The following is a 72,089-nucleotide window of genomic DNA, read 5'->3' as shown; positions in this document are numbered from 1 at the left end:
GCTTCTGGGTGCTTTTACGCGGCGCGAACGTAGGCGCTTCCGAGGGCACTTACGTTGCGCGCCGAAGTGACGTCATCAAACTTTTACAGAAATGCATAATCATTTTCCTTATAAAAAAAAACAGATTTTATTTGTATGGTACGAAATGTTTTGCATTATTATTAACTTTTCATTCATATTTTTTTTCACGAACGACAGTAGCGCTTTGGGTGGGCTTTCAGGTGAGCTCACCGGAAAGCTTACCGGAGAGCTTAGCTGAAAGCTTCCCGGAGCGCGCACCCAGAGCGCAAAAGAAAAAAATAATATAAAAAAAATAAATAAATACTTACAAAAAAACAGCAAATTGTAAAAAAAAAAAAAGGTTAGAAACTCGATATAGAAAGGAATTAGAATTTAAAAAACCTATGAAATTCACTGAAAAAACCATAGGTTTCACACCAGTTATAGTTAGGAATTAGCATTTAAAAAACCTATCAAATTCACTGAAAAAACCATAGGTTTCACACCAGTTATAGTTAGCTGGAAATTTTACTGACATAAAACCATTGAAATTCCCACGATATAGTTAGTTGGACTCACTATAACTTGCACGTGTAATGCACTGCTGATGACATCACATATTACATCACTCATGACATGGTCAGTGACTTCACTCATGACATCACTGATGACAGAGAGACTGACCTACTTTCACTCGCTAATATATGTATTCACTAAGATACACTTAATAAGGCAGATATCCAATCATTTTTTTAAAAAAAAAACATCCATTAAGACAATAATTTAAACAAATATTCTTCCATCGACCTTAACATACATATATAAAACATATTTATTTATCTGAAAGACACACATTCACTGGATGGTGTCATCAGTGCATTACACGTGCAAGTTATAGTGAGTCCAACTAACTATAACGTGGGAATTTCAATGGTTTTATGTCAGTAAAATTTCCAGCTAACTATAACTGGTGTGAAACCTATGGTTTTTTCAGTGAATATATATATATATATATATACACATATATATATATTACCTACTGGCGGTCGCCAGTAGGTAGTTATAGTTAGGATTTTTTTCAATGTTAAATCTCAAAATTCTATTTGGAATAACTTTGGGGCTGGTTGACGAATCTGCCTGAAAAGTTCCTCAAAATGGCCTTGTCGAGCTCCGATCCTTCCCTGAAAGTTTGGGGGGGATGCATCAAGCGGGGGCCGAGATAAAATGGGGGTCCCAAAACACGTTTTCCCCATGTTAATTTCCATAGGGCGGTCGACCTCACTTTTAGCCCAAACGGCTGAATGGATTTACACCAAATTTGGCAATATTGTAGGGACTGGTAGCCCGATGTGCCTTTGCTATGTCTCAAGATATGTGCTCCAGTGGATTTTGAGTAATTTAGGTTCAAAAAAATATATATATCTATGACAGCGCCCCGGTAGGCGCACCGGGGAGTGCACCGGGCGCGCCATGCGACTTGCGCGCAGAAAGCTGATTGGTTCTTGGTTGTCTGTAAACATTCAAAACAGTCCGGAGCGGCCGCCATCTTGTGTCTCGGTAGGATGGAGACACAAGAGGTGGCCAAAACAAACGGGGAATTGACCATAAGGGGGCAGAGTAGACCCTCCCTGACCCCCTAAGTTTGATGTGGGGGCTTTAAAAGGGCCCCGCGGGCCCGATACGTGCACCGGGGAGCACACCGGGAAGCGCACAACAGAGAAAAAAGAATGCCAGAGTTTAAACATTTTTGGCAATATTTTATAAATGGGAGGTAGTTCTGAAAAGAACTTTTTTTTTATTATTTTTGTTGTTTTATATTTTTTTTATTATTTTTCTGAACATTTTTTTATTTTTTTGTATTTTTTGAACAATTTTATATTTGTTTTGGTTTTTTTGGGGGGAACAACGAAAAACAGGCATGAGAAAGGGCTCAACAGGAGCAAAAAAAAAAATTACTTCGAGCACTTGTGGTTTTCAAATGCTATATTAATTAAAATGATACTCATCTCCCCATAACAAATTAGTGCACCACAATAAATGCACACTAGCTTCATGGCGAAAAATTGTTTTGAATACTTGGGACCGTCTCCCTCGCTTCTGGTCCCGATAGAGTTTCCTGTGACGATGTACTGGCCACAGGAGTTGGTGGGTTATCCTGGAGGTGACGCACCTCAGCAACGCTATAATTGATTGGATACCACCTCTGCATGTGGCGGTGCATAGTATAGTTTCCAAAACTATACTTTTTGTCTGTGCCTTGGGACAGAACTGCATCGCAAATGAGGCATGTCACCAGCCGCGCATTGACCTTTTTTTGCCCTCGAGGGTAAGAAAAAATTGCCATATAAAATGGTCTAAGCGGTGGGATTGCGGGGGCTCTTCACGCAAGAACTGCCTCGGCTCTACCTCCTCTTCCTCTTCTTCTTCCTCTTCCTCTGAGTTTGGACGGAACTGTGCAGGTGGTCCTTCCTTCCGAGGTGGTTGTGGTGGTGGTGGGGGTCCACCAGCTGCAGATACTACAGATGCCATGACTGAACAAGCAGAAACAGGTCTTCCTCTCACAAAGATGAGTCAGAGTGAGGAAAAAAGGTGGGGGCTTTCATAATTTGGGAAAAAAAAATGTTCTAAACCAATGAAAAGTGTTATTTTCAGGTCACATGACCCGATGCGCTTACGTTACGCGCTCCGGCGCACTTACGTTTTGCGCTCCGGGCCACGCCGCGGAGCGCTTCCGGGTGCGTTTACGCAGCGTGTCATAAGACGCATCACGCGGCTACGCGATATGTCACGCTTACGCGGCGCGTCACGCTGTTGTTTTTGATCGCGCCATTGGCGCTAACGGGACGCTCCAAGACAAAAAAAATAAAAAAATATTTATTTTAAAAAAATGAAAAATTGTAAGGACTGATAGGTATGTCTCAAGATATATGCTCCAGTTGTTTTTAAGAAAATTAACTTTTAAAAAATATATATTGGCCTATAATTGGCCCAAATGTAGCCCAAAGATGGCCACCGGAGACAAAACAATACAAATGTAGCCCAAATATCAGCCAGATGTAGCGCAACTATAGCCCAATGATAGTATGTACCAGAGTGTTCTAAAGAACAACTAGAGCGGTAAAAGTCTTACTTATAAAGTGAGACTTTTAGTTAGGAATTAGCATTAAAAAAACCTATTAAATTCACTGAAAAAACCATAGGTTTCACACCAGTTATAGTTACCTGGAAATTTTACTGCCATAAAACCATTGAAATTCCCACGTTATAGTTAGTTGGACTCACTATAACTTGCGCGTGAAATGCACTGCTGATGACATCACATATTACATCACTCATGACATGGTCAGAGACATCACTCTTGACATCACTGATGACACCATCCTCTTGACAGAGAGACTGACCTCCTTTCAGTGTAAAGTAACCCTTGAAACAAATATTAAAAAATAGAAACTAACATTTTCAAAAAAGTGGAGATACCTATACCAGTTACAACAACCAATTCAGTAATTCCACCATTTACATACACATCCACTCATTCACCAACAGTTCTATATAGTCAGTCATACATATACTCACTCATCATATGTAGGGAGACACCTATACATCCGTTAACACACCGACAGTCTTCCATAGGTTGCTCACACACATATTCACACATGCAAATAAAATATTGAACATCCATTTTTTTGCATATACAGCTATACACACACTACCACCTTACTTCTAAGGAAACTTACACATACTTACTCTCTTAAACAATAGCTTATAGAAACACTTACAGCCTGATTCATCATTCTCCCGTTTTGCGAGCCCCTAATAGCGATTCATAGCGAATCGCTATTAAGGACTCGCAAAACTGGATTCATGTAGAAATTGCATAAAGAAATGCGATTCCTACATATTCCTTATTTGCGATTAGCAAATTGCTAATCGCAAATAAGGAATAACTCGCCATTCATTCCTATGGGCCAAAAGGCCAATAGGAATGAATGGGGAGTATTCCTTATTTGCGATTAGCAATTTGCTAATCGCAAATAAGATAGCGATTTGAAGGGTGCCAGGGGTGTCCAAAGGACACCCTGTAGCATCCCTCAAATGAAATGTTACACAGGTGTTGCACACACACATGTCCAAAGGACATGTGTGTGTGTAACATGCAACTCAGAAAAATGCATTTAAATGCATTTTTCTGAGTTTTCGCAATTTACCACGAGGTCTGACCTCGCGGTAAATTGTGGCCAGAAATTGCGAATTCGCCCAAAAAAAATGGATGATGAATTGCATTTAAGGAATCTCAAATAGAGATTCCTTAAATGTAATTCCTCGCAAAATTGCGAGATCGCAATTAGCGATTTTTGCGTTTGGGATGCTGAATCCCAAATGCAAAAATCGCACTCGCAAAGGGCCAGATTCTCAGAATCTGGCCCTTTGCGAGCGCAATTTTGTTTGATGAATCGGGCGGTTACTTATTTAAACAAGAACTCTTTCAATGTTGGACTCTCATATATACTCACTTATATACACCAGTACTCACATATACTAGATTAAAACATATGTAGTTACTGATAAAGACACTAGTAAGACAGTCATTCACTTACTAACACATACATATTTACACTCACTCACACATAAAGTCCTGCACATATGCTGTCTTCAAAACACATACAAACAGTGAGTCAGTCATTGATGCATCTGTGTGCTAAGTAACACCCCCACCAAATAATACAGACATTTATACTGATACTAAAACAAACATCTAATAAGCCATAGAAACACACATGTAGCTACTCACCAACCCATGCACCCACTTATACACAAAGTGAAACACTGATACAAACATTTAAATATTGAAACAATACTCGCTAATATATGTATTCACTATGATACACTATGATGCCAGTTAACCAATCATTTAAAAAAAAAAAACATCCATTAAGACATTTATTTAAACATTTATTCTTCCATTGACCTTTACATATACATATATAAAACATGTTTATTTTTCAGAAAGGCACACATTCACTGGATGGTGTCATCAGTGATGTCATGAGTGATGCCACTGACCATGTCATGAGTGATGTAATATGTGATGTCATCAGCTGTGCATTTCACGCGCAAGTTATAGTGAGTCCAACTAACTATAACGTGGGAATTTCAATGGTTTTATGCCAGTAAAATTTACAGGTAACTTAACTGGTGTGAAACCTATGGTTTTTTCAGTGAATTCAATAGGTTTTTTAAATGCTAATTCCTAACTATAACTGGTGTGAAACCTATGGTTTTTTCTGTGAATATATATATATATACCACATTATTTTGGCGCCCGAATAGGGACCCCTCCCCCACCTCACGCGCCGGTTGGTGCGTTGCAACCTTTGCCCCCTGCCATAAGTCAAGACGGACAATCACGCGTACCGGCAGGATTTCCTGTATCTCCCTCTGGCCCACGGAGGTGACGGAGACTGCGATCAGCACCCAGACGAGGCGGTGAGGAGTGCGGAGGATCCCGACCAGAGCCTAGCCGAAAGAAGCAAGGTCCGAGGTGTCAAGAGGCCCACCAGAGTTTCCGAAGTATCCACGTGTCGAGTCGAGTCGAGTTCAGTCCAGTCGAGTTTTCCGAGGCCTTCTGTTCCGTGCTTCCCGGTGAGTACCATTGCTGGGACGTATCTAGACGGGTGCATTATTATGTATCCGGTAAAGACGGGTTTGGGTACACAAACACGGTCTGCACTGTTTTAGACAGTGTATCTGTGCTGTTTAGCAGTACATCAGTTATTCAGGTTCTTGCACTGTTCTCCAACAGTGTATCTGTGCTGTTTAGCAGTACATCAGTTATTCAGGTTCTTGCACTGTTCTCCAACAGTGTATCTGTGCTGTTTAGCAGTACATCAGTTATTCAGGTTCTTGCACTGTTCTCCAACAGTGTATCTGTGCTGTTTAGCAGTACATCAGTTATTCAAGGTAGTCATATGTGTTCAAAATGTTTTCATGTAATTAATGTCGTGGTATGAGTGATTGTTTGATGTACATTATTGTGTTTTTGTGTAACTAGCCGTGTTCAGAGTAAGTAACAAGTATCGAGTATTCAGTACTAAGTAACAAGATGCCGTTATTCAATAAATTAAGACAGATAGGAACTAGGAAAGGGATACTAGAGGAAGAAATTCCTATCCCGCCTAGGGACTCTCCTGGAAATTTCATGTACCATAAGCATGGCTTAGATGCCATACTGTATCTAGATTTATGGGCCGATTATACCAAGCACCTAGACGAGAGACACAGATGGCCTGTTACTAAGCATGAGCGAATTTTGCGGATCTCGCGTTCGCGAATTTTGCGGATTTGCGGATTCGCAATCCGCAAAATCCGCGAATTCCCGCGAATTTTTTTTTTTTTGTGTTCGCCCGTGTTTCTGCCAGTTCGCGAGGGTTTTGTACACTTTCGCAAATTGCGAACTTACCTGTCGGGTCGCAAGTTTCACGAACTTGTTGTTTCTACGTGTCCAGCCTGTTTGGGACACTCTTCTTCATCACTGCCACTCTCTGTCACCACTGCCACTCTCTGACTACTCATGCCACCCTCTGGCCCACCCATGCCACCCTCTGTTTCATCACCACACCCTCTGGTTGTCCAGTGTACATTATTTTTGGCAAAGCAAAGCACACCTTCCCTGCCTCAAGTGACCTGAATTAATTTGGGGCTGATTAATGTGTCACAGAATATTTTTTTAGCTGGCACCTGCTTCCTTAGTGCGCCCTGATTAGTGATCTTTTGCACTTGCTAAGTGCTTTCATTGTTGCAAAATTAGTTACAACACCTGCCCTGCCCCAACTGACAATAATGAATTAGGGGCTGATTAATGGATTTTAACTTCCAGCCTGGCTCCTGCTTGTCTCCCTTAGCTGTAATTCAGGACCTTTGTGGCATATGTGTAACTATTCTGAGGTTCAGAGCAGGGTCACATAATAGTTTCAACTGGCAACTGAACTCTGGAGGGGCCCCTCAGGAAGCACTACAGGAAATGGCTACTAGTGATGAGCCTGAACTTTTGAACCTGGTAAGTAGTTACTTTCAGTTTTGCTAAGATCGTATTTCTGCAATTTTGCACTTATTCGCGGGGCGCGAACTCACGCGAACTCACGCGAACAGTGCGAGCAGTGCGAGCAAAATCCGCTGCTCGCGGATTTGCGGATTTTGCGGGAGATTCGCAAATCTCGCGGATTGCGGATTTCCCGAAAATCCGCAAAATCCGCGAGCGGAACAGATTTTCCGCCCATGCCTACCTGTTACAGGAACATGGGATGCCGAGTGCATCATGAAGGTAGAAGAAGCGTTATGGAAAAAGAAAGCCAGACAATCTCAGAAGGACGCCATAGAATTTTGGCGTAAAGAATCACATAAACGTGCCGAAAAAGCACTGCGTAAAGAAGACAGACATAGAGAAGAGTCGGATAGAGTCCGAGAAAATGAATTAGTTAATGAAGGGATCCGAGTAAAAGCAGAACAAGTAGACCATATGCGAAACAATCTTGTAAATGGCATGTACTTAGTGGCCGAGGGTTCGCCTGGAGCCACTTCAGAAATACCGAAAGATCTGCCGCCACCATTGGTTCCGACTAAAGTAAATCACAGGACCACTAAAGACATATTTCTTGCTTCCTATCTAGATGATGTAGCACCCGCTTACACCAATCCACGTGCCCACGTACCGCCTACTGACGGTGACGGAGGTGGCCATCTGCTCCAAGACAATGTCCAGTCATCACCGCAACAAAGTTCATCCGTTGGACAGTCTGCTCCGCCTGCTCCTCCACCTCCCCCACTTCCCACATCTAAGATTGACACACTAAATCTGTTTGCGCTTGACCCTAGTAGGAGACAAGTTCAGGTACAGATACCAACTCCACAGACATACAATTTTCAAGCCTCCGCTACAGGAGGTGCGACAGGAGGTCTCCAGACCCCGCCAGCAACACACAGATTAAACCTTAGGGACATGTTGAAGCAACGTACACCCCAATCACCCCGTTTCGACATGCTTAAAGAACCCCTTCCATTTTGCCGATATGATCCAGTACCCGGTAAAGACGATAGAATGTTGTTAGCATCGCTACGCTTACGAAAAGTTGCAGATTACCTAGTGTTATATCCAAGAATGACTGAATACCTAGATAGAATACATCATTTTGTCCAGACTGGGGAAGATCCTGAAAGTATTAAAGAGGCCCTGGCTCACCAGAAAGTAGACACTCAAGGTTGTATATTACGTTTCTTCATAAATTGCTTAATAAGAGAACGAGACAGGCCTGGAGTAGACCAGGAAGAGATGGAAGCACTAAACAAGTGGGGTCAAAATATAGCCGAGGGAAAACATGACAAACTGAATTGTATAGCAAGTATGTACAAGAAAATTAGAAAAACAGTAATAGAAATACACGAAAAAGACAAAGAAAAAGAAAGTGACAAGAATGACTCCTCCGAGGAGGAGGGACCTGAAGAACCATAAACGCCTACAGATACAATAGCGTATGTAGGTAAGGGAAATTACCTTAGGAAAGGCGTTCGCCCAGAAAGCAAGAGAGTTTTTCTCTCTGGCATATCAAAACCGAGTTCTCCTGAACATCTGTTTCAAGTTACCGATAAAATTCTTCAAGAACAAATGGGGTACCATGTACTCAATTCTATGGATGAACAAGAACTAGCCCGGTCAGCAGTATTATGGGCTGACAATCCCAGCACATACAATGATGATACAGTAGCACAGACATTTCTGAACCTTTCTCCAGACGAGCAGAAATTAGCTGGTGTATACATGATTCAGCATCTCATCACGTTATACAGACAACAACATTCTGATCCAGGTCCCTTACCTGATACATTAGAAGCGCTACTTATGAATAGATGGAGAGGCCTAAGTACCAGATTAATTCAAATAATTCTAGAACAGCGCCGCAGATATAACGCCTTCTTAGGCCCACAATATGTCTCAGCTCCGCCCCCAGGAAGGAAAATGTGTCATTTTGAGCATTTTGACAGGCAGAATCCTTTACGAGAAGTACACCCAGTTATGAATGCCAATAACGCCTTGGAACGTGTGTTTGTGTACACACCTTTAACAAAGTTGGAATTGTTAGAAATGAAGAAACTAGTACCCTGTCATGATAAAGACCCTGCAGGTTTTCACCGAGAACTTAAAGACATGTTACTCATGGGAGATTACACGTATACAGATATTATGAAATTGTTAAAAGTACTGCTGCCCACCGGCATCTACGAGAAGCTCAAGGAAAAGGAATGGGAGGTGGGAGATAAAAAGATTATCTGGACTGAAATAGAAGACGAGGAAAAAGGTCGTACCCCGGGGGTAGGCCTTGGGGACAAAGCTAAAGCATTACCAGGTTTAATAGTACAGGTCTTGCCAAGATTATTGACAACTAAAAAGGAAGACTGGGACGCAATCTCAGCCTGTAAACAGAAACACGATGAAGATACTAGTGACTTCTATTCAAGATTCGAGAAATGTTTCATTATTAATAGTGGCCTGAAACCAGGTAGCGAGTCCTACCCACATCTTTTTGTAACAAAATTAGTCGAGAACTCCCTGACATCAGTTAAGAACCGTGTATATAAAGTTGAAAGTACTTGGCAAGCAAATACGCCATCCCAGATGTTACAAATGTTACAATACCACCAGAACAGAATTAGAGAAGAACAGGATCACGAACAGAGACGTATGAAAGATACAAAAATGAAAATGTTAGTGGCCCAGTCGGTTCCAGCCGACGGTCAGAGAAAGGGTACAACCCAGACAGGTAATTCGGCAGCTCCCGTAAAAGGGACATGCAACTATTGCAAACAGCCAGGTCACTACGTACATGAATGTCCAGTCCTGAAACACAATATAGCAACAGGTAAAACTAAAGAAAGACCGCATCTGCCTGCCAAGACTGTATTCAACCTTCGAATTATCTGTTCCGCTCCTCAAACATACATTCCTGCCTACTAGTTCAAGTAAACATCTTTCCAGCTGCAGAGCAAAGGGCCCGGCCTCACTGTCTCCGTGCAAGTAATTCATAGCTCCCGTTACCATGGTAGGCCCATGGCCGCTCGCATCTCATGCAGACACGTAGAGGCTTATACACGAACTCACAGTCAGTATAGAATAGCTTCTGCTCAAGAGACCTTTCCCTCTAGATAATATGGTTCCCAAACATCAGATATCAGATATGATATAGGAACAAGTTGATCTGACATGCCAGACTTCTGTCTCTTTCCGCCAGTGTAAAATGTCAAGTCCCCTGCACCCTCCAGCTCCACGTCAATCACACGTCATGCAGCTGCGCGCGCATCCAGATCTCAGATTTCTGCTGACATTGCAAGATTCTGCTATGTACCCACCTACTTGTGACACTTACATGTGACGATTCTAGCACTAACTATATATCGCGCACCCGCAATCCACTGCTGATGATGTCACATATTACATCATTCATGACATGGTCAGTGACATCACTGATGACATCACTGATGACATCTTAAATGACATCACTGATGACATCTCAAATGACATCACTGATGACATCACTGATGACATCTCATTTGACATTACTGATCACATCACTGATGATATCATTCATGTGATAATACGATGAACCTCTTCAGACTCTAATATAACCTTAGATACAATCAGTGTAAACAGACACTCACAGACTGTCACTCATCCATGGAGTTACTGACACACCTAGTCAGTCATGCAAAGAATCAATCACACCTCCATTTCCTCAACTATACAGTTATACAAACTTTACTTATTCAAACATATACTAACACATATTTACTCTCTCATACAATCCCTGATACAAGTTCACAATGATCCATACAGCCACTCACACATTCACTGGCTCTTATGCACAGTTATTTATATATGTCAACTCTCACATGTACTGTGTTTTACATATGTACTTACTTTGACATGTAGCACTGAGATATCCATTCACTCACCAATACACTCATGCACACAGTTACCGCCCATACAGCTGTTTCCACATGCACTTTTGAATCCATACATCTAGTGAATCAACTGCTCACACATCTATGCACAGAGTCATACACCTCCCAGCCACCCACACACACTCTCAGTCTCCCATACAAATACTTGGGCAACCAATCAATAACCCATATAGTTACTCATATAGCTACTTATCAACACATGCAACAGTTTACAGAACAACAGACATAATGATGCACAAATTAAGACAGTTTAGTCACTAACCCATGCACTCAGTGAGACACATTTAATCACTCACTCATACAGTCAGTCATGCACCTACTAAATCCTTCATCCAGACACTTATACATCCACTCATTCTTCAATATGTAAGACATATTTTAACTTTACAGAAACATACAGTCACTGGATGTTGTCATCAGTGATGTCATTTGAGATGTCATCAGTGATGTCATCAGTGATGTCACTGACCATGTCATGAATGATGTAATATGTGACATCATCAGCAGTGGATTGCCGGTGCGCGATATATAGTTAGTGCAACTAACTATATATGGAATTTCAATGGTTTTGTGTGAGTAAAATAAGGTTTTGTAAATGCAAATTCCTAACTATATATGGTCTATAACCTATGGTTTTTTCAGTGAATTTTCAAGGTTTTGTAAATGCTAATTCCTAACTATATATGGTCTATAACCTATGGTTTTTTCAGTGAATTTTCAAGGTTTTGTAAATGCTAATTCCTAACTATATATGGTCTATAACCTATGGTTTTTTCAGTGAATATATATATATACATACATATATAAACATATATCATCTGTATATCTATATAAATACAAACATAAATGCATGCATACATATACTTATATGCATACAGATGCATGTTATTTACATGGAAGTTGAAAAAACAATAATAAAAGCAAAGCTAAAAAGCCACCTCATTACAAACAGAATGGCTTTAACTTAAACGAGGGCGCGATCTATTGCATTTTCAATGCTTGTTTACTTTGGTTCCATCAAGAAGGCATTCAGATGTGTCACACATTTGCCATAAATTCTGAATGTTAGCACTCTAGTTGCACATTAGATCACTGTAGTAAAGCTACTGCTCACCAGGGACGTCTGCTGCTGGTATTCAAAGTGCATGTTTCAGTCTGCATGTCAGAATTTTTTTAATGAAATAGAAGAGGATTTGAGAAGTCACTCAAAATGATCCCTAATTTTTCTTTCTGAAGCACTAATCATACTTTCTATGGCAAAATTAACCCCCTCATGTTGTTCCTTTTTAAATTGAGTGTTTTCAGACTTACCACTTCATTCCAATCAAGATGGCTTCTGGTGTGCCATACTTTTGTCATAAGTTAGACTGTTAGCGCTCTAGTTGTTCTTTAGAACACTCTGGGACATTCTGTCATTGGGCTATACTTGGGGTACATCTGGGTGATATTTGGGCTACATTTAGGCTCTTTTGTCTCTGGTGGCCATCTTGGGAGACTGTATGTCAGAATTTTTTAATGAAATTGAAGAGGGTTTGAGAAGTCACTCAAAATGTGCCCTAATTTTTCTTTCTGCAGCACTAATCATAATTCATATGGCAAAATATACCCCCTCATTTTGTTCCTTTTAAATTAAATGTTTTAAGAGTTACCACTTTATTCCAATCAAGATGGCTTCAGGTGTGCCATACCTTTGTAATAAGTAGGACTGTTAGCGCTCTAGTTGTTCTTTAGAACGCTCTGGGACATTCTGTCATTGGGCTATACTTGGGCTACATCTGGGTGATATTTGGGCTACATTTGGGCTCTTTTGTCTCTGGTGGCCATTTTGGGAGACTGCATGTCAGAATTTTTTAATGAAATAGAAGAGGATTTGAAAAGTCACTCAAAATGTGCCCTAATTTTTCTTTCTGCAGCACTAATAATACCTTCTATTGCATAATATACCCCCTCATTTTGTTCCTTTTTAAATTAAATGTTTTAAGAGTTACCACTTTATTCCCATCACGATGGCTCCAGGTGTGCTATACCTTTGTAATACGTAGGACTGTTAGCGCTCTAGTTGTTCTTTAGAACACTTTAGGAGGCTGCAGTAGAGCACAAAGGAATCAACTGACAGTCTCTGTCCTTGTTGGATGTACATGTTTTACTGAGAATGTCAGACTTCATTTTCACATGACTGAGAAAGATAATGTGAATTTACAGAAAATATGCTTTCAGTTTAGCTTATAGATCCCCTTCCAAACCACTGTGGGAAAATCATGAGATATTAGTTTTCTTTCAAACAATATTCATGATATCACAGCAGAAGGTTTTTTCACATGGTAAAATCACCTTAGAACCCACCACAATTCCTAAAACGAGTATGGTACCATCAACAAATGATTTATAATGTAACTAAAGTCCTAAAACCCTCTATTAACTACAATGCTTTTTAATGAGGTGCTATCATGTATATTGGTCCCAAGATGGCTGCCAACACTTCTTGGATGAAGTGCTGACAGCCAATCAGATCAGATGTGTGGTTAGGCTCCGCCCAGATATATATCTTTTTTTGAACCTAAATTACTCAAAATCCACTGGAGCACATATATTGAGACCTAGCAAAGGCACATCGGGCTAACATTCCCTACAATTTTGCCAAGTTTCGTGCAAATCCATTCAGCCGTTCGAGCTAAAAGTGAGGCCAACCGCCCTATGGAAATTAACATGGGAAAAACGCGTTTTGGGACCCCCCTTTTTTCTAGGCCCCCCCTTGATGAAACCCCCCCAAATTGTCAGGGGCTGCTCAGAAACAAAATGTTCCATTTTCCTGAAAATTTCAGCCAATTCCGTCCACAAACGCCAAAGTTATTAGACATAGAATTTTCAAAAATCCCATAGAGAAAAAATCCTAACTATATATACCTACTGGCGACCGCCAGTAGGTAATATATATATATATATATATAATATTTTATATATATGTCGGTTTAATTTGTTTTACATTATATTTATTACTTATCATTTTAAACATTTCCTAATAATTCTAACTATCTTTCTAAAAAATATATATGTATTATTTGCATTATTTAACACTATTTTTTAAACATTTAAAGAACAATATTTTAAACAACAATATTTTTAACCAGAATATTTTTGTACCTACTATTATAAAGATAGGACTATGATATTTTGGGCAACAATGTTTTTGTCCCGATATTTTTGTAGCTCAACATTTTTGCTGTCGATATTCTGTCATTGATCCACAAGGACTGACACTGGTGATCTGGAAGACCTGCTTTTCTACTTTGCAGCCCTGCTGACTTCTGCGCTCTAACCCAGCTGAGGGAGAGCTCGACTCTATCTTGCTTCTTGGCTTGCCTCCTGCTGCTTGAGACACAGGGTTATCAAAGGCTCTACCCCTGCTACTGTGCCTTGTTTACTGAAAGTAGATCCAGATGCTTGCACCAGAGAAAGTGCTGTATCATCTGTTTGCTTGGAGCCGATCCGGCGCATTAACCCTGTTGTGGGAGTAGAATCAGCACATCGCACTTGCAACCCATATGGTATTAAGATCATTACGTATGCGGACGGTACTCAGCTAGCGGTCTCTCTTGCGCAAGGAGACAGCCACCAAGCCCAGGTCGGTCTGACGAGCTGTCTGGAGGAAGTTAAAATTTGGATGACCGCATCATGTCTCAAACCTAACGGAGACAAAACTGAGATTATGCTCCTTGGCTCCCCTGCTCCATCTTCTATTAACTCTTTATGGCCCTTTTGCCTGGGTACACCCCCTACACCTAAAGATAATATAAAAAGTCTTGGTGTTTGGCTGGATAAGTCTCTGACTCTCAAAACCCAGGCAACCAATTTATCAGCCATTTGTTTTGGTCTCATTAGACTCCTGAAGAAGATTTTTCCTCTTCTACATTTTGAAGCCAAGCAAATTGTCATTCAAGGCTTGATCCAGTCCCACCTTGACTTCAGCATTGCCCTGTATTTAGGTGCACCTGAATTCACTCTGCGGAAACTCCAGCTGATTCGGAGTTGTGCTGCATGCACGCTGCTTCAGCTCCCCCGTAGGCTCTCAGCAAAGTTTGGGCAGAGGAGCCTGCACTGGCTTCCTGTCAGGGAGAGAATTAATGTTAAATCTATGTGTATTTCCCATTAAGCTTACATTTCTCTTATCACCCCATACCTTCCTAACAAAAAGCTCCATTCCACTCCATTCCACTCATGCCTTTCTGGCTACAGTCCCCCGAATCAGGAGATCCAGAGCAGGAAGCAGGTCATTTTCTTACAATGCGGCCAAGTTGTGGAATTCACTACCTCTTTATCTTAGATCCAACCCCAATTTACTCTCCTTTCGTAATCAGCTTAAAACTTTTCTTTTCAACAAACACAATTAATTTTTTCCTGCTGACTGTGCCCACCAGGTAGCATCACTTTTCTTTAGCGCTTGGACGCCCCAGGGCAGCAATCACGCTTTGTAAAACTTCTTTTCATTTCATTTCATTTCATTTCATTCATTTCAACCCAAACAGTGCCACTAGAATTATGCACACAACAAACACTGTGACGCAAAGACAGGACTAAGAAAAACAGTATTATTTAAAAAAAGCTGCCCTCACTCACACACAATGTGTGTGACAATCTTCATCATCGGGTCTGCTTACAATACGCCTCCGCGTAGCCACGCAGGGGGCGGAGCATAAGGAGGGGGAGCACAAAAACACACTACTCAAAACCAAAAAATACAAACAACATATAAGTGACATACAGTGATCACAACGATTAGTGTTGTCCGTCCGGACTGGGTAAGTGATAGTCTTAAAGTGAAGTTTGAAGGTGCTCATTAAAACTGGCTCATGGGTACCCGCAAGTACTTTATTCCAGGGTCCCAAGGTCAGGATTAAAATTAAAATGAAGGATGTATACATGTTTAGGCAGGAAGTCAAGATCCACATACACTACTTCTTATACTGCGGTGGTCAACATGTTTCGACCGTTGCTCCGTACCCTTGAATAAATGGGTCACACCGGTCTTCGTCAGGACAGTCTAACTGTCCCAGTCCTTCTATACATCTTACCTCAATGCAGTGATGGGTAGAGGAAACCACGTAGAGGGTACTTCCACACCCGTGGATCGTTATTACTACAAAAGAAAATAATTATTTTCAAAACAGTATCCATTGTGGTATACTAGAATAGAGTACTACTAGGTTTTGATTGCCACAGATCACTATGTACTCAGTATCTCAAATAATTAAAAAATATTTTTATATAGATAACAGACACGCTCCAGAAGCGACATGATACTCCGCATGCGGAAGAGGAATAGTCCAACCCATGTTTAATGGTTTTGAAAATCCTCGTGATACATATCCTATTAATCACTGTAAGGAAAATAGCCCCCAAGATATAGAAACGGGCATAAGCGTCGTCCCGAGTCTATTGATTCTTAAGTCTCGAAATGGCGTCAGCGGGTGGAGTTCCAAAGAACACAACCTGTGTTCGAGGGTGAGACATAAGCAAAAAGGTAACGCCATTCTCAATGTAACCATATCGTGCATATCCAACATCCACACTTGCCTCCTATTATATGCAAAAGGTAAAGGCATTCCCAATGTGCATGTTAAGCATCCTCACTCACCTCCTGTTACATACCCGAGGTAAGGAATACGACAAAAAATCTATGTGGTCAAAATTTCCCTGCCCAGCTCCTGCAGGACCCAAGTGAAGAACGAAAGTCCATTGGAACGCAGGGAGGAGTCACCCGTCGCCTAAATACCCCACTCACTGTTCTGCAGGACTGCTCCAGCACAAATTGTGCCCGCAAACCAAGGACGCAGCGAAGATTCGGGCATGTTGTAACGCCGCTGGTAATAAGCGTTGCCTCGCGTCTCCCCCGGTCCCCGCACTTCCGTGTAATCATATCGGAGAACATCATTACGTGCGTAGTGTTCACGGGACCAGTAGTTTTCACTTCCTAATAGGATCATCCATCGTTGTGCCTACAAGAGCCCATATGTTACCATGTGTGTCCCGTAAAGGACCCTACCATAGTAATAGTAAGCTGTCAAGAATTAGGACGACAGCGACAACTGCTGCTATATGTTACCCTGTGTGTCCTGTAGTGGACCTAACCGTAGTATTAGTAAGCTGTCAAGGTTATGGACGACAGCGACGGCTGCTGCTACAGTTTCATCTTCGAAAAATAGGGTAGTAAAGTTATTTATTCAGGGGCTGCTATTACGTGGAGAAAGTCAATAAAGTCCAGTTGCTGCTCTTGGTCTAGTGTGAACTAGAAGATCCTTTAGATTTTGACTGCGCTTAAAGGAGAAAAGAGTTTTTTCCATTTGTAAATGACCAGAATTCAGGATATTCCAATTTTTCAAAATTGTTCGCTTGATCTGTTGTGATGTGGTATTAAAGGTTGATACAAAAACCGTTTTTTCCACTGGAGGTCTATTGGCCTTTGATAGCAAAACTTCCCGATTGGCATTGAGTGCCCTCTTCTTTGCTAGTTTCACTATCTTTTTAGGATAACCTCTCTTTTGCAGTTTGGCAGATAACAGGTTCACTTCTGCTGTGAAGTCATTCAGTTTGGAACAGTTCCGTCGAATACGAAAAAACTGTCCCACCGGCAAATTTTCGAGCAATGACCGTGGGTGAAAACTGGTAAATGATAGTAGTGCATTCTTATCAGTGGTCTTATGGTGCACCCTTGTCTGTAGGATTCCTTCACCTGGCTCAATAACCAAATCCCAAAAGGGTAGACTTGTTTTGGTAATTGTGGAGGTAAAATGGAGAAGGGGGTTACACCTCCAAGAACACGGATCCAGCACAACCCGCCCACAAGAACACAACCGAACCGAAGACCCTGCAATGCATCCTCCTCAACGTCCGATCCCTCCACAAACACGCAACAGAAGTCTGGGACCTCCACGACAACACCACCCCAGACGTAGCATTCTTCACCGAAACCTGGACCAACACCACCTCGGGACCGGACATTGCCATCGCCATCGCCATCCCCCAAGGATACAAGATCTCCAGGAAGGACCGCCCCATCCACCCAGGAGGAGGAATCGCCATTGTCCACAAATCCAGCCTCCGCCTGAGCACACTGCCTGACGAGTCCACAGAACTGATGGAACACCTTCACTTCAAGATACTGGCCAGCCCCACCGCCGCCCTCCGAGGAACCCTCATCTACCGACCCCCTGGACCCCGCGGACCCTTCGTTAACTCCATCACGGACATTATCTCCCCGCAGGCCATCGCATCCACCAACTACACCCTGCTGGGAGACCTCAACTTCCACCTCGGCAATCAACTGGACCCCAACACCACATCCCTCCTGGACAACCTCCACAACATTGGACTCCGCCAGATCGTGACCGAGCCCACGCACTCAGCAGGACACACCCTCGACCCCCTCTTCACTACAGGAAACTCCATCACCTTCAGCCACACCACCAAACTCCCATGGACCGACCATCGTTGCGTCCACTTCACCTTCAGAACACCCACCATCCACAGACACCAGCACCTGCTTCCACAAAGAAACTGGACCAAAATCACCGATGACCAGCTCACCTCCTCACTCAACAACTCCACCCCAACCATCGCGGAAAACGACGACCCCAACACCGCAGCCCGAACCCTGCATACATGGATCTCGGACAGCACCAACGCCATAGCCCCCCTCAAGAAAAACAATACCCGTGCCAAGAAAGCCAGATGGTTTACCACCGAACTTCGAGAGTCCAGGTGCACATGCCGCCACCTTGAAAAGGCCTGGAGAAACACCAAATCCACAGAAGCTCACAACAACTTCAGAGCCGCCACCAACGCCCGCCATCAACTCATCAGAGAAACGAGGAAAAAAGCGATTGAAGACAGAATCTCCACCCACGCACACAACAGCAAGGAACTCTTCACCATCATCAAGGAGTTCGCCCAACCCACCAGCGACAAACTCAGCATCTTTTTCCACCACAAAATCAAGAGCATCTACGACAACTTCGACGAAGACAACCAACACACTGAACCCTCACCAACCACCCCTGACAACCGGAAACCAGCGATTGATGACTGGACAGCCCTCACCACCGAAGACACACTGAAGACAATGAAGTCAATCCACTCAGGGGCCCCCACGGACCCCTGCCCCCACCACATCTTCAACAGAGCCGCCAATACCATCGCACCCATGCTCCGCCAAACCATCAACCGCTCCCTGGCGACCGCCTCATTCCTCGACGACTGGAAACACGCCGAGGTCAACCCCCTCCTAAAGAAACCCTCAGCGGACCCCAGCGACCTCAAAAACTACAGACCCATCTCCCTGCTCCCGTTCCCAGTGAAAGTCATCGAGAAAGCCATCAACAGCCAACTCGCCACATTCATTGAAGAACACAACATCCTTGACTCCTCCCAATCCGGCTTCAGAAAAAACCACAGTACGGAAACCGCCCTCCTCGCCGCAACAGACGACATCCGCATCTTACTGGACAAAGTCGAAACAGTAGCCCTCATCCTCCTCGACCTATCAGTGGCGTTCGACACAGTCTCCCACCGCACCCTAATACGCAGACTCTACGATGCCGGAATCCAGGACAAGGCCCTCGACTGGATCTGCTCCTTCCTCTCCGGCAGGACGCGGCGGGTCAGACTCCCCCCTTTCCTCTCGGACCCCACACCGATCACCTGCGGAGTCCCCCAGGGCTCCTCCCTCAGCCCGACGCTCTTCAACGTCTACATGGCTCTACTTGCCCCCATCGTCAGAACCTACGGACTCAACATCGTGTCATATGCAGACGACACCCAGCTCATCCTCTCCCTATCCAACGAGCCCAACACCGCCAGACGCAACTTTTGAGAAGGCATGGAAGCCGTCGCCAAATGGATGAAAAACAGCTGCCTTCAACTAAACACCAACAAAACAGAAGTACTCATCATGGGCCCAAACCCCGACGCCTGGAGCGACACCTGGTGGCCCACCGCCATCGGAAACCCGCCAACCCCCACAGACCATGCACGAAATTGGGAATCATCCTGGACTCCGAGCTCAAAATGGACCGCCAGATCAACTCTGTCTCATCTTCCTACTTCCACACCCTCCGCCTCCTTCGTAAGACCTTCAAATGGATCCCCCTCGAACACCAAAAGACAGTCACTCACGCCCTGGTCACCAGCAGACCCGACTACGGCAACGCACTCTACGCCGGAATAAACAAAAACCTCATCCGCAAGCTACAGAACATCCAGAACGCCGCCGCAAGACTGGTCCTCAACCTGCCAAAACACTGCCACATCTCCCAGTACCTGCGCACACTCCACTGGCTCCCCGTCGAGGCGAGAATCACCTTTAAGATGCTCACCCACGCACACAAGGCCCTCCACGGCACCGGACCAGCATACCTGAACAGCCGACTCAAATTCCACGCACCCCAAAGGACCCTACGATCAGCCCAGCTTTCCTACGCCGTGGTCCCCCGCACCAGAAAGACCAGATCGGGAGGCCGCTCCTTCTCCTTCCTCGCGGCCAAAGCATGGAACGCCTTTCCGCTCCACCTCAGACAGACAACATCGCTCCCCATCTTCGCAAGAAACCTCAAAACCTGGCTCTTCGACAGACCCCCTCCTTGATGGAATGGAACCTGCACCCCTCCACCTCCCCCCACCCCTAGCGCCTTGAGACCCTTACGGGTGAGTAGTCGCGCTTTAACAAACTCCTGATTGATTGATTGATTGGTTCAACCATTCCAGAAAGTGGGTAATAGAGTCCGCATCCCCCCTCCAAATGACCAAGACGTTGTCTATGTATCTTCGCCATAAACGCAAATTGGACCTCCATGGACAGGCTTTGTGATAGATGGTAGTTTGTTCGAAAGCCCCCACATTTAGTCCCGCCAGACTAGGCACAAAGACACTTCCCATGGAGGTACCATGGGTTTGAAGGTACAGGATATGTTCAAATTCAAAAAAATTCCTAGTCAAGGCTATCTCTGTCAGGTGCAGGATAAAGGCTCTTGGGGTCTGATATGGCCAATCCTCCAGAAACAGAATATCCTCCAATACTCGTAAGGTTTCCATCTGGGGAATATTGGTATATAGGGCCTCTATATCTAGCACAATCAAGAATTCCGAATTTGGATCAAAAGGTATATCCTTGAGGAGGTTTAAAATATCCACAAAACTGTGACAGTGGTGCCAAAAGCGTCTGCACCCGTCCGCGCCTGGACCGCGACCAGGGCCAGAATCCCTGGCCCCCGCCAGGGCCGGGGAACCCAGCTGAGATACGACTCCGCCGCCCTCCAAACACTCAATACCTTACGAACACCCGCCTGCTACCGAGCCACCCCGAAGAGAACCCACGGACCATTCATCTGTCAAGCCTGCAAATACACCTGCCTTGGAAACTGCAGACCACCCACCAGACCTCGCGACATCAACCACCTCAAGTGCATCCTCCTCAGCACAAGCTCCGTCCACAAGCACGCCGTCCAACTGTGTGATCTCCTCGACACAACTACTCCGGACGTCGCTTTCCTCACAGAAACCTGGATGAACGCCTCCTCGGCCCCCGACATCGCCATAGCCATCCCGGACGGCTACAAGATCACCCAGAAGGACCACATCAACAAAACCGGAGGAGGAATGTCCATCGTCTACAGGAACACCATCAACATCACGACCGACGCCGAAGACACACTCTCCGCCGCCGAACACCTACACTTCAAGATTCACACCGACCCCAAGACGACCCTCATCTACAGACCCCGGGGCACACGCACACAATTCAGCGAAACCATCACCGACTTCATCAGCCCGTACGCCCTCGCCTCACCAGAATTCATCCTCCTAGGGGACCTGAACTTTCACCTGGAGAAAACCAGCGACAACAACACCACCACCCGGCTCGCCAACCTCGCCAACCTCGGACTCAAGCAACTAGTGAACACCCCCACCCACATCGCTGGCCACAAGCTCGACCCCATCTTCTCCACCAGCAACCACGTCTCCTTCAGCCACTTCACCGGACTACACTGGACCGACCACAGATGCCTCCACTTCTCCTTCAAAAAAAATACATCCCACCACTGCACGCAACAAATCCCTAGCAGAGGCTGGAGCAAAATCACCACAGACCAGCTCCTCTCATCGCTGAGCCAGAACCCACCAGTCAACACCGCTGACACCAACGACACAGCCCACAAACTCACACAGGGGATCACCAACTTCGCCGACGACCTCGCACCACTGAAGAACCCCCCAGGCACGACCAGCAACAGGAAAACCTTGTGGTTCACAGACGCCCTCAAAGAATCAAAAAAATCCTGCCAAAACCTCAAAAAAACCTGGCGCCACGAACAAACTACAGGAAACATGACAGCCCTCAAGAACGCCACCCTCAAACACCCCCAGCTGATCCGCACCACCAAAAGGACAGCATTCAAAGAGCGGTTAGACAACAACACCCACAACAGCAAGAAATTCTTCAACATAGTCAACTAGCTCTCCAACCCCAGCGCCAGCAACAACGACATCACACCATCACAAGAACTCTGCAACTCCCTCGCCACGTTCTTCCACCGAATGATCGCAGACATACACAACAGCTTCGGCCCCCAGACTCCGCCTCCAGCCACCGAACCAGCGACCCCAAACACCACCCTCAGCGCCTGGACCCCCATCAGCACTGAAGACACCACCAACGTCATGAACTCCATCCACTCTGGTTCCCCCTCGGACCCATGCCCCATCATATCTTCAACAAAGCTGACACCATCATCGCACCCAATCTCTGGAACATCATAAACAGCTCCTTCACATCAGCCACTTTCCCGGAGAGCTGGAAGCACGCAGAAATCAATGCCCTCCTGAAGAAACCCACAGCGGACTCCAAAGACCTCAAGAACTTCCACCCCATCTCTCTTCTTCCCTTCCCGGCCAAAGTAATCTAGAAGACCGTCAATAAACAGCTGACTGCTTTCCTTGAGGCAAACAACTCACTCGACCCATCCCAGTCTGGATTCCGAGCCAACCATATCACAGAGACTGCCCTCATCGCAGCCACCGACGACATCAGGACCCTGATGGACAACGGAGAAATGACTGCCCTCATCCTCCTAGACCACTCAGCAGCCTTCAACACCGTATGCCACCGCACCCTAATAACCCGCCTCTTCACCACTGGGATCCAAGGAAAGGCCCTGAACTGGATCACCTCGTTCCTCTCAGACAGAACCCTCCCTTCTGCTCAGAGGCCACCAAGATCATCTGCAGAGTACCCCAAGGCTCCTCGCTCAGCCCAACCCTTTTCAATATCTACATGAGAACCCTCACCGCGATCGCTCGCAAACACAACATCAACATAATCTCATACGCCGACGACATCCAGCTGATACTTTCCCTCACCAAAGACCCAGCTGCCGCCAAAACCAACCTCCAGGAAGGAATGAAAGACGTCGCAGAATGGATAAAGTTCAGCCGCCTGAAGCTGAACTCGGACAAGGCGGAGGTCCTCATTCTCGTAAAATCCCCATCCGCCTGGGACGACCCCTGGTGGCCTTCAGCACTGGGCTCCTCGCCGACACCCTCGGACCATGCACACAACATAGGATTCATCCTGGACTCCTCCCTCACGATGGCCAAGCAAATCAACGCCGTCTCGTCCTCCTGCTTCAACACCCTGTGCATGCTCCGAAAAATCTTCAGGTGGAATCCCATCCAAACCAGAAAAACCGTCACCCAGGCCCTCGTCACCAGCCGACTGGACTACGGAAATGCCCTATACGCGGGAACCACCACCAGACTTCAGAAACGACTACAACGCATACAGAACGACTCCGCATGACTTATCCTCGACATCCCTCGCCACAGTCACATATCCGCCCACCTGAGAAACCTGCACTGGCTCCCAATCAACAAGAGGATCACATTCAGGCTCCTCACCCACGCACACAAAGCACCCCACGACACGGGCCCCGAATACCTCAACAGCCGCCTCTCGTTCTACACTCCCACCCGGCAGCTCCGCTCCGCCGACCTCGCCCTCGCCACCGTCCCACGGAATCGCAGAACCACCGCCGGAGGAAGATCGTTCTCCTACCTGGCAGCCAAGACATGGAAATCTCTCCCTGCACACCTATGAATGACCCAGGACCATCTCACCTTCAGGAAACACCTCAAGACCTGGCTCTTTAAGCAGTAGCAGCACCCTCCCCCCTTTCAGCGCCATGAGACCCTCACGGGTGAGTAGCGCGCTCTATAAATGTCTTGATTGATTGATTGATTGATTGGCCTCTGCCCTCCAGGCCTTCCCTCCTTCTTCTCAGAAGGTACATGGGAACCCTTTCCTTCTCCCTTGGCCTGAGACTTATCTGTGGGTCCCTTGACCTGCCTCTCACTCTGTTGGGTGGAAGCTTAACCATCATTCATAGGGTCACCCCAGTTACCTTTATGGGCATTCTGGTGCTGACCCAGAGTTCTGCCTCCTCAGCAAGGTTTCTCTGGTCAGCAAGCGTGCTATCTACACGGTGTTGGCAAAGCTCTGTAAAACAAATATTGAGTGAATCTACACGAAGCCTCACAAAAAAGGGACAGTTCCACGTTCTGGGCAGCAGTCCGGGCAAGGTTTTTTAACCCAGGAGATCTGGCAAAAATTGAAGTGGCAATACCCGAAACGTCCTGGATTACCTTTTTCTCAGAAGTATAAAATCTGGGGGTGGTAAATAATGTTGTTGACTCCAGAGCATTAATAGGGGGGAATCAGGATAGTTTTGCCCCCTTGTCCCTATCTATTACCACCAAAGAAATCACAGAGGCTATTAATCAAAGTAAGGGCGGTAAAGCCCCGGGAGCGGAAGGTATACCCATCGATTTATTCAAGTTTAAGAATGAGTTATGGTCCCGCTCCTTGCACGTGTGCTTGAGGCCAGTTGCAATCTGGGTTTTATTGACACATGGTCAGATTCAATATTTATCCCTGTCTTTAAAAAGGGTGACCGAAATAACCCTTCCTACTATCGCCCTATATCGCTCCTGGACACTTTTATGAAAATAACTGGGAGAGTAATTTTTAATAGACTGCGGCAATGGGCAGAAGAAGCAGAAATTCTGTCACCAGTCTAATATGGATTTAGGGAAGGTCGGGCACAGTTGAACAAGTCCTTAATTTCTCATTACTCCTAGGAAAATACACTCAGGCAAGGGAGGGTGAAATCTACGCTGTATTTGCAGACCTAAGTGCAGCCTTCGACTGTGTTAATCACAGTCATTTATGGAAGATCCTTGAGGAGATGAAGGTGGACGAGGTCCTAATTTCCTTCCTTAGGCAGCTTCATGTGGGAGCCAGGGCAAAAGTTAGATTTTGTACTAACGGCGAATGCACTAAGCCGTTTTATGTCCGGCGGGGTTTCAGGCAAGGATGTGTTCTCGCCCCTTTTCTTTTCAATTTATACACCATTGATTTAGAGAAAGAGCTGAAGGCAAAGGTGCGCGATTCCCCCCAGGTCAAACATAATCAAATTATTTCTCTCCAGTATGCCGATGACGCTGTGGTCATGGCCTGAACTCAAAGAGGGCTACAAACGGCCCTAAATACATACATGTACTTCATGGATAAGAGGGGGTTGAAACTTAATGTAAAAAAGACATTTGTAATGACCTGTGCAAGACGCAGGAATGGAGAGTGTCGTCTGTTTGCAGGGAAAGAGAAGATCGCCCCTACCAAAACTTTTTTCTACCTGGGCATTGTTTTAGATGACACGGGTAGTTGGGGGCCTGCAATTAGATCCATGTCTTTGATGTTTAAACAAGCAACATCGGCCTTGATGATATTCTCCCCCAAAAAATGGGGAAAACACCCGCAGACATATTGCTGAAAATGTATCAAGCAAAGTGTATTAGCACAGCTATTTATGGGGCGGGAGTCTGGGGAATATCCGAATCAACACTCATGCAGAAGATAGAAAATGCATTTTTAAAATTTATTCTGGCTGTTCCCCAAAGTACACCTAATTTTAACTGTCATGCAGAGTTGGGCATTCGGTACATTAGTGACCTCATTAGCATGCAAACGCTATTGTTGTGGCACCGAGTATGGAACTCACCCGATCTTAGCCTGAATAGGGACATTGTTATTGACTGTATGAGCCTAGATTGGGCAACTAGAATCCCCTGGTTGACCTATATTTGCAAGTTTGCTAATGATTTAGAGAGACCTGAGTTTTATCATACACCTGAATCACAGTGTAATATTACCAGGAAGGAATTGAAGCTGCTTTGTTGGAACCATCTGGAAACTCTAAGGGCAGAAGTAGAACTGGTTAAGAAATCTGTGTCTCATCATCAAGTCACGCTAGTGACATATTCTATTCAACCTTATTTAAACTGGTGCCTAAATGGTTTTGATTTATATTTATTGACAAGATTTAGGTTTAACATCTTTTTTCATTTAATAACTTTTGCCAAACATGAATAACTGGGACAGGAAGCTATGCAGTTGTCCGTGTGACAATATGTCAGTTCAATCAGCCTTGCATGCTACCTGCTTTTGTAAATTTTATGTTGAAGAAAGGTTGAGGTGGATTAAAACCCTTTTAAAAAAGTATGGAACATGGAGACAATGCAGGCCGGCCCCACTGTTTCTTTTATCACTCAATGATGTATACACTGTGGCCGTAATGACAGGTTTTTTTAAAAGTTTATTAAAAAAACGGAAAAGCTTAAATATTCTCTAAATTTAATTGTTCCTTTTAATCATTTTTAATGTATTACATGAACTATTGTATGAACTAAATTGAATTTGTTGCTTTTATGATTTTATGTACTTTTAAAATCGAATAAAGCTTTTTCATACTCATACTCAAATATTGAGCATGTCCTCCCACAAGATAAGGTTTTATAACCCATTTGATTAATCTATATTGCTGCCTTTCACCCAGCCCTTCAGTGCCTTGCTGGAATAATCTAAGAAGTCCACCCAGTACTGGTTTGAGAGTTTGTGGCTGACCTTGAACCTCTGATAGTATTTCTCAGGGGTCATCTAAAATTTGGAAAGACGAATGGCCTTCTTGGGGCATACTTGATCTGGTCCTCTACCTCAAGAGTTAAGAGTGTGTCTCTCCCCACCGAGGGCATGCATCTCCACAATTTACATCTCCAGTACTTCTCTGAAACCTTGTGTACCTTCATATCTACCACAGAAACTGAAAATGTATCTAGATCATCTCCCACCATGTAACTGTCCTTAGGTATGCAGATCCTCACCTCTCCATTGGGCAGTGTTGTTATGCTGCCCCCTTTATAGCTGGACTCTATTTCCTTGGCTCTGAAGTCCAGCTCTTGGAGACTGAGCTCATGATCATCCTATTCTCTTCCATGGCCAGTTTCTCTTTTGTCATCCTCTTCTCAGATTCCAGTTTACTTTTGACTAACTCCAGCTCCAGTTTGGGATTCCTCTCCTTCCTCCAGTCCTCCAACTCCACTTGTTACAGGCTCCTAGAAGACACACTGGTCCCTGCCCCATCCTGGGCATCCTAATTCTCATTCAGGGTTCTCCTCTGGGTCCCCGTCCTCATCTTCATTCAGACCCAGTCCCCCCTCAGGATCATCCTTCACTGTTACTACTTGCAACCTTTTGACTTTCTCTCAGACATGAAGGTCTAGCTGTAGCCTTCGGAAGCTTTGCTTCAGACAATTAACCCCTCTCCTTGCACAGCCATCACAGTTCGGCCCCAGTGAGGTTGTCAATATTAATCAGATCCATCTCCTTCGTAGCAGAGGAAGGTAAGGTTACTTACATTAAGAAAAATAAAAACAGCCAATGGAGATGGAGGAGAATTTCAAAAGGCTGGATTTGGTATCAAATTATTTATCTGGGATTTTGTGTTACATAAATCACTGTATGGTACTGCACAAATACAACGTTGAACACCAATGTGAGAAATTGGGTTATTGGCTGACTGGGGTATGGCCCTGGTCAATCCCAACAACAATCATTGACAGGGTGAGACCCAATACAACCCTAAATTAACCTATGATTTACCTTGGGTAGCATATCATAAAAAGCTGTCAGGCTTAACTTAGAGGCCAGGTGTAAAGTAGTTAAGCAGCACACAAACAGTAATAAAGTGAAAATACTGCACAAGGAAATTCCCAAATCAAATAAAAAAAAATAGAGTATAGTTTAATAAATAATTTGACACTAAAATGACAAAAATCCAATCAGGGTAAAAGCAAGGGGGGCCAGATCCAACAGTTATGTTATGCAGATTCTGATTTTTCTGTATGCTATGCTATGCTGTGCCATGTTTTCTTACGTTATGTAGATTGTTCTATCACTGATTTATGCTGGGGCTCAGAAGGTGAGAGCCTAGTCAACCTTAGGGCGTATTAGGCCAGCCCAAAAATCCAGGTCTTCTGCTTCCTGCAGAATTCAGGCAGTGAGTAGGAGGCTCTTATAATCAGAGGCAGGTCATTGAACACTTTAGAATTCATGTAAGAGAAGTCTCATCCACCTGATTTATTTTTGGGATGTGTGGGATGTGCGCAAGTAGGAGTCTGGCACACTGAGGTGTCCGGAAGGTTTCTGTATTGATTTTATTTTAAGGATGGCCATGAGGATGTTGGCATAAGATGCCACCACTAATAAAAAGGGCAACACAACTATAACCGAACCAAGGATGTAGCTTGTTGTTTCTATCAATCTAGTGCTGCTGCAAGAAAGCGTCATGAGGGCTGTCACATCACAGAAGAAGTGGTTGATTGTGTGAGACGAACAGAAGGAGAGACGTGACAGTAGCACAGTATGAGGTATTGAGTCAGTGAGGCCAACTATCCAGGTTCCCACTGCCAGCCGAATGCAGACATATTTGCTCATGATGGTCCCATAACGTAAGGGATTGCAGACAGCCACACACCGATCATGAGCCATAATTGCAAGGAGAATGAGTTCTTTTGACAGAGTGGCTAATACAAAATAAACCTATAGCAAACATTCTGTGAGGGAAAATACATTTTTTTCCTTAAAGAAATTTACGAGCAACATTGGTAAAATAATAGTTGATATCAAGGAATGACAAATTTGTGCAGAATTCAGGCAGTGAGTAGGAGGCTCTTATAATTAGAGGCCGGTCATTGAACACTTTAGAATTCATGTAAGAGAAGTCACATCCACCTGATTTATTTTTGGGATGTGTGGGATGTGTGCAAGTAGGAGTCTGGCACACTGAGGTGTCCGGAAGGTTTCTGGAAGCAAATTTGACTGCTGAGGTATGCTGGGCCGGTGTTGTGTAGTGCCTTGAAAGTGTGATAGAGGAGAAATAATTTTGCTCATTTGTGTACGGATGGCAGTGGAGATCATTTAGTTATGGTGTGAAATGAAGTTGAGAGTGATTATGGTCACTGAATTCTGAATGGTATGCAGCCGTCTGGTCAGTTTATTGTTGATACTGGCATAGATGATGCTCCTGAATTCCTGCTTGCTTGTGACCAGGGTGTTGTGATAGTTTTCTCAGGTGCTGATAGGGAGCCATTTGAAAATGTACCTCTGCATCATCAGGGTATGAAAGCATAAAGCAATTAAGGGGTTGACTTGGGTGGTCATGTCAAGTTTTCTGTTAATGATGATCCTGAGGTTCTTGGTGGAGGTGGAATCCCAGGGTGAAATTATCCGTCTGAAGGTAACAATTTTGCTTTTGTTGATGTCCAGATAATCTTTATCCAGTAGGCAATTTAGTCATGTATGCATTGAACTTTATCCAGGTACCAGGCATCTTGTTTGTGAGGGAGAGAAAAAGTTGCATGTCATGAGCATAGGAGAGGACATTGATGTTGTGAGAGCAGATAATGCTGGCTAGAGGGATCATGTATGCATTGAAAAGGGTTGGGCTAATGGAGGATCCTTGCAGAACCACACAGATGAGGTTGTGGGCATCCGCAATGTACAATGCCAGACTGACCGACTGGGTTGTTCCAACTAGAAAGGCTCCGATATATTGGAATGTGTGTCCTTGGATTCTGACGTTGTATAGGCATTTGATGAAGATGGGCGGGAGACCATGTCAGATGCTGCAGATTGGTCTAGGAGAATCAAGATCGCCGTGTCTCCTGTGTCCAAAGTCATGTAGACATCGTCCGTGTTAGCAATGAGGACAGTTTCCATGTTGTGGTTGGGTCTGACTGAAGCCCACATTTTTGTGTGTATGAGCGATAGACCTTGGTAAGCCTTGAAGTGACCATCCTTAAGATTGGGGTAAACCACCATTTTTTCCTGGTCTATTTCTAATCGGGACCCTGTCCATCCCAAAATTATAGTCAATTTTTTTATTTGTTTGATTCTTTTTTCCATGGAGGTTTGTGCAAAGGTTTGCCATCTTTATTGCCCTCTCCCACTTTGATCTAACCAAAAGCACTCTTAAGCATGGCCCATAATTCAGCAGTTCAATTCATAGAACTGTGGCTGGAAGTTTACTTTTAGTGTTGTTTTTCTGCTCTGTAATACAACCGAGTGACAGATGAATCTGTGAATGGTTTACTACATTGTTGTCTTTGCTTTCCGGAGGGCATTTTTAAAATCTTTATTTTTCAGAGTATATATAAAAGGGTTACAGATTGGAGTAATCACTGTATATGATAAAGACAATATTTTGTTTTCATTCATGGAAAAAGTTGATGTTGGTCGTATGTATGCAGAACTCAGAGACCCATAGAATAGAATAACCACAGTGAGGTGGGAGGAGCATGTGGAGAAGGCCTTCCTCCTCCCCTGTATTGATTTTATTTTAAGGATGGCCATGAGGATGTTGGCATAAGATACCACCACTAATAAAAAGGGCAACACAACTATAACCGAACCAAGGATGTAGCTTGTTGTTTCTATCAATCTAGTGCTGCTGCAAGAAAGCGTCATGAGGGCTGTCACATCACAGAAGAAGTGGTTGATTGTGTGAGACGAACAGAAGGAGAGACGTGACAGTAGCACAGTATGAGGTATTGAGTCAGTGAGGCCAACTATCCAGGTTCCCACTGCCAGCCTAATGCAGACATCTTTGCTCATGATGGTCCCATAACGTAAGGGATTGCAGACAGCCACAAACCGATCATAAGCCATAATTGCAAGGAGAATGAGTTCTGTTGACAGAGTGGTTAATAAAAAATAAATCTGTAGCAAACATTCTGTGAGGGAAAATACATGTTTTTCCTTAAAGAAATTTACCAGCAACTTTGGTAAAATAATAGTTGTGCAGTTGATATCAAGGAATGACAAATTTGTGAGGAAGAAGTACATGGGAGTATGCAAATGTATATTTAAATAAACAATAGCCATGATAAGAAGATTTCCAATTAAAGTTATCAGATAAGCCAACAGCAAAGTTGCAAAAGAAAAAGCTTGTAGCTGTGGCACATCCACAAAACCTACAATGACAAACTTGCTTGCTTCAGTATGATTTTCTCTTTCCATTTGTCTGGGGATGGAGTCAATCATGTAGGGGTTTTAGAGCGATCTGAAATTAAATAGACAGAATATTTTATCATCCAACAAAAAGTGTCAGTAAGATAAACATTTCTGAATACTGAACACACAAACACACTCATAAGACATTCTTGCATTAAACATTCCTGATAGTCTTTTACTGAATATTAGAAAAAAAAGTCTAAACAAACTGAAGATCCTACAAAATGTAGCTGCTCGCCTTCTACTTGGCATACCCAAGAGAGAATCAATGTCAGGGGCCCTTCGCCACTGGTTACACATTGAGAAGCGTACACAGTTTAAGGCCCTGTTTATGGCTTTCAGGGCTCTTCATGGGGAAGGGCCTCCATTTTTTAAGCTTTGTTTTCATTGGTACATCCCGCCGAGATCCCTCCGCTCAGAATCGGCATTTAATATCATTGTCCCAAGAGCAAAAAGAGCCCAGAGGTCTGGAGAAGCTTCATAGGCAGCACTTCCTGTCTCTGGAACAGCCTTGCTTTACTCTTAAAAAAGGAAATGGACCTCCTCTCTTTCAGGAAAAAACTTAAAACTTGGCTCTTTAAACTATAAGGAGTTTTCTTAGACTCCGCCAGCCTCTTCAGCCCCGTTGGCAAGCTTGCATGCCTCAACACCCTCGACAAGTAGTGTGTGTTTTTTTATAAATTTCTATTTAATTTAATTTAATTTCATTAACTAGTGTGTTCAACAGTAATTCACATTTTGCTTTCCCAATTCACTGACTAAGGCATGGGGTAGCTGTCTAACTCACTTCAGAAAGTGGCTGCTTGCTTCAATGTGAGTGTTGGTATTTTGCTCTTGCACACATGCACATCTATCTAAAAAGTAGTTAACTTCAGTACCAAGATTGATTGGCCAATCTCTGCTTTCATTACAGTTAGGGACCAGATCATCTGCTTTTGACCTGCCTGGATGTGGCAGAGGTAGCTTTAGAGGACGCAGTGTAGCAGCTGCAGTGTTGATTAAGACAAAGCTGCAGCTGCTGTTTGCGAGAACTCCCAATGTTTGAAAATCTTTGGGAGTGGGTCTTTGCTTCACAACCACCCTTGGGATGATGATAAGCCTGTCTACTTTCCAATTTACCTTTACATATTAAACGTGGATCATGCAGCTTTTGATTTTTTGTAGGTCTGCCTTGTTTTCTGCTGTCACTGTATTCAGGTAAATCCTGCATGCAAACCTACTTAGGTTAATTCCAAACAGGTTGTCCATAATTAGGTTCCCGTTTTCCTGTTTCTAGAACTCTGTTCATCACCATTGTTCCATCAGGCAGGCTTCAGATTAGGCTACCATCTGAACATGATTTAGTTCCGTTGTCATCATAGGCCAAAGGGGCATAATTCTTCTGACTTGAGCATTCATAAGGCAGGATCAGTCTTAGCTTGTAATGTAAATTGCATGTGAGTCCTTGAGTAGCAATTAGGGTAAGATCACATTTATTTGCACTGCATCTGCCTTGCTTGTTCCCTTACACATTTGTGGAGTCTTGGTAACCATGTTCCGTGTATCCTAGTTACAGGTGTCCATGTGTTCTTAAATGTAAAGGGTAACAGTTAAAGGAGAAGTGGACAAGGGAGTACACAGTCTTGCTTGCTACAAATAAGGAGTAATTATCCTTATCTGTGAGTCATTGATGATTATACAATTTGGCAGCAAGTGGAGAAATCTTATGGATGAACCATATAGAGAAATTGTGTATTGGGGCAAGAAATGGGGTATCCTCAAGAAGGAGTCATTATATGTCAATTCCTGAAACCTCTACGTGGCCAGAGTGGAAGAGGAGAAGGTTGAGGTGATGATCAGCCATACTGCGGTAAACAATTTGGAGTTTTGGTGGAAAATAAGAGAAGAGCAAGTGGCAAGAGCAAGTTATGCCACCCTGTCGCATTCTTACCAATTAAATCAGCCTCCTGGCTACCAGCGTCACAGAACAGTTTGCACCTCCTTAAAGGCAACACATGTTCTGCGCATGCAACAGCCATTTTGAGTGCAGCTGGAGTTGTGGGGAGGCCAATCGCATTGGGGAAGATCCAGAATATAAGTACTGAGCTGGGAGTGAATTGGAGATAGACCGTGACACAAACAATAGCTGCACACAAACACAGGCACTGTGTGTGACAGCCGGAAATGTAAGAAGGAGTTCCTATTGGAGATTTCACTGTGGTTCTACCGTTAGAGTTCCTATTAGAGACTTCACTCTCATTCTACTGTTGGCCCACATGACCGGAGCAGAGCAGGGCATGGAGCACAGTGCAGAGTAGAGCAGCAGCAGCAGCAGTGGAGTGGTGGAGAGCTGACGCGAGCCAAGACAGAACCGCGGTACTGGGGCTGACCCGCGAGAACCGAGAGCGGAGCAGAGGAGAGCTGCCGTGAGCGGGGATCGAATCTGTGATACAGGGACTGAGCCGCGAGAGAGGGAGCCAGCGAGTGGCTGCTGGGTGCGGCAATCGGCGCGTACTGCCCTCTAGTGGTGGGGGGCGGCGGCCAGTTGGTCCTCGCCGGCAGTGTGTATCCCCCCGGGGAAGAGCTTTTGGCAGTGTGAAGTGAAGATAACACGCTGTGTTCAATCAATAAAAAACGTTTCCACAAACACTGGCATGTATTCCCAGCGATGGAGCTGAGCTGAAATTTGCATTCTGGACCTGTTGACCCGGCCCTGCGGACTTGTTTTTCAAAATCTCCCAAGCTGCCCCCACTTCTATTACTATTGCTATTAAGACCATTGCAGTGAGGGGACACAGCGAAGGGCAGTGAAGCAACACAATTTTGTTACCACCATAACCCAACCAGAGCATCCGAGGAGAGGACCTGGCTCGAGGAGATCACCCACAAAAGTGTGAGATGAGGTGAGGGGCTTAGCCAGTCTCTTGTATAGTCTCTTGCCATACAAAAGGCTAGGGAAAAAAGGAAATCCTCCTAGGCAGCCTTTCACAACAAATTATTCCCAATCAGACTCCAGCCCTCTGGGGCCCCCTCACACCCATATCTACATTACAATTCCCACTCATACTTGCCTGTGTGCACAAGGGATATAGACAGACCATCTCCTGCAGTATGGCATATAAAAAACTAAGATCATGAACAATTTTATGAAAAGATTAGTAGCTGAACAAGCCATAAGAAGGAGTGCCGGAAAGATGGTCCGTCCTCAAAACATGGAATCGCTCCCCGGAATAACCAAATATTTCTCAAAACAAAACTTAAAGGAGCAGGAGCAAACAAAAAGTAATCAAGTAAAATAAGTAATAAAAGCTGAAAGGAAACTGGCGGTTACTAATAGTACAGGGCGAGAAGAAATAGCAAACAATAAAAGCTTGGAAGAGTCAAATAATAACATTTTAAACATGGAAATAATAAACTCAGAAGCTCATCAAAATCAGAAAACTTCAGAGTTCGACATTACTTGCCCTGACATAAGCTTAAAAGACTTGGTTTTTAGCATGATCCACAAAAGGAGAAATCAAAAATTCAGAACAGTACCCCACTAAAACAATTTGACCAAGAAGATTCTCTATTGCATACGCCAGATTTTCTATTTTTAAAATCTATTGATCCGTCTAATGAAAATATATCGGTGTCAAAAGCCCTAGTCACACTTGAAAGAATCCTTGAATTAGTTCTCTCCCACCTAGGGAACATCTTGGAAAACTCAGACCAGATGTTGGACACCCAAATAGGAATGCTAAAATATCTAGTGGAGAAAAAAAGGAGGAAACACCAACTAAAATTACTACTATCTGGAGAAAAGGAAAAAGAACAAACAGAGGAAAAACTCTCCACACCAAACGCTGTCAAACCAACAACAGTAGACTCTTCGTCTATGGTTGACACCGCAACTCAAACTGGTCAGAACAAACAAAAAGGAAAAAAGGAAAAAAAACACATATAAAAACCTGTTCACTAAGAAAACTCTTTAAGGAACCAAATGAGACCAAAACCAAACTACAGAGTACAGTATATTACCCAATTTTTAATAAACAAAAGTCGAAAATCTCAACAAAAGGAACTAGTACGACTAAACAAAAAATAACAGAAACCTTATCAAATACGTCCTCAGTATCCCCTGTCCAAGAAACAACAGTAAAAAAGAGGAGATCAAACAAAAGCAGTCGGAAGTGGGCAAAGAAAAGGGTAACAAGAAGGTATGCAAAACAGAAGGTCAGAAAAACAATATTTCCAGAAACGCTACCACTCAATCTTACATCCACAGGAAAAACAGAAGGTAAAGAAACCAACCTTACTACGAAAGACAGAGAACCGATTTTGACCAATAAGAACCAAAGGGCAAACTCTACACTTCTAAATCCCACCACCCCAAGTTTTGTTCCATTAAAGTCTGAAAGAGAAATACGGACGCAGAAGGAAACGCAACAACAAGCTATACCGACCGGGAAGACGTTTAATCAACTGCAGAAAAATCTAACATGCAGTGTGAAAATTACAGATCTTTTTCCCTCCGATGAAGACCCCCTAAATCGAGAAAGAATAATAAATCTTCTTCAAAGGATACCACCATTACTGGCATTAGCAAGAAATGAAATAAAACTAATATATTTTCCAGAAAGAACGAAAACTACGACAGCTGTTGTAGAATTTTGGTCTCCAGTAATTCCGACTATTATACTAAAAGAAAATGAGACCCTTCACAAATGTGGCTTCGACGTGGCTCCACCAAAAAGTACAAAAGGAAAACCAGAAGAAAACCTCTCAATTGGACATCAGCGCGTACAAATAAATCATAACTGCAATAATAACTTGTTAAATCTCATATCAGTCTCAATTTCGAATGGAGTAAGGAGAAGCTGGACCAAAAATTCTCCAAAGAAGGAAAATATAGCCACTGTAAATACATGGGCATGGATAGCAGAGAATCTCAATAGTAAAAAACAGGGACAGGAAAACATGCGCCCCTTTTAGCAATTGTATGACCATCTCTTCCTGGAACATTGCAGGGAAAACCCAGGAAAAACTAGCAATAGTATGCAATATTCCCGGGGATGGTTGCTGTACAAGAAACCTGGGCAACCACAACCTTTGACCATCAGCTATTTCCTGTACGACATTCCAGTCGAACCGGTTGCCCATGGACATGTAAAGGGAGGTATAGCAATTCTTTTATCTGAAGAATATTATTGGGATCAGGAAATCATCCCCATGTACTTTAAGCATATTCAATGCATTAGGATCAAAGTCCGGACAGATCTGAGAAAAAGCTTGAACAAAATGCTCATTTTTTATGTATATATTCCTCCGGGAGCTAAAATGGATGCATTAGCATTAACATTCTTGAGGATATCGAAAAGGTGGTAATTTTCCTAACAGGTGACTTTAACGGGCAAATATCTAACGAACTACTAGAAAAACGGGAGTCAAGAGAAAAAGAAGAAGCTCTGGCAATACCTATCCATAAATTTCCTCTAGGAAGCATAGCTGATAAGAGAGGGAAAATTATACTATCATTATTCTATCAACACTCCCAATCCTGAATGGAGTAATATTAACTGGCAATACAGAAGGAGACATACCGGCTTCCTATACAAGAAAGGGTAGCCATAATGCATCAATTCTCGATTACATGATTTGCAGTCTAGGCCTATTTGGTTCAGCCCTGCAACTAAACGTCAAGTTTGAGATAGGAAGCGATCATGCAATCTTACATTTAACAACAGATTTAAGCCTGAAATAAACATCTCCGGTGCACATCATGGAATTGCAAGTACAACACTGGTAAACCCAATTCAAGGTCGGGTAATATGGAAATTATTAAGACGTTAAACCCACTAAAAAGTTTTCACTCAGCAAATCCAATAAAAAATGTTGAGGTCGTGGTTAATAAACTGGTACAATTGCTGCAGGAAAGTTCAAATCAATGAACGACAAAAACGCAAAATAAAAAAAGATGGAATCCTGATAGTAGCGCAACTGAATTAAACAAACTAACAAGGGCACAATTCTTGCAATTCTCTGATACAGGAAAACAGGAAATAAACAAACTAAAAAATCGCCGCAGAAGAGAAAAAGAAAAAAAAACAAAAAAAAGATACAGGACAAAAAATGGGTGGACCTGCAGATAGCAGTAAAACAAAAGGACAAACGTGCCTACTGGAACATAATAGCGCTAGAAATGGGTTCAAAAATTTCACTAAAAGCAAACCCAGTTCCACCATCACAATGGTAAACATATATAACTAACCTATACAAAATAAATCAAAAGCTTGAAAGAGAGACTCTAATGCAATAAAAGAGAGGACCGGAAAAAATTACATACAAAGAGGCTCTATCGCTTCTCCAAATAGAATATTACATAAATAAAGGCAAGATCATCGGCTACAATGGGCCCTGACCAAATTCCAATTAAGGTCCTTACAAACAACCCTAAAGATTGGAGTAAGACCCTTGCACACCTTTTCTGCCATATATTTAGAACAGGGGAAATTCCAAAGTAATGGAAGGAGAGCATTGTTATTCCAATCCACAAGAAGGGCTCCAGGCTGCTACCCTGCAACTATCGGCAGATAGCTCTACTGGACGCAACTGGGAAGGTATTTGCGGCAGCTGTCCTAGATCATCTAAAAAAGTGGGCATTTTCAACTGGTTCCATCCTGCTTAATCAAGCCAGGTTTAGATCTAAACACTCGGCTTCAGACAATATCGCAGTACTGCAAACAATAATGGAAAAATACGTGATAAATAAGTCGCAGGTAGTGTATGCAGTCTTTGTCGACTTCACAACTGCATTTAATAGGGTCGACAGAGACAACCCCTAGAAAAAACTTCAAAAAATGGGAATTCCACAAAATCTTCTCCAACTAATAATATCACTGTACTCTGGGACATGGTGTCAAGTCCAAATGGGAAGGGAGAAGGGACTTACCTGCCCAATTTCCACACCAAACGGGCTGCGTCAAGGGTGCCTTCTAGCTCCTTACTGTTTTCTGTATACCTCAGTGACTTGCCGGAAAGACTTAACCATGTCAATAACTTCCCACCTAAAATTGCAGCTTTTAAAATTAATATTATGATGTATGCAGACAATGTCGTAATCTTAGATCTGACTCCTTTTGGTCTCCAAAGAAATCTGCAGGCACTCACAACATATACAGAAGAAAACTATCTAATACCAAATGCCACTAAATCAAAAATCGTCGCATTCACAAGAAAAAAGAGTTATGTCAAATATAACGGGTCATTAGGGGGAAAACCATTTGAAATTGTCAAAGAATTTAAATATCTTGGGAGAACTTTCACTCAATCCTTGCACAATCTGTCCCACTTGCTAAAAATGGGTTGAAAAGCTGATGTCCGCTTAGGAGCTCTCCAACGACTTTATTCCTTCACTGGCCAAAGACACTTCCCTTCTCTTCTACAGGTATACAGCACAAAGATTCCCTCTGTATTATCATACGCAATTGAATATATTTCAATAAATGAATGGAAAGAAATCAAGATGAAAGAAGGGAAAATCCTTCGGAAAATAACCAGGATGTCGCAAGCGTGCCGGTCCAAGCTCTTCGGCTAGAATTATCACTAGTCAGCTCCATTGCTAGAGGTATAACAAACATAATTAGATGGGCATACATTTTTGGTTCATGCACACCAAGGGACTTTACGATTCCTGCTAAAAACTGAGACATTTGAGCAAGAAGCTACGAGAATTTTTTACACAGTGTGCGGGGATATTTTAATATGAATATTCAAGGGCCGGCATTTTAAACATCACTATTAGTCATGCTGCACCAATTATCTTATGAAAATACTCATGTGAGCAAGTAGCAGGTATTATCCAAACCAAAGAGCTATGGCTCTCCTGAGGAAGGCTGCTGTGCTAAAATGCACGTAGAGAGAATTTGAGTGCTGTTTGCACTCTAGCCATCGGAAATATATCAACCCTACATGAATTCAAGTCATTTGATTTTGTGTGTAGTTATATGTTAGACTTTATAATTAATTGCAAAGTTACTTCAATAAGTAACTACATGTCTTCATGGGTGTTCTTTGTGTCTATAATGGTATGTATATTTAGAGGACATACAATAGGAAATTGGACTTTCAGCGACTCCACAGGCATGTGAAGGAGACAGCCAACCATTTGGGGATTATTAGAAAAGTTGCTGGTCATGATTCAGAGGGTCCCAGTGGTACAGAGAGTGAGGGGGCCATCACTACCACATACTATGAGCCCCAACATTCATCAGCCCCTCATGGTGGCAGAGCAGGACACTCTTCCAGTATCTGTCCACCAGGAACATCTCACCACCAGTAACATCTCAACCTGCAGTCATGCAATCACAGTCCCTATGACACACCTAGTCCACAAACAACCTTGGCTCTCTTTCACATCAGGGAGCTGCTCTCCTGCACCCATGGCACGAGTACTGATGTGAGAAGAGACACTTGCAATTTTATAAATAATCCCTGTTGGGCAGGCCGCAGTATTGAATGCCGTCCAGGGGGTCGATTAACAACTTACTCAAGTAATCACCATCCTGGATTGCCTTTTGGAAATTGGGTTTCTGGTTGACAGACTATGGACCCTGTCCAAGCAGTAACCACAGTCCTAGTCAGGGTAAGTTATTACACAACCTAAATTATCCTTTGCTACTTCTGCTGGCTTGGCACAGAGCAGTCAGGCTTATATTAAGAGGCAATGTATAAAGTATTTGTGTAACACTGAATTGGAAAAACAGTGATAACACCACATAAAGGCTCCACAATAGTTTAGAGAAACATTAAGTATGATTTTATAAGAAGAAAAGACCAAAATGACAAAAAGACAAAGTGAAGTCAAGATATAAATAAAAATAAATAAACACAAAAATAGCAATTAGAAGCAAATAGTGCTGAAAGAGTTAATTGGTTGCTCCGGATGCAGCAAAGTCAAAAGTTCTGTCTGACCACAATAGAGGGACCCACTAAGACCCACTGAAGAAAAGTACCTTGATTCTATGTTTGTGTTCATAGATGTGGGGTTCAGCTGATCAATGCGTCAGTGATCCCGATGAAGTTGGGGGGAATTCTCACCACAACAACGGTGATGAAATGGGTCCATGAGCAAAGTGTTGGTTCCGGAGCTTCCATAAATGACGCACCGGATTTCTGCTGTAGAGTTGATGTGTGAATCTTCTCCACATGGTGACAACGATGCATTGGTTCTGATGCTGCGGTTCTGAGTGTTATGCTGTGGGTGCACGTGTGATGCTCTGATCCTATTCCTATACCAGTAACGATGTGCCAATTCTACTGTGACAGCAGATGTTGTGTCGATTTAACAGGAACAAACTCCACTTCCAAGGGCCCAGGACTGGGCTCTTGGCAGAACTTATTCATAGGCAGATATTCCAAGTGGTTGGGAAAGGAGAGTTCTATGTCTTTTGTGTCCCTGAGACTTAGACACAAACGGTAAGCCAGCAAGCCCTTAAAAGTCACTCTGGTGTCAAATGATGCAGGGCCAGAATTATATGTTTAGAAAGGGAAGGTTTAAGCCCACCAAGAGTGTTTACTTGCCAGGTCAACATGGCAGAGTAAAGCTGCACACACAGGTTCTGCAGTATCAGGCCTGAGACATGGTTAAGGGGCTGTTAGAAACTAGGGTTTTCTGCATTGTCCACCAACTTTTTGGCCCCATTTTTGCATTGATACTGGTGCTTACTAAATCTGATTGCGCCCTGGGCCCTGATAACTAGGCCCAGGGTCAGTGCGCTATTAAAAGGTATGTAGTAATTAGGTATTATTACTATTGTTATGACAGTCTACAAGTATGCCCATAGTATATGGTAGAGCATATAGCTTTAGAGACCCAGCAGATTTAATGAATATATGTGCATGCTGTTTTGCCTGCTGTCATTTTAAAAGACAGCCCTGCCTTGCAGGCATCCTTCAAAATAAATCTATGTCCAAATTAGACCCTGGAATTAAAGGGACTTCAAAATTATTAAACTACTGTATATTTACATATAAGTCACCCCAAATGGTCTACCTGTATGTCTTAAGGGTCGGGCGCCATGTCAAAATGCGCAGGGACATTATAAGAGCTGTTTTACATGCCCTGGTGAGGAAACAGCAGTCAATTTTGTTTTTCGCCATTGTAGTGCATTAGCCCCATATGCTAACATGAGAAAGCTTTATTTAACATTAAAAAAGAGAGAAAATAAGACTTCAAAGTATTAATATAATAGCTAGAATAAATCCAATAACTTGCCTAGGTTGGATTTATTATACCTATTACAGAAAATAAATGAAAGGACTTGCTTTTCTGATGTGCCTGAATGCAGCCCAGGAGCAGCCTCTCCTGACTGGCCAGCCTCGTCAGGCTGAGCCAAACTGATCTTATGAAGTGTAAAGTGGCCTGAAAGGAAAGAAAGAGAAATCTGGTGGGAGGAAGTCTGCAGCTGCCAAGGAAAAGGTAAGAAGGGGGTAGGTAGCCAAACAGGAATACAAAGGAAGAAAGACAGTAAGGACAGGAACCAAGCCCACCCCATTACCTGCACCCCTAGCTAGACAGGAGCCCCTGTAATTAAATTAGCATTGGGGCTGGAAGGGGAGTGTTAGGGAAAGCTAGCCACACCTGTGGGTTGGGTTAACCAGAACTGACTTTCCAGCAGAGATTTTCTTGCCATTGATTTTTGTGAAACAGTGCATTCTGGGGGAAATATATGCCACGCTTTCAAGGAAATGGTTATCACATAGGGCAGTACCCCGTACCCCGTTGGTCAGGGGTACTCATGTTTTATGACAACTCAGAAATCTGGATGAATATGGGAAAGCTGCCAAGCAAATCAGATCTCTTCCTGGAAGAAACAAGAAGAAGAATGACTGCCCTGTTGTACCTCTGGTCTGCACCAAGAAGCCTGCACTCTTCCAGACTGCACCTGCTGCATCCTTTGGGATGCATCTAAAGAAGAACATAAGTTTGAGGAGTGGAACCCCTGAAAGCAACAAGTCAAAATAGCTCTACCTGCATCATCTTCACAAAGAAGACCTGGTCTCCGAAGAATTTGTACAGGTGCATTGTGGTTCTTGTAGTCGCAACTTCCCAATTAGCAACTCAGAGGTTATGGAACCTTGGATTGGTGTTGTGGGCAGTTCAAAAGCCCAAAATAATCTTGTGGAAGAAGATCCAGAAGTTTGAGGCCATTTGTAGAATTTTTATCAATAAGGTCCATAAGTTGACTGACCTGTCATCGAGAGGTACTCCTTCATCATCAAACCACAACCCGGTCTGAATTTCAGATTCGTTAAGAGGAAACTCCTTGAGCTCCAAGACTTCAAGGAATTCACTGAAGCCTCACGCTGAAGCAAGCTGCTGTAGAGAGAAAAAGAACAGAAAAACCTAAGTGTGAAGGTAACATTTTGACCAGCACCAACCACCCCATCGTAGCTGAGTTGCACTCCATTGTGGTCAGCGTTAAATATTGACTTGGTTCCCTTCAGGAGCAACCAGATATCCCTCATTGGTGCTTTTGAGTTTTAAGCATTGGAAAGAACATCCAGTTAATTACATAAAAAACTTGCTGTTTTTGGGCTATTTTAATAATAATCATAATACAACTATTTCCTGTAAATTGGTGCTGGATTGTAAGTGTGTGTTGTGTCTTACTTGTTTACTGTATTGGTATTTTTAAATACTTTACACATCTGTATGCTAAGTTAAGCTTGTCTGCTCACAGCTAAGCTACCAACATTTGAGCAATTATAAATGTATTGAGTACTTCACTGTGGTGGTGTATTACTAGCTGTAGGTACCTACCCGTACCTACTTATGATCCACCTTCTAACAGGATGCCACAATCATTGCTGCAGGCCCACTGGTAGAATTTAATTTACAGTCCCGGGCACAGGTAGTGCACTTTACTTGGACTTATAAGTAAACTAAATATGTCAATTGGGGATGAACCAATGTTACCATGTTTAGGGGAGCATGCACTTTATCCCTGCTTAGCACCGACAAAGTACAGAGAGTCCTAAAGCCAGCAAAAATAAGGTCAGTAAAAATGGAGGGAGGCAGCAAAAAGTGGGTGGAAGACCATCCTAAAGATGTCAGGGCTAACACATTCACTTTGCAAAGTCTTGCCTTCAGAGAGGATTATGCCCTGCAATATCCTATTCTGACACCACTGCAAACACCACACCTCCTACCATCCCAGATCCCAACCTTAAAATGTCCCCTAGATCAAGTTTTTTCCCTTCCTTTTGTCAATACCCTTGGCCCATTCATTATGCTAACACACTTGCAGACACAATACAAACAGAAGACAACACCAAGCCCAACACACCTAAAAAAATACACAAACTGCATACACTAATAAATATGCAAGAATCAAACTTAGAGCTATGCACCCAAACAGAAGCTACATCACAACTAACAACCATACTTGGCACAGCACCTTCCCTGTTACCTGAAACCTCCCCTGTTCCCCAAACTGCACATACCCCTATATCTATCACCAACCCTGCTTCCTCCAATAACCCTAAACCTTCCCTTGTTACTGATGCAACCCTTCTTCCGAAATACACAACTCATCTTGCTTCCTCCCAATCCCCTAAAGCCACATCAATTCATGATGTGTCCCTTACCTCAAAACCCACCATAATTCCTGCTTCCTCATATCCCATGAATCCGTCCCCTCATGCTACATCTATCCTTACCCCAAAACCTACCCTTATCTGACGAACATCACAAAACTAAGCACAATTGAGGAAACAGACATCCACATATAAACAAGAAACAAAACTCAGCAGCATGCACCAATACACACACATTCAAAACAGCTGTAAAACAAACAACATCCCAACAAACAAGACAGGCATATTTAAACTAACACACACTCACATACACACACACTCACAGATTTAGACACCAGGCACCTCCCTACTTACTCCGCCTACCCAGCAAACATCAATTAATCTTTCAACTCTACCATCCACTATGAATAAATCTTCACTTACCCCATGTGAGAAAGTCCTCTTTTTTGCCCTGATCACCCCCATGTATTGACTTATACTGGTGGTAACTGACTCTAATTGTGTCCTGTGCTCTGCTAATCAGACCAAGGACCAGTAATATGTGTAAAAGATACATGGTAATTAGGTATAATTACAATTGGTATGAAAACCTGCCTGCAAACCCCTAGTATATGGTAGGGCATGTAGGGTTAGCATCCAGCAGATGAAACGCATGTACGTGTGCACTGCTGAGTTGCCTGCTGTCATTTTAAAAGCAGCCCTGCATTGTGCTTTTAAAATTACATTATATGCAAATTCAGTTTTTGGATTAGAGGTCCTTATCGTTTCATATAAATCACCCCTAAGCCTCCCCTAAGTGCCCCAGTCAGCAGGGTGCCTTGTAACTATAAGCAGGGACATTTTAAGATATGTTTTATGTGCCTTGGTAAAGGAACAAGTTCCAATTGTGTTTTTCCTTATTGTAGGACATCGGCTTCATAGGCTAAGATGGGAAAACTTTAATAAAGTATAACTATTGAAAGTAATGAGCTTAACATCTACTTCAAAGTATTAAAATGATTGAATAAACCCAACAACTTGCCATGGGAACATGTATTACAACTAACCCACAAAAGAAGTTATAGAACTTACTTTTCTGATTAACCACAATCCAGTTTTGCAGCAGCCTCTCCTGATTTTTCATCCTTTGAGAGACTGAGCAAAACTGCTCTGATGAGGTGTGAAGTGGCCTGAACAGAGAAAAGGGATATCTGGTGGGAGGAGATCTGCCGCTGAACAGCAAAAGGCAGGGTGGGGCAGAGCAGCCAAACTGGTCTTCAAAGAGGGGTTGATAGTTAGGACTGGACAGAGGCTCGCCCCGACTTCCTATACCCCAAGCCAGAGAGCAGCCCTAGTAATTTAATTAGCAGAGGGGCTAAACAAGGGGTGTTAGGGAAAGTTGGCCATGGCATTGGTTTGGCTTAGCCATATCTTAGCCTCCGGGAGAGACTATCTCCATTTTGGATTTTAAAGATGAGTGTCTTCTGGGACAAGAATATGCTACACTTTGGAGGAAGCTGTCATACTTCTGGGTGGCACCTTGTACCCCATTGGTCAGGGGTGGCCCCTGCTTGTCATCCAAGAACACTGGATCAATATGGGAGTTTCCCAGAAACTCAGAACTCTGCCTGAATCTACAATAAGAAGTTGTACTGCCTTGCTGGAGCCCTAGCCAACACCAAGAGGATTGCACTCTAAATGACTGAACCTGCAGCTCACTTTGGAACTACATCCCTAAGGACTTTGCCAAGCTTTGAAAAGTGAAGAAGTGACCAAAAAGCAACAGGTTAAAAGAGCTCCACCTAGATCGTCTCTAGCAAGAAGAAACCAGATGTCGATCTTTAACTGGACTTTTAAGGGTTTGGCCAGGTGCAGAGTGGGTGAAGTGGTCCTAAAATCCTCAGGAGCAATAAAGAGATTCTGGAAACTTCGATTGGTGTTGTGGACACTTTGGAACCCCAAAAGCACTTTTGGGAAGAAGATTCAGAAGTTTGAGAAGATTTCGGAGAATTTTTGTTCAAAAGCTCCATAAGTTGACTGACCCATGCTCTAGAGTCAAACCGGCAGGGTCGAACCACGACTCTGCCTGAGATTAAAATTTGCCCCACTGAAGCTCTTGAGCTTTTCGTCACTGACCAGACTTCCAGAAGTTGACTGATGTATCATGATGACCCAATATGCCATTATCAAACCCAAAGCCAGCCTGATGAGGAGCCGTGCTGGATGTTGCGAGAAAAAGCTTCAAAAAAGTGACTAAGTCAGAGGGTAAAACTTGACCAGGCCCTACTGCTTAGTGTATCCTACCTGCGCTCCAATGAGGTTGGGCTGAAAATTAGACTTTGTCCCAGTAAAGCTGACCAGATGTCCTAAAGTGGCACTTTTGCCTTTTAGGCTAGAGAAAGTGTGTATTCTTCAAAATCTCCTATCTCCAGTTCCCTACATTAGAATTTGGTGTAATTTCAATCATAAAAATATTTCCTATTGTTAAAAGTTGGTGTTGGATTTTTATTGTGTATTGTGTCTTACTTACTTATTGTATTTGTGTTTTTAAATGCTTCACACACCTGTCTCCTAAGTTAAGCCTGCCTGCTCACAAACAGCTACCATGGTTTGAGAAAGGGAATAATTTACTGATACAGCCTACCTGCCCCCCACCATTACAACAGACCTAGGTAGTGTACCTATCGTATATATGGATGAACACCCACTAGGGAAGAGTAATGACTATACAAATCCCGGTCAGTTGACCGTGTATGGGGAAGATTCTGCCCCAAATGAAATGGGCTCCACAGTGACATTGGGAGAGATTCCAGTCAGCAACTCCATGATAGCCAGCAACCAAAAAGAGGAGGTTGATCAAGGCATAAAAATCCTATCATGGAACATAGCGGGGATTGCATCCAAATATAATGTGAAGGAGTGGAGAGAGTTCATAACCAATTTCCACATCATTTGTCTACAGGAAACCTGGACTGTTGACCACAGTCAATTTCCATTAGACGGGTTTAAAAGTTTTGGAGTCCCTGCAACAAATGCATCATCTGGGAGAGCTATGGGTGGACTACTCATATATGTGGACCTTCACATCCAGGGGCGCTGGTCAGATCTAAAATGTGCCTCTAGAAACATACAAGCAATCGGCTTTTCACATAAAGGACTAAAAATTACCCTGATAAACTGGTATAACTCAGTGGGCTCACAGAATAAAAATAAAGCTCTGAAAGAATTGGATGAATACCTTAAAAATCTATCTTCATCTAATCCTGCTAAGGGCGTACCATACACGATTCTAGTAGGGGACTTCAATTGTCACCTTTGTGAAAAACTAAGACCCATAAACAAGGATTGGTCAAGGTGCACGGAGGAAAAGGGGCCTCATTTTGCCCACACTGTTGAAGGAAAGGAGATGGAAAACTTCACCAAGAAGTATGATCTAGTGCCCACAATGGACCTGATTAAGATAGATAACAAGAAGGAACCCAATCCAACATTTAAAGGAAGAGGTTGTCACTCCTATATAGACTTCATTTTGGTGTCCCCAACTCTCAAAAAATGGATTACAAATTGTGACATAATTTTGAGTCCCTTCAGCGACCATAATCCACTGAAGTTGAACACTACATGCATGAATCTCAGCCTAAGAGTGGGCGGACCGGAAGCCCTGGAACAGGTAACCGCACAGGGGAGAAGGCTCAAATGGACAAAGATAGATGGGGACAAATTCTATCGGGATCTAGTGAAGAAGGGACAAGCACATTTAAAGATTTGTCTAGATGAAAATGTGACAGGCCCAACTGTAGTAAGTGCATTTGAAGAAATTGCCAAACTTATAAACAATCTATTGAAAACCTCACCACGAACAGGACCTAAACAGCCGTTAATGCCACGCTGGTTTGACCATGACTGCACCAAGGCACTAAAAGAGCTAAAAAAAAGCCTTACCGAACAACCGAAAGATAAAGCCAAGATCGCGGGGAAGAGAGCTATTTATAAAAAAGCCCTGAAAACTCGTAAAAACTCTCTACAATATCGAGCATGGGAGGATTTAAGGGAAGCGGCAGAGCGTAGAGATATGTCGGCTTTCTGGAAAATTATTAATGAACCTTGCTTTAAAGACCCGAGAGGGCCGGACATAATAAATATCATACTTCCTGAACAATGGCGGAATCATTTCTGTGGTCTTTACAACCATATGGGGGCCACACTGCAAGAAAAAGGGTCAAAACCACCAACAACCAAATGTTTATCGTTCACACTAAAAGAAATAAAATCAGCCATTCAAGGGCTTTCCAAGAATAAAGCCCCTGGTCCCGATGGCATTCCCCCTGACCTCTACCTGAGCAATATAGAGTTGTGGGCTCCCGTCCTTACCAGGGTATTGAACGAGGCAGTTGTGGCAGGACTGCCCCGCTCATGGTCCTCTGCAACCATTGTCCCCATCTATAAAAAAGGCAGTCGGGACGACCCCCAATGTTATCGTCCCATTTCATTGATAGACGTTACGGCAAAAATCATGGGACGCGCCATTTTAAATCGTCTGCAAGTTTGGGCAGAGGACCATCACATTTTAACTGATGTACAGTATGGATTCAGGGAAGGGAGATCCACAACAGACCAATGCCTAAATCTATATTTACTTACCGCTAAATATACCATTGCAGCCAACGGAACCATATATATGGGTTTTATGGATCTCTCAGCTGCCTTCGATCGTGTAAATAGACAGAAATTATGGGCCCTGATGATCTTGATGGGGGTGGATTATGAAATAGTAGACATTTTAAAGGCTCTGCACTGGGAGACCACGGCCACAGTCCGTTACAGCAACGAAGGGATGAAGACCGAACCGTTCCCTTGCACAAGTGGAGTGCGGCAGGGCTGCATTTTAGCACCGTTTTTATTTTCTTTATACATAAACAATCTGGACAAAAGCCTCATGGAACTAGAAGTGGACTGCCCTAAGATCGGCCAGCGCTCAGTACCAGTCCTCCTTTATGCGGACGACGCTGTGCTGCTAGCCCGAACGCCACTGGGACTCCAAAAACTTATTAATGGGTTCGTAAATTTTATGAATTCTTTGGACCTTTCAGCCAACCTGGATAAATCTTTCATCATGACCACAGGCCGGAATGCAAAAAATAACTTCTCGTACAGTATAGGTAGTCATAAGATGGGAGTAGTTAAGACATTTTCCTACCTTGGCGTCCTCTTCGACGAGAAACTAGAATTTAAAAATCTGGCCGAAAAGCATGCATCCAAATTGGTGGCCTCTACGGGTGCTATAATGGCATATGGAAGGAGGCTTGGTAGGTGGTCACCGGAACAGATACTAAACTTATACAAAGCTGTATCCTGCGCGATAGTGTTATATGGAGCAGAAGTGTGGGGCTGCAAAATTAATCACATACAACAAATACGAACGGAGGAAAATAAATTTTTCAAAAGACTACTCAAGGTCCCTCAGAGTACCCCGGCACATATAACCCATCTGGAACTGGGAGAACCCTATATCGAGGATAAAATCAAGATTCGACCTCTCATGGCCTGGATCAGGATATGGACAAACCCAGAAGCCAGCTTTAGTAGACAGATAATTATGGACTGTCTAAACCGGGACAAATGGGAACAAATCACGTGGTTAAAATACGTTAGGGATACCCTGGTCCGCATTGGCTGCAAAAACATGTTCACTGACCCAGAGCAGCTGACCACACAGAACAAAACATTGCTTAAAAATTCATTTGAAGCATGGTCAACTAATAGGAGGGCGCTCACTGAAAACAAAAAACCCTCGGTAGCGGCTCATGGACCAGTGGTAACCACAAATTTTAAAATGGAACCATATTTGGCTGTACTGTACAATGCGCAGGAAAGATTTTACATGACCAGGTTTCGTTTGAATTTATTACATCATTTATTGGCAAGTCCTGCTGGTTACACATCTACGGTAGAGGCGAAGGGCTCCTGCGGCTGCGACTCTAGGTCTCCGCAGGACACCCTTCACTTTGTTTTATTATGCCCCCGCTTTTCAGAACCTAGAAAGAAGTTTTTAGTAAGGATCTTGAAAAAACGAAAATTTATGCACGCCAAAGATGCCATTTTATTTTTGCAAAAGGCACCAGATCCTCATACTTTGTTAAGTGTTATTAGCTTTATTAAATCTGCTATAAAATTGAGGAACATGAGGGAAATATCTGTAGACTCCACTTGAACGCAGACGGAAATCCCCATTACCTGAAAATGACAAACTGTACCTTTTTGTAGATATATATGAAATTTTTAATAATTTTTTAACTGTTTTTATATAAATTGTATGTATGTATTTGCTATGCACTTTAATGGTATCTTTTTAAGTACCGAATAAAGGAATTTGAATTTGAATTTGAATACTGATACCTTGATTGTGCCTTATATTGCGATTGTGGCGTTATTACTTGTGGTAGGCACCTACTTACGCCTACTAATAAATAAGGGTGGGTGACCAACTTCGCTACGCTGGTGGAGTACTTGGAGTTTTTGCTGCACCGCACTCTGCTTGGAATTTGGAGCTCAGCAGAGAAACCTCCGTCTACCACCAGTAGAGCTAAGTTTCCCGGAGAGCCTACTTAGCAGTGGCCACTTCTGTGTCTGCTCCTCCTTGCTTTGCCAAATTAACCCTCTTTTCCATTTGTGCCATTTCTGTGTTCCTATAACTCCATTCACCAACATAGGTCACCTCACCAAACCTTTTCACCCTCTCAGTTCTCACCATTTTGTTTGGCCCAACAAAAGCAGAAACACATTTCTCTTCAAACCACCTAGGTATGGAGAACACCTGAAGCGGAAGAAACACTGGCAGATGGTGGAGCTAGTTATGGAAGCAGGCAGCACCAGCAGCAGGTAGTGGATGGCGGATCCCAGGTGGTTGGGTCTTTTACAATGTGGCAGCGGGAGCGGGTTAGGGAAAGCTCCTATCAGCTGACTATTGTGTCACAATACTCAGCACAGTAAGTGGCAGAGAGCATGCAGTGGTCAGCACAGCAATATTGTGGCAGTAAGAAAGAGCACTATGCTGCACGTAAGCAGCATTAGGTCATTGCAGGTTGCCGGAGACTGCATGCCCGCTGTGTGACCCGGTCAACCCATATTGCTGCATTGCTTGCAAAGCCCGCTTAGCCTGCATTCCCCACATTCTACACCTTGGCAAGCAATACATGTTAAATAGCCAGGGGTGAGCAGAGTGCCCACAGCTAGGGGTGGCCTGGCCTGCCCGTGGAATTCTGCAGAATTGTTTCGTGACTCCATGGAATTCTACAGAGTGCAACTCCACGAACTCCGACCAGGCCTACTAAAAAACCACATTGCAGTACCCAGCTAAAACATATTTACCCCATCCAGAAACCCCAATGAGCAATGTGTATGTATAAGGAACCACAGCAATGGATTATGGCAGATGTAGTCACATTAAACAAACAGTGGAACAGTGAAACCCAGCTAGGCTCAAGCAGTATGTGTGTATGAATGAAGGCATTATACAGACAGTCAGGACCCACGTAATAAACCAAATAGTGTAATGTAATGCATTACCAATGCAAGGCTGGTAAGCAAATTAATGTGAGCATTTATATCCAGAGCACCACAAGAAACACAGGGCCAGAGGCCTGGAGAGGTGGAAGAATCCCACAGCACAGCAGTGCCAGGGCAAGTGGAGGAGGAGGAGGGCCGCCCCGTCATCTCACCCAAACGCCCCCCGGCGCATTGCAGTGGCTCCATTGCCGCCGCTGGAGGATGAACTCGGTGACACAGAGGAAGTAGACAATCAAGTCCAGGGACAGTCTGTGCCACAATCCAGACCACGAGCAGTTCAAAGTCCCAGACCAGCCATTCCATCCAGGCGCAGGGCCCGTCCATCCCCTGGTACATCTGCGGCAGGAGAGGTGTCAGTGTTCTGCGGCCTCGAAGGAAACATGCTTGAGGCACAGAGCCTGCAGTGTAGAGGAATACGTCAAATTCAAAGACAGCTTGGGTGGGCTTCAGGGGCATGACAGGTGCCCTGGAGGCACTCTGTGCGGATCTACGGGCGGACCGTGCTGCTAGGCGCCATGAAAGTCAGCACCTCCACACACGCCTTGAACTGTTAACAAGGGCTGTTAACCGACTGGCCTCAGCCACCTCTATCCAGCCCCGGTGCAGCATTAGCATGCAGCGCGAGGTTGCACACAGCAGTCAGGACAGGGGATTACTACAGGTCACATGTGCTGTGGATCAGCTGCGGACTGTTGCTGCTGGGGGGACAGGAGTCCTCAGTCCTCAGTTCACTAGAGGAGGACGCACAATCAAGCCGTAGCAGCCTTACTCCACCCCCCCAACAGGACAGGCGCCGTAGTGAGCGTCATGGCAAGGCTGTAGATGCCACTGAAGAGGGGAATGTGCACTCGTGGCGCAGAGCAATGCGACCTCAGCGCCGCCGTTGAGGGGCCTGGACTTACTATTGGCAATGGGTGGATCAACCCATTGCACAAAGAGAACAGTGAACAATTTATTGTTTTTGCACTGTGCATCCAACAGGTGCATGACAATACAATCCACATTGTGTGGCCACACCAGCTGGCCTGCATCCAGGAGCTGGCCCCTCCTCATCTGATGTGCCTGAATCGCTTAGCTCCACTAGGGTGCCTTCCCGGGTGGCGATGTTTTGCAGCATGCAAAAACCACAGTTGATGGACAGAATGCAGAACAACTGTGGTTTTTGCGTTTTGCAGCATGGCACACGCAACCACCATCTTGCACCAGGACTCGGGGCTGTATTGCAGTGCTCCTCCACTCTTATGCAGGCATCTGAAATGGCTCTTTAGTATACCAAATGTCCGCTCAATGGTACTGCAGGTGGCAGTGTGGGCACTGTTCTACCTCCGCTCCATAGCGTTTGCAGGATTTAGGTATGGGGTCAATATGAAGTCCCGGACTACATATGCACTGTCACCTGTGAGGCAAGAGGAAATAGGTTACACACGGTCCTGGCACTGCTGTACTTTACTGTTGTGTCAATGTTTCCTATACAATTACCTAGAAGATAGCCCTCTCCAAACTCCCCATTAGTGAGTCGACGGTGGATCCCACAATGGCGAAAGATGAACGAGTTGTGGGTATTTTGCTACAATGTCAGTGATAATGTGCTTGGCATCACACACCACTTGTATATTCAGGGAATGGTATGACTTGCGATTCCTGAACACATACACATTCTGGGAGGAGGGGGATATGGTGACATGTGTTCCATCTATGCATTAATTTAAATTAATGTGAGCTGAGTGAACAAGAACTGTAAAAGTTTGAAACGCGTAGGAGTACGAGATGGAAATGGGTCAATAAACCTGCTTTTCAAACTACTCAGGAGGAGTGCGGCGTAATTTATTGTTTTGCTAAAACATATTTGCGCAGGCTTGTCCTTAACCTGCCGCTAGCATCAGCTTGCTGCCTGCTCCCCCCGCCGAGGACATTTGCGTTCATATATATATATATATATATATATATATATATATATATGCAACAACTCACAGTATAACGTTTTTCGAATGAAATCACAGGCGTGGACCAACTCTTTACTCCAGCATTATTTATTTCTTTAATCCCACTCTGTCAGACGCGTTTCGGCCGTCCAGGCGGCCTTGATCACCTGATATATATTATATATATATATATATATATATATATATATATATATATATATTTGTGAGTAAAAAATATTTCCCTTTGTAAAGTGGCAAATTCAATAAAAGATGTTATCCCTAAAGCTGTGTTTTTACAATGTATTGTATAGACTGACAATTATTGAAAGTTGTACAATGGTAAGCACGATTGTAATGAATAGGTACAAGGCTAAGCATATTTTAATGTATTTTTAAGAAGACATTCAATATTTTAGGTTTTATAAAAAAAATTATAAATATATGTGATACTAGGTCAAAATAGTGATATATTGATATAGTGACCATGACAAAATATAATATACTTTCAGATAAATAAATATCTTTTTATATTGATCCTGTTTGACACTATTAAAGATACACTTGCTATATATGTAAGTAAAACAGATAAGTAATATATGAAAATTAATTTAATAACATGGCATCTATTGAAACAAAACTGAAATACATTATATTTTTCATATGAACTTTACATGATGTTATAAGACAACCATATTAAGAATAAACATACTAAAATAAGTTAAACTCAGAATTATTGGAAGGTAAATGCAGCACGAAGGCATGATAGTTGATAGAAAACCTTCATATTTTAAAGCTAAAAGACATTTCATTTTTACAGTTTGATTGTTACCAATTTAAAATGTTAAAGCAAATGTATCCATTTAAACACATATTATTGACCTCTAAATTACCAGTTCATTTCTGTAAGCAAAACTATAAACGATCATTGGTCTCTGTTTAGACTCAACTCTTTTTATGATTCTGAGGCAGTCCCTGAACACTGTTTTATCAGCTTCAGAATTAATAACATTATCAATATCACCCTATAACATGTATAAAATGGAAAACCAATATAAAGTGTATTTTAAGACCACATGGACAACCTACCTTCCATTTAGAGGTGGATTGCCTATCTCTTCACAACCATAGGGAGATACACTCTGATGCTATCCAGAACTTACAGCCTAATTCATCATTCTCCCGTTTTGCAAGCCCCTAATAGCGATTCATAGCGAATCATTCATGTAGTAATTGCATAAAGAAATGCGATTCCTACATAATCCTTATTTGCGATTAGCAAATTGCTAATCGCAAATAAGGAATAACTCACCATTCATTCCTATGGGCCAAAAGGCCCATAGGAATAAATGGGGAGTATTCCTTATTTGCGATTAGCAATTAGCTAATCGCAAATAAGATAGCGATTTAAAGGGTGCCAGGGGTGTCCAAAGGACACCCTGCAGCACCCCTTAAATGTAAATTGAAACAGGTGTTGCGCACACACATGTCCACAGGACATGTGTGTGTGCAACATGCAACTTAGAAAAATGGTTTTAAAAGCATTTTTCTAAGTTTTCGCTATTTACCACGAGGTTTGACCTCGCGGTAAATAGCGGCCGAAATTTGCGAATTCGCATTTTTAAATTGTTTCAAGAATAGCATTTAAGGAATCTCTAATAGAGATTCCTTAAATGCTATTCCTCGCAAATTTGCGAGTTTCTAAATAGCGATTTTTGCATTTGGGATGATGAATCCCAAATGCAAAAATTCCACTCGCAAAGGGCCAGATTCTCAGAATCTGGCCCTTTGCGAGCGCAAATATGTTTGATGAATAAGGCTGATAATTGCCAGAGTAAACAGTCTGAACATCATTATATCTGAAAGTGATTATCCTTTATCTTCACCTTCCAAAATCTTCCAGTGGGTCTCCCGCCAGCCTATCATGCCTTCAACTTCTCTGTTACAGATGCAGACCTTTACCAAGCAGGACTCTTCCACCTATAGCCGGAACTGGAAGTCAAAATTATGTATCCAGTGAATGTCAATATGTTTCTTCACAGGAAGTAGGTCAATGGCAACATGCTGTAAAATATTTCCTTTTTTCCGCTCTTGCAGGCCCAGTACACAGTTCCTCTACAGCAGTTCATTAACTCCTCAGTGATATTCAATAATCGATTTATGGCTGTATCCCAGAACACCCCTTCTACTGGATACATACACATAAGGAGTGTAGGATGAGCAGTCCTACAAAGCATTTAGGAGAGAAAGCGAATTGAGATGTGTAATTGTTGTTTTAAATAGCTGAGGTGTAGTATACCTTATATAGGAACATATATCTGTGTTAAGCAGATCATGGTGATACGTTTTCTGTCTACAAACCCAGTGGAAGAAAGGGGCACCACATAGAAATGACTTTGTGGTGAACAAAGGGTTGTCCTCCACCCACAGGCTGGCACACTCCTGGGCCTGTGAAGAAGAAGAAGAAGGCATGCTCTGCTGTCTGCAGAACCTGAAGGAAGACTGAACCTGACTGTGTGGAACCCAAGACCACTGGAATGACTGCAAGGGTCAGTTGGATGAGCTCCCGTTTGAGCTACAGCGACACAACAAGCTGCCTGGCATAGTAATCTGACTTTAACCCCTCCCGTGCTCATGATGTGCACATCTCGTCATGAGCCACGGTGCTCGTGTGCGGCCAAGGGGTTAAGGATCTGCAATGACATGCGTCGCCTTGCATGACGCAAGGGAAATAGATACCCCTCATAAATATGGACCATAACACTTTTACAGGGCATCACAGATTGTCTACTTGCACCGTCTGTCAATTTCCCTGTTACTATCAAAGTGGCTGCCTTTGGGTCTCCACAGGGCAGCTGTATGAAGACCACCACACTAATGCCTCCACCAGCAGTTTGTGGAGAAAGCAATGGCAGACATCCAACCAAATATTGTGGCACTCACACAGACCTGCACATAAGGCTGCTGCCAGGTCCACCACAGATATGCGGGTGCCACCGGGTAGTTGCCCATTTACACATTTGTGTCTCACGCAAAAGCCCTGGCACAAATATATTTTCTCACTTGATTTATGTGTAGGTGTAAAACACATAGATTTATGTGCGCCAGTGGTATGTGTGCTGCTTTCTCAGCTTCAAAACCCCATGTAGAATGAGGCTGATTTGGCCATTTTACCTATGGACTGTTGTGGCAGGAAGATGTCACGTATGGTGAGAAAACGACCCGATGCACATTTATTTCACCCATGAGTGCAGCAGACCTAAACAATTCTTCAACTTTTTCCTCATTTGCCGCACTCGCTGGTTTACTAACATCAGAATGTTTTAGAACCACTATAAATTTTATGAGCTGCATGTGGGGAAAGACCGGCACAGAGACCCACAACGTGCATTAGAGAGAAATGTATATTCTCCTCAAAAGTTTTAAATAGTGAGAGAGCTGTTGCAGACGCCATGAGGCTCCATGAAAGGCGCACCTTCAACCCCATCCCATTCCCGTCCAGCAGCAGAGCATGGATGGGTCACGGATGACGTCTCTGCCTCGTGTGCAGGTGACCGGGGGCTGAGGCGGTGCACAGGGTCAGTCCTCGAAGCAGGTGCAACTCAAGGGCAAAGCAGGATGTCACCAGAGGAGCTTAATGGGAGGTTTCATCCAACCTTGGGTCACTCATCAATCAGAAATGACTCCCTGGGATTCCCAAACAATATCGCCCGATCTTTCACATTTGGCCCTGGAGCACAAACAATGCTCCTAACTCCACTTTAAGTTGCACAGCCAGACTAGTTCCTAATTAGTGTGGTGCAAACCTTATGTAATGTTCAGAACTGTGGCAGGTGCTCTGTGACCGCATGTGAGAAACACATGTTGTTACATCATTATTGCAATGTGGCAGCAGAGCACACTTTATCTATGGGTGTGGGTGCTCCTCGGACGAAGGGCTCTGTCTATTGTTCTGATGTACACTCGGTTGATGAAAAAAGAACAATTGATGGACTGAATGCTGATCAATGTCAAACATTCACCCCAGTACCGAGGTCTAGTTTGTTGTCTGGGCACTAAAATAGTTAAAACATATAATACGATCACATTGAAAAATACGTTACATTTTGTAAACCGAACATTTACTCAGCACCCCATGAACGCTCACACCTTCTTTTAAAATGCGGCCACTCACCTTGGAGCAGAGGACACACAGTGTCAGCAGGCAGGCACAAGGTCACACCACTGGCTCTCAGTGTTCAAAGGGTTGCTGAAACTCACACTTAAACAAACATATTTTAGATTCAGTAAGATAGGAGTGGAACGGAGACAGCTGGACAAAGGGAAAGTGACTGTAGTCAGCTCCAAAAAAGAAAAGGAACAAAAGCTGTGATGCTTCACAAATAGGATCAGGCAATAAAAAGAGACCTTGCACCTTAGGAGAAATGCAAGCAAGGTGGCCTCTTTCTCTGAGTCGAGTCTTCCTCTGGTACTGAATGACAACAGGTATTTATCTGTTCTGGGATTCTAAACGTGTCCAAAAAAAGTTCAACACGCAGCTGCGGGAGAAAGCAATTAGCACTTATTCCTTGATGTAAAATTGTTCCCCAAGACAATGTTTTAGTTTAACAAGCGGTCTCAATGCTTGACATGAAAACTTTTTAGCATTAATAAAGAAAAGTTATTTGTTCATTAAAAGGAGTGTCCTATAAAGTTGTAGTTATCTCAGGCACAGTTTGTAAAGTTTCCCAAACTAATTTACATACCATAGCACATTGTTTCACTCCTAATCCTTCAAATCAGATTTTTTTTTTTTATTTAGCTGTAGCAGAATTCCTTCTATTAATAATGACAAATGACTGCAGAACGTTTTTCTGCACGGTTAAATCATGCAATATTTTTCTATGCCAAAAGCATTGCACAGCAGAATAAACTGTGTGACATTACAGCCAAATCGTGATTTCTGCAGGAACAACACATTCTCAATGTTTGCCTATGCACATAAAAAAAGGAATCACTGACATAATATTGAGTACAAAAATATAGACATTAAAAATATCGAGTTTTAAATATCGACTACAAAAATGTCGAAATCCTATCTACAAACAGGTAAGTACAAAAATATTGAATCAAAAATATCGATTAAAAATAATATAGTTGCAATGTCTATATCAGAGGATTCTTACATTTTTGACGTCCCCACGTACAAAGGTCCTAGAAACGGCACTTATATAGATCACATTCTCCTCTCAAGAGATCTCGTTGATCTAGTAATTGACTTTGAAATTCAAACAAGCCTGTTCAGTGACCATAATCCCATCTCCATGAAAATTAGAGGAGGTATCTTCGAACTTCGAAAGCCCAGGAAAGATTGTGGCCGTTTAAAGCCAATAAATGGAAATCGTCGTTTGAAGTGGTCAAAAGTCGACAGTGTTACCCTGTATAACTCAATTAATAACAGCTGTGGCAAAGAACTCGCACTATGTGCTTCCTCTACCACCTTACCTGAAGTGACTTTAACCGCCTTCTCAGTTGTGATAGACAGAATTGGTGAACTGTTAACTATACCAGCGAAGGGACACCATGAACCCCACCCGAAATGGTTTGACCAAGCTTGCTCAAAGGCCGGACGAAACTTAAAAAAAGCACTAAAGGCCAACCCTAGAGATCCTATCCTTGTAAAAGAACTGAGAAACATCTACAAAACATCTCTAGCAGCCCGAAAGAAAGAAGTGAAGGCAAGCATCTGGGATTCCCTGAGTGATCCAGCAATTCTGGGTAACAGCTCTAAGTTTTGGAAGATTATAAATCAGCCCCTGTTCGACGACCCCAGTAACTCTGTGATCGGGACAAACATACCCGAGGATGAGTGGTTAACTCATTTTAGAACAATTTTCCAAAGTGACGATGCACAAGCGGACATTGATTTTAATACCCCTGACGAAGAATTATTGTGTTTTACAGTGGGGGAGGTAGTAAAGGGTATCCAGGGTCTGACTAGCAACAAAGCACCAGGCCCTGATGGTCTTCCCCCTGACCTCTTTAAATCAGATACTCAGCTATGGGCACCAGTCCTCACCGCAGTAATAAATGCTGGGATCTCCAAAGGTTGCCCGAAATCATGGGGGTCCCCGACCATAGTGCCTGTATTCAAGAAAGGGGATCGTAGAAGTGTAACATGTTACAGGCCAATATCATTGATCAACTCAATTGCCAAGGTGGTGGGGGGTATTATTTTAAATAGGCTAGTACTCTGGGCCAAGGAAAAAAACATTCTGTCACCCATCCAATACGGGTTTAGACCAGGTCATTCCACGATAGCGCAATGTCTGAACCTGTATCTAATAAACGGCAAATATACCCTGGCCAGAAAAGGGTCTATCCACATGGCCTTTATGGATTTATCATCCGCCTTCGACTGTGTCGACAGAGGTAGGCTCTGGGAGGTCATGCAAAAAATGGGTGTGGAGCAAAATCTCATAAATTTTTTATCAGCTTTACATTCGGACACCAGAGCAAATGTTCGCTTCACACAGGATATGAAAGTAACTAGGGACTTCAGGATAAACAGCGGGGTTAGACAAGGGTGCATCCTAGCCCCGTTTCTTTTTAATCTTTATATTAACGACCTGGAGGAACACCTTCTAAAAACCGGCGCAGACTACCCATACATAGGGAGGAAGGGCGTGCCCGTCTTGCTATATGCTGACGACGCCGTCCTAATCTCTAGAACAGCGATCGGCCTCCAAACTCTGCTTGATTCTTTTTTTGTATTTATGAATTCCCGTGGCCTGAGCATTAATAACTCGAAATCTTTCACCATGATGACCGGCTCAGGCCCCAAAAAAAGTTACCCCCATTCTGTTAACAACGAAAAAATACCGACAACTAGGACTTTTTCGTATCTTGGTGTCCTTTTTGACCACAAACTAACCTGGGCACCTGCAATACAAAAGAAAAAGGGCGAGATAGTGCGCGTAAACGCAGGTATAATGGATTTTGCTAAGAAAATGGGAAATAGCCCAGTGGCCGCTGTTCTGAAGTTATACCAAGTCAAAAGCATTGCAGTCGCATGCTATGGGAGAGAAATATGGGGTTCTGAATCCATAGACGCCCTTGAGGTCATTGAAAACAACTTTCTAAAGCAAGTTCTAAGGCTCCCTAGGGGTGCGGCAAACTTCTCTGTCCACACAGAATTAGGTATGCCTTATCTAAGTGATAGGATTGCGGTAAACCCCCTGCTATGCTGGCTAAACAGTTGGCTAAACCCAGATATACCCCTTACTAGAAACATCCTGCAAGAGGCTTTAGAGTGGGAAGGGAAGTACAAGATCCCGTGGTTAAAATACATTAAAAGATGCCTCTCTGAACTAGGCCGGCCTGACCTCTTTCTAGTCCCAGAGAAAATAACCAAATCTGATGTTATTTACGTGAAGAATACCTTTATGACAACCAGGCACTTAGCAAGGGAGGAAAGAGAGTATGCGAAAAACAGTGTGAGATTGCATGCTCTCACCAAAACGACCCTCCATATAGAACCCTACCTAGTCTGGCCCTTGTCGGGACACGAACGCTTTTTGCTCACAAGGTTTCGATTTGACATGTTCCATCTTTTGCTAGCTGTACCAAGTGGGGCACACAGGGGCCAAGTGTTGCCAGCTTGTGGCTGCGACAATAAGTCTCCACAAGATCTGGCTCACTTTTTATTTTTCTGCTCATATTATATAGTCCCTCGTAAATTGTTTTTAAAACCTTTACTACAACGGCTCCATTTTGTACAATACAGACCAGCACTTTATTACCTTCAAATGCTAAATAGCGACAGCACCCTGTTCTTATGTAGTTTTTTGAAACTTGCACTTAAACACAGGAAAAGCATGGAAGGTTAATCAACGCTGTTCCCGATATGATTCTTCTTTTTTACATTGTATTTTTTACTGTTTTTAAACTACAAATTTGAAATTTCCGCTTGTGCTCACGCTGATGTGGTAATATATTTTATTTTTTGCACAAACTGTACCTTATGACTAATGTTTATGATATGTACTTTTATGATTGTTATATGCAAACAATCGAATAAAGATATTTTACTTACTACTTACTAGTCAAAATATCGAATTTTTGTAAATGTCTTATAAGTGATTTAAAATAAATGAAATATTAAAAATAATTAACTAAAACATACTTAAAATTACTTGAAAAAGCCTTAAAATTATAAAATAATTAACGTTAAAACATAAATATATGTATTCACATGATATTAATTAAAAAAACACAATATTTTTACCGTAGGATAGCGTAGGGGTAAAAATTACTAATCCCACTCCAGGGAGTGCAACAGTAGGGAAAGCATTGGATATCGTAGTGGTAAAAATTACTATTCCCACTCCAGTGAGTGCAACAGTAGGGAAAGTGTTGGATAGCGTAGGGGTAAAAATTACTACTCCCACTCCAGTTATGCAACAGTAGGGAAAGCGTTGGATAGCGTAGGGGTAAAAATTACTATTCCCACTCCAAAGAGTGCAACAGTAGGGAAAGCGTTGGATAGCGTAGGGGTAAAAATTACTATTCCCACTCCAGTGAGTGCAACAGTAGGGAAAGCGTTAGATAGCATAGGGGTAAAAATTACTATTCCCACCCCAGTGAGTGCAACAGTAGGAAAAGCGTTGAATAGCGCGGGGGTAAAAATTACTACTCCCACTCCAAATAGTGCAACAGTAGGGAAAGCGTTGGATAGCGTATGGGGTAAAAATTACTATTCCCACTCAAGTGAGTGCAGCAGTAGGGAAAGCGTTGGATAGCGTAGGGGTAAAAATTACTACTCACACTTCAAAGAGTGCAACAGTAGGGAAAGCGTTGGATAGCGTAGGGGTAAAAATTACTATTCTCACTCCAGTGAGTGCAACAGTAGGGAAAGCGTTGGATAGCGTAGGGGTAAAAATTTCTATTCCCACTCCAGTGAGTGCAACAGTAGGGAAAGCGTTGCATAGCGTAGGGGTGAAAATTACTATTCGCACTCCAGTGAGTGCAACAGTAGGGAAAGCATTGCATAGCGTAGGGGTAAAAGTTACTATTCCCACTCCAGTGAGTGCAACAGTAGGGAAAGCGTTGGATAGCGTAGGAGTAAAAATGACTACTCCCACTCCAAAGAGTGCAACAGTAGGGAAAGCGTTGGATAGCGTAGGGGTAAAAATCACTATTCCCACCCCAAAGAGTGCAACAGTAGGGAAAGCGTTCGATAGCGTAGGGGTAAAAATTACTATTCCCACTCCAAAGAGTGCAATAGTAGGGAAAGCATTGGATAGCGTAGGGGTAAAAATTACTATTCCCACTCCAGTGAGTGCAACAGTAGGGAAAGCGTTGGATAGCGTAGGGGTAAAAATTCCTATTCCTATTCCAGGGAGTGCAACAGTAGGGAAAGTAAATACTTCATATGTTATTTAAAAAAAAATATATAATAATATGTATAAAAAATTTATTAAAAGTAATTAACAATTTAATATAATATAATACTTAATCAATACAAATAAAAATTAATTATTACAATTAATTACCCATTAATACAAATTAATTACAAATTAACAATTAATTAATTAGCAATTAAAAAATAATTGACAATTAATTCAAAATGCATACCAATAAATACATTTAAATATTTAATTAATTATAATTAAATTACTTCGGACCCAATTTCCCTATAAACCCACAACCCCCTACAGAAAATAAATTAGTAAAATTAACATAATTATCAATTAATCAATTAAGTAAAATGAATTGCCAATTACAATTTAATTAATTACCAAATAAAAATGTATTAACAATAATTCAAAATAAATACCAATAAATACATTTAATTATTATATTTAAATTACTTCCCACCCTATTCCCTTATAAACCCACAACCCGCTACAGAATTAAATTACGCAAATATTAAATAACAGAAAATTCATTACTTAAAATAAATTATAACATAAATATACACTTTTCATACATATGCTAACATAAAAAACACTATAAAAAATTGATATTATTAATAATTTGATAATTTAATAACTTATATTATATGCTTCTATATTTTGACTTTCTATATTTATAAAATTCGATATTACCTTACTTACCTTAAAAACGATATTTTTCATGACTATATTCTGTCCATTCAATATTTTATCCATTCTATATTTTGAAGTCGATATTTGTGTATTTCGATTTTTTGTACTCGATATTTTGTCTGTATACCTAAAAAAGACCTAGTAAGAGGGACAAACCTCTGGGAAACAGTGTGGAAACCCAGTTCTTTACCTACTGACATTTCACACAGCACAGCTCAGGCACTGAAGTTGGTCCCTGCCTTGTGTGAAAGGGAGAGAGCATAACTGTGCTATGTTCACCCAAGAAATGGCACAGTTCTACTATCTTCCTGCCCTTGAACACTTTGGGCTGCCTAGAGCCAACCCAGGCACACTTTGGGCTGCCTAACACCAAAGCAGGCACCCTTGTGCCACAGTACAAGGGTGCCTCCATTATTGTCAGGATAGTTTGTGTGCCGGAAGAGGTACTTTTGTACGCTTTTTACTCTTTTTCAGTTTTCTGCAGCATCCAACACAGCAAGAAAGACATAACGAGGAGAAATTAGGATGTATCGCCTTGCTGCGCCAGATTCAGGGAGGCGCACCACTTTGGCAAAAACCAAATGATTATAAGTACCAAGACCACACAGGCACCTAACTTGGTCGATGGAGGATGTTCCATCTTGTCCTTTTACATCGCCGGTAGGTTGTCAGGAATATGGTCAATAAGGAATCCCAAATGATGAAGGGCGGTTCCGTGTGGTGACTGATGGGTATCCCTTTCTGATCTATTTCAGGTCTGGATATTTATCTTTAGGGTTATGACATCAAAGTGTATGTATCAGGTGTTCAAATCACTATAGGCACTATCAGCCACATGCATCATTTGAAATTGCATTCGCAAAGTGTGTGAATCGCAAAATTCGCCCGTTTGCAAATGCAATTTCAACTTCTGGGATGCATCATGTTCACAGTGTATTTTCGCAAATTAAGGGATCGCAAATCTTCTTGTGATTCCTTAAAAAAATTGCAAACATAAGGAATCGCTAAACTTTGGAAAAAAAAGTGCATGCATGAAACTTCGCAATTTGTGATTCCTTAAAAAATCGCAAATTCGAATTCTTATTTTTAGAAGAAGTTAGACCAGGTGGTAAATTTTACAAAAACAATCAATGCAGGTGAAACTCATTAGGAGTGCATTTAAGGGGCTCCACAATGCATCAAAGGCTGTTTCACAATGGCAGCACTCTTTGTCATGGCACGTGGGTTGAGGTTGAGAGCAGCAGCAAGGAGGAGAAGGATGGTTCATGAGAGAATTTTCAGAGTGCGCGTCACCTTACTAGGCCAGACAGAGGCAGTAATCTATGATAAGTATAGGCTAAATGCTGACTCAATTTTAGATTTGATAGATGAATTGGACCCAATCTTGCAGAGGCATACACGTAGGACACAAGCCATACCTACCATGTACAGGTATTGTGTTCCTTACAACTCATTGCCTCGGGGTCCTTCCACGGTGTTATTGCTATTGCTGGTGGTGTGTCCCAGAGTTCCCTTTCACGTTTTTTTAATGCTTTCCTCAATGTCATGTTGCAAAGGATAAGGCATCACATTTCATATCCAAGCACACAACAGGAATTGCTGCAAACAAAGTTAGATTTCTACAACATAGCACATTTTCCCCATGTTATTGGCTGTATAGATGTCACACATGTTCCCATTAGTCCCAATCTGAAAATGAGTACATTTACCGCAACCGGAAATGTTACCATTCTCTTAACATTCAAGCAATTTGCAATTCAAAAACTATCATCACTGACTTAGTTGCAAGTTACCCTGGAAGTGCCCATGACTCCTATATTTTTAGACATAGTGCCATTCGAACATGACTGCTTGCCGGAGATTTTGGAGATGGATATTTTCTTGGTAAATATATTTAATTCAATTGTTACTAATTTCTAAACCATGCTGTCCCATTTTCCTCATAATTTGTATCTTCCATTCCCCCATTCCATAGGTCACAGTGAATACACTGTGAGGTCATTCATACTCACACCCTATCTTAATCCAGCAACCCGTAAAGAACAGCAGTACAACCATGCGCACATAGCAACCCGCAATGTAATAGAGAGAACATTTGGTGTTCTTAAATCTAGGTTTTGCATACTACATAAGGCAGCTGGAGCATTACAATATCGTCCAGATATGTGATGTAAAATAGTTGCTACATGTGCCATGTTGCACAACTTAGCCACTAGGAGAGGCCTAGAACTGTAGGTGGAGGATGTACTACCTCACATTGACAACCAGCCTCAACAACCCCAACCAAGATTACATGGACCAGACGTAGCAGAGTTGAGAAGAAGAAGGGCAGAGATAACTCAACATTACTTTTAACAGAGGTAAGAACCGCACAACAAAATCTTTTGCATAACTTTAATCAATTTATTTTTAAATGTTCATCAAGGATTCAGGGTACTCAGGACATCTTACTGCATGCATTGTTCTGACAGTAAATTATATGGCATTTACTTTTCTCAGTCATAGCAATGCTTTTATCTTCAGATGTCCTCCAAATCTCAGCTATATAGTTTCCTAAGTCACATACTACTTTTTGCGTCCTTGCACCCCTAATGCCTTGCCTGAAATTCTCACATTGCCCATGGTTATGCTGCTTGCAATGTCTTTCTTTCTGGAGCTACAGCGTCCCCCAGGTACAGCAGGTTCAAGTTGGCTACTGACATTTGTGCATCCATCACTACCCCCAATATGTAGTAGGATTCCAATAGCTTTATCATTTTGCAAAATATTAACAACATTGTGGAGGAGTGTGGCTCACTGATTAGAGCGGCAGACCCTGATGCAGAGGTGTGGCCCGGGACCAGGGTTCAATTCCTGACGCGGCAGGGTCCTGAGCCCAAAAATGTCCACGGACTCGATAATTCTCGCCTCGGTGCCTACTCTAATCATGGGGTCCCACGCTGCAACTTTGGGCAATAGCTTGCTTAATCTCCACTACGGCGGCCCACCCGCTGTGGGATGCCTGGCTTTCACCTTGGGGATGCCCAGTAGGGGTTATCTCACAGGGAAAAAGCAAGGACGGGTTCCCAAGGCAAGCGCCTTGATGCCTTCGGGTGATACGTGCGCTATATAAGTTGCAATACATTTACATTATTTAGTGTCATCATTCCTCTTGAAATATCACCACACAATTGTGTCATCTCCTTTTGCATGGCAACTGTATGCTTGGTTAGCTGAGCAGCAGTGCTGGACAGACGATTCAATCAATCAATCAATCAAAAACATTTGTATAGCGCACTACTTACCCGGAGGGTCTCAAGGCGCTTGGGGAGGGGGGGTCCGCTACTGCTCGAACAGCCAGGTCTTGAGCTGCTTCCTGAAGGAGAGGTGGTCTTGGGTCAGGCGGAGGTGGGTCGGAGGGAGTTCCAAGTCTTGGCGGCCAGGTAGGAGAAGGACTTTCCTCCTGTGGTGGCGGATGCGGGGGCGGTGGCGAGGGCATGGCTGGTCGATCGAAGCTGACGAGTGGGAGGCGGCTGTTGAGGTATCTTGGGGCTTGGTTGTGTAGGGCTTTGTGTGCGTGGGTGAGGAGGCGAAAGGTGATTCTGTTGTTGACCGGGAGCCAGTGCAGGTCTCTCAGGTGTCCGGAGATGTGCCCTGGTATACCCCTGCATGCTGGTCATTGCCCTATTATGCCTACTGGCACTTCCTACTTGAGCCTGTATTGCTGTACACAGTGTTTCCTTAGCTGTTGCCATACGGTCAAGTTTCTCTGATGATGCTCTATGAGCGTTCTCAATTACATTTGTCATGTGCTTCAGACTGTTGTGTATAGCACCAATATCTTAACTGATGTGAACAAGTTTGCCCTTCATAACACGTATGTCTTTCCCTTGTAGGCACTGGACTTTCAGGAGTTTTAACTCCACAACACCGGCGTTGCTGTCATCTTCTACTGCTGGTCTATGTTGCCCTGCGCCTATAAAACTGTTGTATCCTATTCTGCCTGCTCTGCTGTGTGTGTATGGTTGCTGGAGTTTGAGCAGTCTGTCGTTCTTGGACATGGACATTTGGTTCTTCATCACTCTCTGAGTGCTGCAGTTGGCGCACTCTGTTTCTTTGACTTCTTGGCTGTATAGTGGGTGAAAAAAAGGCTGAATTTAATTCTTCTGTGTTTGGACATTCCTGAGTATGTAACTCGGCCCATTCATTTGTAGTACTGTTCTGTTCTGTTTCTATGATTAAAAGAGTGCAAACAGTATGTTACTTGTAAAGTTTGCACTTTTGCAGCATGAACTGAAGTACATGTCAAATAAAAAGCACATGTAGCATGGCTAGTCTCCTATTCTAACAGTGTTGATGTGTAAATGTCATTTAAGTACTCATTGCGTAACTATTTCAAACTGTAATGGTACATGGACTACAACTCCCATGATGCATAGCTACTTTCATTAAAAGTGTTATTATGTACTGCTATTTTCAAGAAACAAAGTAGTACATGAGGGGAATTATTAATAAGCAGCTTGGACATCATTAGGGGTCTCTTTCACTCACATTTATAAGACAAACACATGTATGAATTCTTACCTTGAGATGGGCCAGCATGCTCAGAGGTGTCAATTTATATGTCTCCAATTAATGCTTTAGTTGCAAGGGTTCCTTCTACCATGTCCTCAAGGGGGGTATTAGGCCTATTCCTGGGTGTTCCACCACCAGTCCTTTTTGCAGGCTTGATCCGGTTTGCAATTCTTTCCTGCGCAGGTTATACCAGTGTTTCTGTAAATTATTAATGTCACGGTGGGCAACCCCCACAGCATTCACCTTGGCTTGTATTGCAAGCCACAGTTTTCTCTTCACTGCTTCAGGCACCTTCAAAGATTGCTTCCCAAAAAGCTGGTCCTGCCTCATAGTGACCTCCTCAATCAGTATTTCCAGCTCCTGGTCACTAAATTAAAATTTTCTTTTCCTGGCATGCAGGTCTTCTCCAGCATTTTCTGAGGCCATTTCCCCTTCTGCTGCAGACAAACACACTGCTCCAGTTGCTCCAACAGCCAACTGCCACTCCTCTAGTTCAAAAATGGGAACAGGTGTGTGTAATCAGTCTCCTAGCTTCCTGGGTGTGATGTCATTGTAATGCAGCAATTTGCGAATTCGCAAATTTCGAAATCACAAATTGCGAATTCGCAAACAAGGAATTGCAAATCGGTAAAAATTGCGAATTTTACCGATTTGAAAAAAAAATAAGAAAAAAATGATGAATTTCATTTTGCAATTCTTTATTTGTGATTCTTTATTTTTTGCAAATAAGGAATTGCGAATTGAAATGTTGATGCATGTGCCAGTATGTCTTTAGACCCATTGACACTCTCGTGTTAGTGAGTGGCACATAACTGACCCCAAAAGGAGCCCTGTTGTCACATGTAGATCCCAAATGGCAGCAAAAATGGAATGATCTCAGACACATGTGAAACGCTGAAGAATGAGATATCCCAACAACTGTGACACACAGAAGTGGCAGTTTGAATATGTGACACCACCAACAGTCTCTCTGCACAGAGGTGAAACACCCACCAACCACGGATAAATCACAAATTTGTTAACAATACATGTTGCACTCACACTTGTCTGAATGATGTGTCTGCACAGATGAGTGATATGCACTCCGGTAATGTTACATTGAAATGCATTTATTTGCACATGCTGTGCCTGTGGTCATTTTTTACTGTCCATGGTTGCCAGGGACTGGCACAATGTGACACGCTCATCTGAAGAAATTCGCAATGATGGTGTACCTATGGGCTATTCCTGCTGTGGCTGCAGTGTGGTGTGGACCACCTGCCTCATCTTCTTCATCATCGTCTGGTGCTTCTGGTACTGGTATCCAAGGTGCCTTGCTGTGTACACATATGTTTTGCAACACACAACATGCAACGATCATCTTGCATACAATGTCTGGGCTGTAAAGGAGCCTTCCACCTGTGACATCCAGGCACCTTAAACGTGACTTCAACACGACAAATGTGCTTTCCACAATACCTCTTGTGCGTTTGTGGACCGCCTTGTACTGCCCCTGGACCTGTGTGTTGGGGGCTCGGAGGGGTGTAATCATCCAAGCGCAGAGTGCATATCCCTGATCACCTGTGACAGCGCAGAGAGACATGAGTCTCAGCAGTTCAGCAGTAGTTGGTTCAGCATGATGTGTTGACAGGCTCTCTGGTTCATTGGTGAGTGATCGGTGTGAGTTTGTGATTCATGTACGACATGTACCTCTTGTTGCAAATGAGCCGCAACAATGTGTGTTATGTAGCCACACTGCTGCTCCTCCCTCCCCTGAGCCTATTCACTGGTGTGCTTAGTGCGGTTGCATCATTTGCACCCCTACGGCACACCATTAACAAGCGTGTCTGTGCATCTCCACAACCCTGACAATGACACAGTGATGTTGTGCAATGGCCACCTGTTTGCAGGCCTATGGTAATGACAGGGCGGATACAGATATAAAGTTCATGCATGGCTGAGCTTGCCATAATGCTGAGGGGAGACCTTTGTCTCATGCTGTGGAAATAGCGAAACACACAACAGTTGGTATGTATGATCCCGGACCCCGTGTGGGCTTGCGCGCCCTCATGTACCCCTCGGCCGGGACTGAGGCTGCAATCTGTGGGCTTACTACATAGCAACATTGTACATTGGGTGAAGGGTGGCGCAGCCAATACACCTGAGACACACTCATCAGTTACCACTTTGTCAAGGACTACACTCAACCACGCCCGGAGCCACATGTCAAATGACCACAGCTGTACACTGTACTCCCACATGCCCTAGGTCAACCTTGCCACCCCACTGCATGAGGTGGCAAGGTTGCATCCGCAATGTAATGTTACATGGCCCGGGGCCCTCATGCATACATAATGACCACACAGACACACTAGAATAATTTGTGGAACTGGCTACAGGCACATGCGCCTGGCACCTTTTATTGCCAGGGTCACACGTCAAGTGATGCATGTGCTGGATGGGTGTTGGGTAGTGTAAGCCACCCCTCAGGGGTTGGTTGGTGCTGGCAACAGCTACAACAGTATTCAGACAATCTGAAGTCTAAAGTACAAACAGCAAGGGTCCATGACTTGAGCTGTACAGAGTTAGTGGCCCCGGATGCACTGGGGCAGGCACAAGCACACCCGCAAGGAACAGCAACTTCCAGTGCACTGAGATTGGCCTACGAGAGCTGAGTGTGTCATTGATGATGTCCAAGGAGAATGTCGCAGAGTGTTCCGGGGGACAGTGGAAGGTGTCCATCCTGGGCAGGATGCGAGGGCAGAAGCAAGCAGAAACAGGCATTATGGATGAATGCTACTGTCTCCTTTTTCCCACCATGTCAGCATCAGCTAGAGGATGAAGACAAGCCCCAGGCCATGGACTCAGATGCCAACAACGTTCAACGGGAGAGTTTTCATGACTCCAGTGGCACAGAGTCAGTGGCACCTGAGCAGTAACGGGATGCAATCTGCGATGAGGCCTGTGCAATGATATGAAGTCTGCAATACACTAATCAGTTCCAGTTGTGCGTCTTACTCAACTGCAGTTTGTGCCGGAGGCAGCGGTCTGCAGGGGGCAACCGCTGTGCTGCCAGCACCTCCTGGACCTCTAACACACAGCGTTGAAATGGCATGTGGACAAGATTCCTGCTTGATGGAGGTGGAGGCACCAGAGCTGGGAGGTTGTGCATCCTGCAATGAGGTAGTGTACCACCTGGGACGGACTGGAAAGGATTTGTCTGAGGCCTGCTGGACCAGTGTGTAGGCCTACGGCAATAGTCCGCAAGGGCCCAAAGACATGTGTGGTCAGAATGCTATGCACATGAGTTGGTGGCCCCACATCGAAGTGAGTATAGGTATTTGAACTATGCCTTAAAGATATACTCTGCCATTGTGTAATCAAGACTCAGTTCCAAATGTGTGACCACTTGTCCGCTGTGTATGCGAGTGGAGTGCGTCAATGACAATGGAGTATCTTGAGCCTTGCTCGTGGAGTCCTCGTTGGTCTCAGGAGGCTACCAAGGCTTCAGGCTTCTAGCTTGGAGCTAGCAGAGGCATGTGGTGGGCACTCTGGAGACAGTGTGGGCAGTGAGGCCTGGATGTGCAGGGGTGGACAATACTGGTTCAGGGACAAGCGGCCCGGGCAGCGGTAGGCGCACAGATTCGCTGGCAAAGCCGCACACCACGTTGACCTCGTGGAGGGGTGAGAGGTGCCACCCTGGCAGACACATTGACCATTCCGGAAGAGAACCAGGCCCAGGGATACATGCTTTCCATTCACACCCCTACGCTGGCCTGGCGCACGTTGGCAGGCCCACTCCGCACACGCTTACAGGGACAATGTAACAAGCAACGTTTACGGGATCTTTCCCACTGGCTGGGGTGACATGGTTGCGTCCACTTTCCACAATACTTCCGACACCAGCATTGTATGTTGATCTGGATATGTCTGTGGTCTGCATACTGCAGTCTGTCCAGCACATCTACACCACACTTGGCAATA

The 72,089-nt window shown here is 43.4% G+C and overlaps 1 protein-coding gene across 1 annotated transcript; it reads right to left on the bottom strand.

Moving 5' to 3' along the window:
- Positions 1-30,541: 30,541 nt before the first annotated feature.
- On the bottom strand, positions 30,542-31,492 carry LOC147700827 (olfactory receptor 5AR1-like). The gene has a single exon (XM_086929252.1). It carries the CDS (start codon positions 31,490-31,492, stop codon positions 30,542-30,544), a length of 951 nt encoding a protein of 316 aa, XP_086785378.1.
- Positions 31,493-72,089: the final 40,597 nt, after the last annotated feature.

This window comes from Lissotriton vulgaris, chromosome 7, assembly GCF_964263255.1.
Source record: "Lissotriton vulgaris chromosome 7, aLisVul1.2, whole genome shotgun sequence".
Taxonomy (NCBI): domain Eukaryota; kingdom Metazoa; phylum Chordata; class Amphibia; order Caudata; family Salamandridae; genus Lissotriton; species Lissotriton vulgaris.
The sequence above is the reverse complement of the archived record's forward strand: the minus strand, read 5'-3'. Positions and strand labels throughout refer to the sequence as shown.

Bases quoted from the DNA above. Each gene is read 5' to 3' on its own strand.
- LOC147700827 (XM_086929252.1), bottom strand. From the start codon at position 31,492: ATGATTGACTCCATCCCCAGACAAATGGAAAGAGAAAATCATACTGAA.